Source organism: Lolium perenne, chromosome 3, assembly GCF_019359855.2.
Source record: "Lolium perenne isolate Kyuss_39 chromosome 3, Kyuss_2.0, whole genome shotgun sequence".
Taxonomy (NCBI): Eukaryota; Viridiplantae; Streptophyta; class Magnoliopsida; order Poales; family Poaceae; genus Lolium; species Lolium perenne.
The window spans coordinates 317865609-317937697 of NC_067246.2; the positions used below are offsets into that span (position 1 = coordinate 317865609).

The following is a 72089-nucleotide window of genomic DNA, read 5'->3' on the forward strand; positions in this document are numbered from 1 at the left end:
CTGTCCAAGGGTGGCGCAAAAGGTGGCTCTACATACACGAAGAAAGTGCCAATTCTGTGGAACACAACATAGTCCCTTTCGACGGAAGTGCCAAAATTCTGCGCCACCGCTCCTGGGATGCTGAAGCTTCCGAAGAAGAGAAAACGGCGACAGAAGCACTTATGTCTCGTATTCATCAGCTTCAAAATACTCGAGGCAAGGAGCTGTCTGGTGTTCAAATCACCGCCTACTTCCTTAGGATTAGAGTGCAGCCTCTTCAGGCTCGCAAAAATCCCCTTTGGACGTATGCTGGTGAAAATGACGCCAATAGGCTCTCCAATGATCTTTCTGTAAAGGACTTGGAGAAGCTTATTCGAAGAATTTCCTCGCTTACCAAGAAGGATCCTATTCCCTCCTCTTGCCGCGTGGAACCATACAGCTCCGCCAATCCTCTCCCTGAGGTATGTTGTCTTCTCGAATTTTTGTCTTGTTCCGAACTTTCCCTGCATCTCATTGTATTGATATCTCTCTAATTTTTCTTTGGTCGCTATTTTCCTGCAGAACCATCCTACTGTGGTTTCCCTTCCTCCTCTTCCTGAGGATGGAGAAGTCGAAGAACGAGCTATCGTCGCCGAAGACAACCAGGGTTCTTCTCTTCCTGAAAGTGAAGTCGCAGGTTCTCACAAATCTGCGGCTTCCCATGAAAAAGAAGTTGAATCTGACGCCAGCGAGTCGACGCAATCCCTTCCTCCTGCTGTTTCCCCAAGGAACAAAAGAAAAAGAAATGACGCCGAGGATTCTGGCACCTCCAAAGCCGAAGAAGCCGATCCTTCACGCCAAAAAGCGGCTTATGATCCATATCTTGAATCCCTCGTCAGCTCGTAAGTTGTCTTTTACTTCTTCTTATCATTGTACTCGAAGTTCTTTTGTCTATCTTGTTTTTTATGCTGTCGTCTTTTGTTCGCAGTGATGATGAGGAAGAACCACCAACCCTTGACGTGGCTGCTCGAACGAGCTCGTCACGTACTCTAGTTGTTTCAGAGACACCAGCTGAAGGAAAAAAATCCTCGCCTCCTCAACGAAACGTCGTCACCACAACTCCGCCAGCAAGCCCCCTTGCTCCTTCACCAAAAAGGACAAGGATTGAAACGATTGTTGAGCCTGCCCCTCAATTGAGCGGCTCTTCTACTTTGCTCTTGGATGATGTAAGTTTGTCGATATCTATATTTCCTCTATTTTGCTTTTTCACGCCTTCACTCTTTTTTCATGCCGATGTTTCTCTTGCTTTGTTCTTCTTTGACTGCCCATGATCAAAGATCTTATCCGCATCGGATCCCAATTCATTGGGTACCGTGAGTATGCCAGCAGAACTGAAGGTAACAGCTTTTATACTTGCCGTTCTTTCTGACTTTTTGCTCCTGTTGTTTGTCGCGATTTTTTATCTTTCTTCTTTTTTTTTATCTCGACAGAGAAACTTGCAGAGGCCAACAAACGTGCCGACGCACTTGCTCAAAAACTGGAGCAAAGTGAGGCGGCTCGCAAGAAAGCCGAACTTGTTGCTAGCGAAGCCAAAGCCGAGGCTGATGAAGCCAAAGCAAAAGCAGCTAGTGTCGAGGAACTGCAGAAAAGACTTGAGGATGCTGAATCTGCTTTAAACGAGCATAAAGCTGCACAAGCTGCTCGTGAACAGGGGATCCTCAAGCGCCTGAAATCACAAAGTCGACGCACTCACAGTAATACTATTGATCCCTTCTATTTTTATGAGAACCGCTGTTTCTTGTTTTTGACCAACGTTTTGTTTCCTGTGGCAGACCAAACAAACCAAGAGTTTGATCTGGAGAATCCTGTCAATGACCCTCTCCTTGACGCACTTTCTTATCTGGAGCTTCATGGGTCCGAAATTCGTGAAGGCGTGGCAAATGCTAGTGCAGGATTGTCGACGCTGTTCCCCTACTTCTTCCCGAAGAAAGAGGAGCCCCCGACTTTCCTTGCCCTTGCCAAGAGCTTCAATTCATCGAGAGGACCTTGGGTGAAGATGCGTCGAGGAAAATATGAAGATTGCTTTGCCGAAAGCACCGTTGTTCCCGTTGCCGATGCCAACATGTAGACTGCTGATTGGATGAAAGTTGGCGACACCGATCAGATAGAGCAATCAAGATGGAGGTCGCTGATTAAGGTAGCCAAGCCCAACACGAAGAAAATCTTGGCCTATCTCGGGATCAAACCAGCTTCAACTCCTAGCTCATCAAGGCCGGAGGTCTAGTTGCATGCCTCTTTGTTTTTCTTTCTCTGTTTCTTTTGCTCTTGTCGCCAAAGTAGTTATTTGGCGACACGTACTTCATTAGCTCCACTGTAAGGCCTTTGTAATTATTCCGAAAGATTAATGAAAACTTTATCTTTGCTTGTTGATTGATGTTGTCTTGTTTTATTAAATTTCAGTTGGTATTTGATAACTATACTCCATCTTCCGCTCCTTCCAATGTTTCGCCTTCTTCTTCTCGCTCAAGGAGAACTCTTGCTGATGCTACACCTGTCGAAGATTCCTTGCCGCGAGAATTGGATGAACTTCGGCAGCAATCTTCGGTATGCAAAGAAGCAAACACTTGTGATGATGGAAAAGTCTCGTAAGTCATCGAAGCCGAAAAATTGCACTTGACAAGCTCGCGAGGCCGTGGCTGCTAAGGAAATTGCTGCTTCCGAGGCTGAAAAGGCGACTACTCGAGAAAATTTCATGCTCGAGTTAATGAATGAAGCTTGATGCGGATATGTCGGGTATGCTTGTTTCATCCTCCGATATCTTCCGTCTTCATGCTGCGTCTCTTAAAGTTTTCTGCTCTGTTGTTTTAATAGGTTCCTTTACTGATGTTGTTGCCGAAGAAGAGAGGGTAAATACTAGGACGAACCTCCTTGTTAACCTTTCCCTTGACCATGGTTCTCTGTTTTGGGCTACCCCAGAGAGGACCCGCCAGATTGTCAGATTTCAGGATCGCACCTCTCAAACTCGCGACTTCCTTGAATTCTGTACCAGGACCCTGTCTATGGTTTATAACTCCATGTTTCCTCGGAACGTTCAACCACAAACTCTTCCCGAGTTAATGGGGAAATTTAAGGATGCCCACAAGATCCATGATTTTGTCAGAGCTCAACTGGTAGCTGGCGCCAGATTTGCCCTTATCATGCTTCAGATCTGCCACTCAAAGCTTGACCTGACTCAGGTTGTTGCGAAAGTTCATGAGAAGGTAAGGCGCCAAAGAGTTGGTGTCGACCGAATTAACATGAAGGTTTCGCCTATAGCCGAAGAAATGATTGAAGACCTTCTTCGGATGGATGCCGACTTTTTTGCAGATGGTCATTATGCTGATTTTCTTGGCGCTGCTCCTGAAGAAAACAGGATTACCCTTGATGACATATTGAATCATGACTAATTATTTTCCTTTGGTAGATAACTCTTCTTTGTAACCCATGATTGTGATTATATTGTGAAGCAATCATCATATTTCTATATTTATCTAGCCCCCGAGTGTTTCGGTGGCTATTTACTGTATTTGTGTATTGCGAGGTTTTGAACCAAGGCATTTATTCAATATGTAGTTTTGGCGAATATCAGCCCCCGAGCTTCTTTGTTGAGTACTATTTTGTATTTTTATTGACTCACGAGGTATTTTAATACCAAGACAAGGCTTTTCTTTTTTCGAGGAACTATATTGAAATTCGTCGGGTCGGAGACTTTGAGCATGTCGATAAAGAAAAGTTATATTGACACTATCTTTATTATATTGCAGCACCGCGAGCCCGCCTCATTAAAAACCTTTCCCGGCCCCACTCGGTGCCCCGAAAAAGGAAAAGAGTGCGTCTGAAAACTCGCGGGCGTTTCAGTACATTGAAGTTTTACAAGGACTATATTTCAACTCTAGGCATAGAATCGCCTGAGTTGCGCCACGTTCCAGGGGTTTTGCTCCTCCACCTGTCTTCTTGTCCTTTATCTGTATGCTCCTCCTCCGATTACTTAGTGACAATGTAGGGGCCTAGCCATGGTGACTCGAGTTTTTCATGACTTTTTTGCGTGAGCCGAAGAACTAGGTCTCCCACCTGAAAGGATCTTGGCCGCAAGCGTCGACTGTGGTAATTTTTCAAGTCCTGTTGGTATTTGGTTACCCGAGACAGTACTTCGTCTCTAGCTTCGTCAAGTGCATCGACGTCATCTTCTAGCGCTTTTCTCGACACCTCGTCATCATATTCCACGACTCGTGGAGAGTTATGCTCTATCTCGATTGGTAGTACTGCTTCTGCTCCATGAACCAAGAAGAACGGAGTTTCTTGTGTTGCTGTGTTTGGTGTTGTTCGTATGCTCCATAATACACTGGGCAGCTCCTCTGGCCAGGTGTGTCGAGCTTTCTCCAGTGGTGCTAATAAGCGTTTCTTAATGCCGTTGCAGATGATTCCATTAGCTTTCTCGACTTGGCCGTTGGTCTGAGGGTGCGCAACTGACGCAAAGTGTAACTTGATACCCACTTCTTCGCAATAATCTTTGAACTCGTGGGATGTAAAGTTACTGCCATTGTCTGTGACGATCTTTGTGGGGCACTCCAAATCTGAAGACGAGGCCTTTTATGAATTTTCTTGCGGAGGCTCCGTCTGGTGAATTTATCGGCTTCGCTTCTATCCACTTTGTAAATTTGTCAACAGCTACTAGCATGTACTCCTTTCCTCCTGGCCAGGATTTGTGTAACTTGCCCACCATATCAAGTCCCCATTGGGCAAAGGGCCATGACAATGGTATTGGTGTTAGTTCTGCTGCTGGAGAGTGAGGTTTTGCGGCAAACCTTTGACACGCGTCGCAAGTTCTTACTATTTCCTTGGCGTCCTCTATTGCTGTCAACCAGTAGAATCCTGCCCGAAAAACCTTGGCTGCAATAGCTCGACTACTTGCGTGGTGGCCACATATTCCTTCGTGTACATCCTTCAGAATTATTCTTCCTTCTTCGGGTGTGACACACCTTTGCAGGACGCCTGAAATACTTCGCTTGTACAATTCTCCTTTGATCACCGTGAAAGCTTTGGAGCGTCGAATTACTCGCCTTGCCTCAACTGGATCATCGGGTATTTCTTTCCTGAGGATATATGATATGTACGTCTGCATCCATGGTGTCTGTATCACCATGACCAGGTCCTGATCTTCTTCTTCTTCCTCTTGCTCTTCCTTGGTAGCCCCCGAGGGTTTCTTCTCCTTCTTTTTTGATTTTGTCGATTTTGTAGATCTCTCTGTTATCTCTTCCCAAAATACACAGCGGAGCGCAAGGCATTGCGACCCGATGTTTGCGAGAACGTCGGCTTCGTCGTTGCTCAATCTGCTAATATGATTTACTTCGCATCCATCAAACAACTTTTCGAGCTCGTTGTACACCTCCTTGTATGCCATCATGCTATCATTAACTGCGTCACATTGGTTCATAACTTGCTGAGCCACCAATTGTGAGTCGCCAAAGATTTTTAGTCGAGTTGCACCGCAAGCTTTCGCCATCTTCATCCCGTGTATGAGAGCTTCATATTCTGCTTCGTTATTGGATGCGTTAGGGAACGTCATCCGAAGGACATATTTCAAATTGTCGCCTTAATTGATATGAGTACTACTCTGCGCCAGCTCCTTCTAGTCTTTTGGACCCATCAAAGTTCATGGTCCAGGTTCTCGACAAATGCAGGGGTCTGTGTTTTGCAGCTCCATCCACTCTGCGATGAAGTCCGGCAGAACTTGCGACTTGATTGCTTTTCTTTTTTCATACGTGATGTCCCGAGGAAAGTTCTATTCCCCAAAGGGAGACACGACCCGTAGCTTTCTGGATTGTTTAGTATATTTGACAAGGGAGCTTCATTGACCACTATGATCGGGTGTGCCGAAAAATAGTGGCGCAATTTTCGTGCTGTTGTGAACACTCCATATGCTAGCTTTTGGTACTGAGGGTACCTTTGTTTTGAGGGCGATAAAACTTCGCTGACGAAGTATACTGGCCTCTGCACTCCGTGGAGTTTTCCTTCTTCCTCCCTTTCAACGACAAGGACTGTGCTTACTACCTGGGGTGTGGCCGCAATATATAGTAACAAAGGCTCCTTCTCTTTTGGCGCCACCAAGATGGGGGGTGTCGAGATTTTGCGTTTGAGGTCCTCAAAAGCTCTGTCCGCTTCTTCGTTCCACTGGAATTTATCTCCTTGCTTTATGAGGGCGTAAAATGGTAGCGCTTTTTCCCCTAGTCTGGCGACGAATCTGCTCAAGGCTGCGACTCGCCCTTGATTAAGCTGCTGTATTTCTTTCAACTTTGTTGGCTTCCTCATTATTACGATAGCTTGTATTTTATCGGGATTTGCTTCAATCCCTCTTGCTGAAACTAGAAACCCCGAAGTTCTCCTATTTGGGGACGCCGAAAGAACACTTCGTCGGGTTCAGTTTGAGGCAGAACTTGTCAAGGTTGTCGAAGGTTTCCTTGAGATCCTCGATCAGCGTTGCCCCCTTTTTTGATGTTATGACGACATCATCGATGTATACTTGCACATTTTTCCCAATCTGTGTCGCCAAACATTTCTGCATCATCCTCTGATATGTTGCTCCCGCATTTTTTAGACCGAAGGGCATTGTTCTGTAGCAAAACACGCCGTATGGTGTAATAAACGCGGTCTTTACTTCATCTTCTTCTTTCAATCTGATCTGGTTATAACCAGAATATGCGTCCAGGAAGGAAAGACGTTCGCATCCCGCCGTGGAGTCGATAATTTGATCGATCCTCGGGAGGGGAAAGTGATCCTTTGGACAATGTTTATTGAGACACGTAAAGTCGACGCACATGCGAAGGACTGTCGTGTGTTTCTTCGGCACCATCACTGGGTTAGCTACCCATGTGGCTTCTGTAGATATCTCTTTGATAAAACCAGCATCCTTAAGTCGATTTATTTCTGATAACATAGCTTTGCGGTTTGGTTCCGAAAAACGCCGCAAGGGTTGTTTGATTGGTCTCGCAAGAGGATCTAAGTTGAGGTGGTGCTCGGCAAGTTCCCTGGGTACTCCTGGCATGTCAGCTGGACACCATGCGAAGATTTTCCAGTGCTCACGGAGGAACTTGACGAGCGCGCTTTCCTATGCGATATCCATATTTGTTGCAATGGACGTCGTCTTTTTCGGGTCTGTCGGGTGAATCTGCACCTCCTTAGAATTTTTCTCGGTATTGAAAGTTGATTCTTTATTTGGCCTTCCAACGTCTGGCAGCACGTCGTAATCAGTCATGCTTTTTGACGCCAAATACTCAGCTTGCATCCCGAAAGTTTCTGATAGCCGATGAAAATCCTTGTCGCACTTATCGGCTAAGGCGAAGCTTCCTTTGACTGTGATTGGTCCCTTTGGTCCAGGCAATCTCCACAACAGGTATGTATAGTGTGGCACATATAAATCTAGCATATGCTGGTCGTCCCAACAAAGCGTGGTATTGCGACGGAAAATCCACGACTTCAAATTCCAGCCTCTCGATTCTATAATTTTCTCGGGTTCCAAACTGAACGTCGAGATTGATTTTCCCCAATGGATAACTTGGTTTCTCTGGTGTGATGCCGTGGAACCTTGTGTGCACGTTGGCTTCAAGTTTGCTAAGGATATGTTCATCTTCCTCAATGTATCTGCATACATAAGGTTTAGGCTGCTGCCGCCGTCTATGAACACTCGAGAGACATCAAATCCCGCGATAACTGCTGGCAGAATAAGTGCTGACTGCCCTGGTCGAGGAACTTGCTGCGGATGATCTGCTATGGTGAAGCCAATATCTTGTCCTGACCAATTAAGATACTCAACTGTTGGTGGAGGCATTTTTTCTGCCATAAACACCTGTCGTGAGATTACTTTCTGAGCTCTATTGGACGGCCTTCCCTTCTGAATCATCGACACCGCTCCGGTGGAGTTAGGATCAACATAAGGTGGTGGTGGAGGTGCTGCCGCTATTACGAGCTGATGCCGATTGTCGTCTGTGTCGCGGGAGGAGGCGGCAAGTGAATCTCGCTCCTGGGTTCTCGAGGATTTCTCTCGTGTTGCCCGCGCATTAGCGTGCTACGCATACCTTAGCATTGCCTGAAAATTTCGACAGTCTTCTGCGGGTGCCCTATTTGTCTTTTACCGTTGCTTGTCGAGGAAAAAGTGCATTTGACACGGCCCATTCATCATCTCTTCGGGGGGACACGAAAGGCCTTGGGAACCTAGGCCCGCTATTTTACTTTGTTGTTGCGAGAATCATCCCTTTTATCACCTCGCTGTTCACTGCTTCTACGATAATCATCTCTGTTGTTTCCTCCTGTGTTTGCCCGAAAACCTGCCGAAATTTGCCCTGGAGCGTCATAGTTCGGATGCTGCCGAGAAATCGTCGCCTCGGTTGGTAGTTTCGACCACGGTCCTCCTCTGGCGACCTGTGCCGTTTGTTGTGGACAGCGTCTTCTCCATCTGCCCATCTGTTTGCTATCTCCATTAATGCGGATACTGTCTTTGGATTGGTCCTTCCCAAATCCTCGACAAAATCTCCACGCCTGATTCCTGCGACAAACGCATCTATTGCTCTCTCGTCAGATATGTTTTCTGCCGAGTTTTTGATGATATTCCACCTTTGGATGTACTTTCTCATTGGCTCATCTGGCTTTTGTCGACATGCTCTCAACTCCTCTAACGACGCAGGTTTTTTGCACGTGGATCTGAAGTTCTTGACGAACATGTCCTCGAAACTTTCCCAGCTGTCGATAGATCCTGGAGTGAGTTTCTTTATCCAAGATCGTGCGGCTCCACTCAAATGCACCTGGATGCTTTGCATAGCTGTTGCCCTGGTTCCTCCTGTGAGCTTCACTGTCTCGAGATAATCAACTAGCCAATCCTCTGGATCTTGAAGGCCGTCGAACTTCTTGAAGTTGTCGGGTAACTTGAATCTGAGGGGACTCGAGTTTTCGGACTCTCCTCGTGAAGCATGGCAAGCCGCACATATCTTCGTCGTTAAGCTCCGGAGATTGCCGATGATCCCTTACGCTTTGCCGCGCTACGTCGACCCTTGCTTGTGCTTTGCTTGTGTCTCTTGCTCCACTTGGTCCTTCAGGTGCTGCCGCTGTTGCTGCTGCAGGTCGTGGACTATTTTGCCTTGCCGCTCCTTCGGGAGGCGTTGATACAAACGCTGTCCCCATAGCTCCAACTCCTGCTACCGCCATATTGTATAGTGTTTCCCTTGGATCACCTGGAGGTGGTTTAGATGCAAGGATAAAAGCATGTGTCACCATATACCCAGCCTCTGGTGTCTTAGGGATGATATTTCCTCTTGTATCTATCGACATAAAGGACATGTCGAGGTTTTGGACCAAGTGCTCTCTTTACGCGGGTATATGTTGCAACCTTGATCTTGCTCTGTTCCGCGCCTCCCTGTGGCTATCACCCGAAGTTCTAGATTGTCGGCTTAGATCTGCCCTTCTCCTGCTAGATGCAGAAGCTGCCTCCTTTCTTCTGTTTAACTCAGCTGTCTGTTTTTCCAATTCTCTTGCAGCTCGTGCGAGCCTATATTGATATGCTTGCAATTCCTCTGGTGTGGCTGTGGTGGCCATTGGTTCTGAACCGTTCATAGCTCTCGCGGCTCTATCCCACGCTGCTTGGGAAAGTTGAACTCTGTCTCGCGGCTGTGGCCCAACGTATTTGTTGCCCAGGCCTTGTCGCAGATTGGAGGGATGAACGTATGGATTTCCCAGATCGTCGAAAGCCTCAGATGTTTCCTCTTGATCCTCAATGGCATAAATCTGATGATATTTTGTATTCAGATCTATGTTGGGTTTGGTGACATCATCGTTGAGATTGATGAAGACCTTGCCCACTGTGATAGATTTGTCGATGAAGTCGTAACTGTCGACATCGCTTGAGCCATCGCTTATATATGAGTCCGCAGATGACTCAAACGACATGTCGTTGAAGATCTTGGCGAGTTTCTCTCTTGCTCTGGTGCTGACGTAGCGTGTCGATGAAGTTTCTTCTTCTCCTGACTCGGTTGACGATGTATAGCTTGAAAAATCGGAATCGACCACCGACGATCCCGACGAAATCAGAATTTCGACACGATACGATCCTTCCTTCTCGACGCGAAAGTGAAACCTTCCGAACGTCATCTCCATGGGCTCCGCCAGATACGCATATGCATCCAAACGGGAGGGTGGGTGAGGAACAAAATCGATAGGACCAGCAGCGATCTGTTTACCTCGATCCATTGCGTTGCTTGCGGTTGACGATGTCGAAGATCTTGAACGTGCCATCGAGATCAGATCCTTACGCCTCTAGTCCCCACAGACGGCGCCAATTGACAAGGTATCAACTTGTCAATGCCTATGGATTGTAGGCTAGGGTTTAGTTGGAAGTAGAGGGCAAGTAGATCTCGAAGATTTCAGCCGAAAAGTACTCGACGATTATGAGAACTAGGGTTTGTAACAATGATTCGATGATCTTTTCGTCCCTCGACTCCCCCTTTATATAGGAGGCGGAGCCGAGGGTTTCGTTTTGTACAAGTTACAGAGTCCGGGACGGTTTCTAACTCATCCCGCCAGATTACAAATAACACTTCCTATTACAACTCTAACTTTCCTTAATATATCTTGGGCTCCCGAATCTTCTTATTCTTCGGGTAGTGGGCCTTCAGTAAACCCCGGGTACTATCTTCGGTAGGCCCATTTGGGATGCCTATGTCACCCGAGGAGATGATGAACGGGCCGTGTCAGATGCATTTTTATCTCGACAATAACGGAAAAAGACAGTCAGGACACTTGCAAAAGGATTGCCGAAATTTCCAGGCAATGTTAAGGTGGGCAGGGCATGCCAATGCCCAGGCAGCGCACACAAATCCTCAAGGACCCAGGAGTGAGATTCACTTGCCACCTCCTCCTGTAATTACGGACGAAAATCGACATCAGCTCAGAATAGCGGCAGCACCTGCACCACCGCCTTATGTTGATCCCAATTCTAACGGAGCGGTCTCGATGATTCAGAAAGGCAGGCCATCCAATAGAGCTCAGAAAGTAATCTCGCGACAGGTGTTCATGGCAGAGAAGATGCCTCCACCGACGGTCGAGTATCTTAATTGGTCAGGGCAAGATATTGGCTTCACAATAGCGGATCATCCACAACAAGTCCCTCGGCCAGGGCAATCAGCACTTATCTTACCAGTAGTAATTGCAGGATTCGAGGTATCTCGAGTGTTCATAGATGGCAGCAGCAGTTTAAACCTTATGTATGCAGATACACTAAGGAAGATGAACATATCCCTAGCAAACCTGAAACCAACCGACACGCGATTCCACGGTATTACACCGGAGAAGCCAAGTTATCCGCTGGGGAAGATTAATCTCGACGTTCAGTTTGGGACCCGAGAAAACTACAGAATAGAGAAGCTGGAATTTGAAGTTGTGGATTTCCCATCACAATACCACGCCTAGAGGGGGGGGTGAATAGGTGCTAACCAATTTTTAGTTCTTTTTCAATTTAGGCTTGACACAAGAGGTAAATTCTCTAGATATGCAACTAAGTGAATTTACCTATATGACAAGGCTAACAACTAAGCAAGATATAGAGATAGAATAGGATAGAGGTAACCGAGAGTGGAGCACGCGATGACACGGAGATGATTCCCGTAGTTCCCTTCCTTTGCAAGAAGGTACGTCTACGTTTGGAGGAGTGTGGTTGCTACGAAAGCCAAACCAACAGCCACGAAGGCTTCGCTCAGATCTCCGGTGAGCAACGCCACGAAGGCCTAGCCCACATCCACTAAGGGATTTCCTCGAGGCGGAAACCGGGCCTTTACAAGGTTCTTGGGGCACACATCCACAACCTAATTGGAGGCTCCCAAATCTGTTACAACACAACAATCAACAACAATACATCAACACAAATCAACTAGGGAACCAAATAGGAACACTAGCATGAGATCCCTCAAACAAGAGAGGGGGAAATGAAGAACGCTTCGGTGAGGATGTAGATCGGTGTCTTCTCCTTCGAATCTCCAAAGATCAAGAGCTTTGGTTGGGGGAGGAAGGAGATCTTGCAAATCTTGTGTTCTTGAGGTGGCTCTAATGGTGATGAAGCTTGGCAGATTTTTCTTGCAATGATTGAGCAACCTGTCCCTTTGGAGGAGAAAGCTATTTATATGGGTGGAGCTTTCATATCTGACCGTTGGGGACGAATTCCACTAACACCGGAAGTTCCGGCCAGGATGGCCGGAAGTTCCGACTTCCACCGGAAGTATCGACCACTCGGGCCGGAACTTCCGCCCTTGATGAAAATCCTGCAAAGCAAAAGAAAGGGCGGAACTTGGGCGGAACTTCCGGTGGCCGGAAGTTCCGGCCAAGTTCCGGCCAAGTTCCGGAAACTTGCGAAAACCTTACTGGACATTACAGAGCCGCAAACTCGGAATTCCGGAACTTGCCCGGAAGTTGGGCGGAAGTTCCGCTGGCCGGAACTTCCGGCCAACTCCACCGGAACTTCCGGTCCTGAAGAGAAAACTGAGCACAGACTGCGCTGAGAAGCTTCTGCTGAAAATGACAGGCCGGAACTTCCGCCAGATTAGGCCGGAACTTCCGCCAGATACAGAAAACCTGCAGAACTTCAGAACAGCTAAACCAATACACCGATCCAACATATTTTTTGATGGCTTGTACCTGTCTACATCAACACACATAAAAATATACATAGTGTTGACGTCAAACACACAAAACCCAAAAGGGCGGGAAATGTTCTTTCAATCTCCCCCTTTTTGGTGTTTGATGACAACACAAGTATTTGCAAGGAATAGACAATGTAAACAACAATGTGAGAGATATAGAGGAGCTCCCCCTAGATATGAGCAATGGTACATAAGAAGCTCCCCCTATATCTTGCATCCGTCTTCCAAGGGTTAGCAATACAACATAGTGATAAGCATATGAATAATAAGATCATGCACACATAGATAACCAAGGAAGACTCACATGCGGAGTTTACCATACACAAATAAGGTTCCAAGCACATAGATAGAGTTTACAAACCAAATAGCTAAGACATAGTTCGACACCATAAAGATAACTAGAATCACAAGCAATAAAAACCAAAGCCAACACGAGCTTGTGACTCCCCCATGCAAATACCCACCGAAGAGCAACCTAACAAGGTCTCATTCTCCCCCTTTGGCACCAAAGCACCAAAAAGGAAAAAAAAGAATCTACGCGTCCCAAGGGTCGGCGTTAGCCCAGCCGGGAGGGAGGTTCGATGTAGCGCCGGGGTAGGGAGGAGTGTGCGGAGGAGACTCGATCTCAAGACCATCTGGAGGGAGAGGCATGCCATGCTGAGAGACCCACTCTGCCTCCGGAGTGATGCTCTCCTCGGATCCGGGAGGAGACACGTCCACCGCAAGTGCCTTCATGATGCTCTTCTGACGAACCCGAGACTTCTTGGCTTCTGCATGCTGCTGATACTGACGGTGGTTGACTGCAGAGGTGAGGCAAAAGATCTGTCTCATGCGGCGTGCTAGCTTGGAAGCCCAACTCGGTGGCTTCTCATCCATGGGGTTAACATCTTCAAGAGGAGAGTTGTGGCGCTTGGTCCTCAATGACTTCACTTCATGGGATGTGAGAGTGAGTGGAATGGATTGAACGAGTCTAGCCTTGCAAGTATCCATCCAAGTGTCCTCAATGAGCTTCATAATGTACGGAGCAAAGGCGGGAAGCTTCTTCTCATACACACATGACCACATCTCATGGTAGATGTAGTCCATCACATCAAGCTTCTCACCGGTGCCCTTCTTAGCAAAAGAGTTTGCCATTAGATCCACTTCATAAAGATGTATCTCATCAAGGTTGCCACCCTTTGGTCCAATGGTTTCCCGGTAGACTCTAAGCATAATATCCCAAGTAGGGAGAAGATCCGCACTCTTGCCCGCTATACCCCAACCGGGGATGTAGAGGTTCTCCAAGACTTCCCTTGTTTGAGCCCATGAGCTATCATGGCACCTCCAACCATTTGCATTCACACCCGGGTAGCGAGGATACCCAAGGGCGGCTCCAAACTTTGCCAAGTTAGACTCAAGGAGCTTCTCATGAGTCATCCACCGAAATGTTCTTGCTTCATCTTGCTCAAAGTGGACGGTGGCATAGAATTGTTGAATCAACCCAACATCATAGTCCTTGTTGAGCTCCATAATGGGATAGAGCCCAAACTCTCCGCACATGGCATAGGCTTCGTCAAAGTACTTATTAGCGGCCATCTTCCCGGTGTCAATAGCATGTTGAGGAGCGACCCCCTTCTTGAATGGTATGTAGATCTCATAGAATATCTCCTCTTGGGTCTTGTTGTGGAACCGCTTATCCCCAACCCTATTGCTCTGAGGGGTGAGGTAAGGGTTCATGTCACGGAGCTCCTTGTACTCATTGTATTGCATGCCCTTCACGGATATGTGTACGTTCCTCCCACGAACAGCCGGTGACTTGTGCCTCTGAGCAGCTTGCTGGCGAGCGGTGAGCTTGGATGGTCGGGTTTGCTCAAGCTCTTCCTCAATCTCATCCACATGATCCTTGCCTCTCTTCTTGGAATCACCTGATAACGGAATCAACATGATAGGAATGATGAAAGAGAACACATAAGCAAGGAGGCCAAACACCAGAGCATGCACAGGATATCGGGTAACAGCAGAAAAAATCGCCAGGCCAGAAGTTCCGGTGAGAACCGGCGGAAGTTCCGCCCCGGGCGGACTTCCGGCTGTTCGAAAACAGCGGTAGTTTCTCACCAGATCTGAGGCAATGGCTAAGAGACCCGCATTACCACGACATCCTAAGCACGATCTAGTAGAGGAAAGGCATCAAGAGGATTTCAACCATAGCTTTGCCTAGAGTATGCCCTATATTTCATCTAGTGAGGTCTACCCACACATAGAGAGGGAGAGGGCACAAACCGGGGGGAGCCATGGAGGAGAAGAGGAAGGGGATGCCGATCCACGGAGACGATCCGGCGGGGAGCGCCGGAGGAGGGAGATCCGGCCGGAGGAGCAGCAGCCGTCACAGGGGAGGAGCACCACCAAACAGATCTTGGAAAGGGGAAAAATGGGGAAGATGGAACTGCTCACCCGTTCGGCCCTGTTATATAGTGGCCACTTAAGGCCGGAAGTTCCGCTCGTTGGAGCCGGAACTTCCGGTCTCTCAGAAACCACCCAGGCAGGACACGAATGGCTGAACTGGCGAAAAGGATGCCGGCCGGAAGTACCGGTCGAAACGACCGGAACTTCCGGTGGAACAGGAAATTGTGCCCACAAACAGGATTTTGACACGAACGAGATGCACTAGGAGAAGGTGAAGGATATGTCTTAGATGAGATAGGCTTAGGACAGATACGCCAAACTGTGAGATGGTACATGATCACTCATTTTTGCAAATAAATCAAATGAAGGCCAAAAATGAGCGATTTCCCATAAACAAGGAGATGTCAATAAAATCCAATGAAAATCCAAACAACTCCAACTCTTCACGAAGAAGAGTGTGGTGGCCTAGGCCACCATATATGAGTGTTATGGTATGGCACCGCGAAGATATATCTAGGGTCCAAACCAATACTCATCATTTAAGCTCACATATCAACATATGATATACCGAGAATGAAATCTTTAATGTTGGCATTATGGGGGGAGGGATAGCTCAATAATTTAAACCGCACTCCCCCTATTTCCATGCCCACATCTAAACCAAATAAAGTTTTGAGATGAAGGTGTGTTTGCAAGATGGTCAAGCTATACTCCTTGAATCGATGATATTTAGCTCATTCCTCAAATAAGTGAACCTTGCTTCATCAAGAGGCTTCGTGAATATATCGGCAAGTTGATCTTTGGTAGGAACATAGATGAGCTCAATATCACCACGGGCAACATGATCCCTAATGAAGTGATTCCGGATCTCAATATGCTTCGTTCTTGAATGTTGCACCGGATTATAGGCAATCTTGATAGCACTTTCATTGTCACATAAAAGAGGCACTTTGTCACAAATGACACCGTATTCCTTTAAAGTTTGCCTCATCCATAACAATTGAGTGCATCCACTTGCGGCGGCAACATATTCGGCTTCGGCGGTGGAGAGAGATATACAATTTTTCTTCTTAGATGACCAACACACCAAGGACCTACCAAGAAATTGGCAAGCCCCGGAGGTTGATTTCCTATCATCCTTGTCTCCCGCCCAATCCGCATCGGTGTACCCATTGAGAATAAAACTTGAGCCTTTGGGGTACCAAATACCATATCTTCGGGTATCAACCAAATATCGAAAGATTCTCTTGAGAGCTATCATGTGGCTCTCCCTAGGAGAAGCTTGATACCTTGCACACACACCAACACTGAACACTATGTCCGGTCTAGATGCACAAAGGTAAAGCAAGGATCCAATCATGGAGCGATATACCTTTTGATCCACCTCTTTACCATTGGGATCAAGTGCAAGATGACATTTGGTAACCATAGGAGTGGCGACACCTTTCATCTCGGTCATCTTGAACCTCTTGAGCATGTCTTGGAGATATTTTGCTTGGTTGATGAAGGTTCCTCCTCTCAATTGCTTGATCTCAAAACCAAGGAAGAACTTCATCTCTCCCATCATAGACATCTCAAACCTATCGGTCATAAGCTTTGAGAATTCATCATTGAAAGCTTTGTTAGTAGAGCCAAAGATAATATCATCAACATATAATTGGCAAACGAAAAGCTCCCCATTGACCCTCTTAGTAAAAAGAGTGGGATCGATTAGCCCAACATCAAACCCACGGTCTACCAATAATTCCTTAAGGTGCTCATACCAAGCTCTAGGAGCTTGTTTGAGGCCATAAAGAGCTTTATCGAGCTTGTAGACATGGTTAGGGAAGTTGAGATCCTCGAACCCCGGGGGTTGCTTAACATAAACCTCTTCATGAATAGGACCATTAAGAAATGCACTTTTCACATCCATTTGTTGTAACTTAAAGTTATGATGCGATGCATAAGCAAGAAGGATACGGATGGACTCAAGACGAGCCATGGGAGCATAGGTTTCTCCAAAGTCAATTCCCTCAACTTGAGAGAACCCTTGAGCCACCAATCTTGCCTTGTTCCTCACAACATTCCCAAACTCATCTTGCTTGTTCTTGAATATCCATTTAGTGCCAATAACATTGCGGCACCCCTTTGGCTTCTCTACTAAAGTCCACACTTTGTTGCGCTTGAAGTTGTTGAGTTCTTCGTGCATAGCTTCCAACCAATCCGAATCTTCAAGGGCTTCAAAAACTTTCTTGGGTTCCACTAAGGAGATATAAGCATGGTGGTTGCTAAAATTAGCCAATTGCCTTCTTGTGGAAACCTTTGCCCTTATATCACCAAGAACCTTATCATGAGTGTGATCACGAAGCTCAAGGTTCCTTTCTCTTCTTGCTAGACGACGGGCCTCGATCTCCTCCTTGGTTCTTCTTGGCCTTGGAGGTTTCACTTGATCAACTTGATCTTTTGGGTCCCTGTCTTGACCTTCAACTTGAGCAACTACAATCTCTTGTGGGTGCTCAACATCATATGCTTGATCTTGGACATCATTTGGTGCGGAGCAAATATCAAATGGATACTCGTCGGAACCATCATGAATTCTTGGTTGATCATGACCTTGATCTTGTCCTTGATCTTGTCCTTGATCTTGTCCTTGATCTTGCACACTAGAGGAAGGGTTTTGTTCTTGTTCTTGGGTTGGTGCATCATTTGCTTCACTTGATGGGGTTTGTTGATGTTGAGAAGATGAGGGCTCCACCGTGGTAGAGCATAGTCCTTCCCGAGACGCCACACCGTGTCCCTCAATGGGGCGGAAAAATCCCACACCCATTCTTACTATGGCATCTTGAGGTATTTCATCACCTGCACAAACATCAACTTGCCCCACTTGGGAGCCATCATTTTCTTCGAACTTCACACTACAAGATTCAATGATAATCCCGGAGGATACATCAAAGATTCTATAAGTGTGAGATTCGGCACCGTAACCAACAAATATACCCTCCAAAGCTTTAGGAGCAAATTTAGACAAACGAACCCCTTTGATTTTGTAGAAACACTTACACCCGAACACCTTGAAGTATGAGATATTAGGCTTGTTCCCGGTGAGTATTTCATATGGAGTCTTGTTCAAGCCCTTGCGGAGATAGAGCCGGTTGGAGGAGTGACAAGCGGTGGAGATGGCTTCGGCTCAAAAGTTATAGCGGGATTTATACTCCGCCATCATAGACCTTGCCATATCCATAAGAGTCCGGTTCTTCCTCTCCACAACACCATTTTGTTGAGGGGTGTAAGCAGCGGAATATTGATGACGAATCCCCTCATCACTAAGAAAATCATTGAGTGTGTAGTTCTTGAACTCGGAGCCGTTGTCACTTCTTATTGCCATAATGAGGAGGTTGTGTTGGCGTTGCACCTTGGTAGCAAAGTCAATGAATATTTGTTGAGTCTCATCTTTCGTCTTGAGAAAGTAGACCCAAGTGTATCTTGAGTAGTCATCGACAATCACCAAGCAATGTTTCTTCGCACCAAGACTTGCATGAGTAACGGGACCAAAGAGATCCACATGAAGGAGCTCCAAGATCCTCTTGGAAGAGATGATGGTCTTGCTTGGGTGCGGAGAGTCATGCATTTTGCCTTCAACACAAGCCCTACAAACACGATCTTTGGCAAAAGACACATTTTCCATTAGTCCCACAATATGGTTCCCCTTGTGAAGACTTTGCAAAGTTCTCATGTTGACATGGGCTAGGCGGCGATGCCATAACCAACCCACGTCCGCCTTTCCGAATAGGCACATCGCACTTGACGTGGTGGTCCCCGAAAAGTCCACCACATACAAGTTGTGTTCGCGATACCCAACGAATGCGACTTTTAGAGTCTTGCTCCACAAGAGGACCACAATATCATTATCAATAAAGACGGCGAAACCCATCTTGCCAAGGGCGGAAACGGAAAGCAAATTGTAACCAAGGGTTTTGACAAGCATGACATCCACAAGAGTAATGTTGTGTGCAACCACAACCTTGCCAAAACCCAATACCTCGGATGTAGAATTATCGCCAAAGGAGACGGTGATATCATTTATGTTAGGCCTCAACTCCTTGACGAGGTTCTTGCCGCCGGTCATATGACTTGTACATCCACTATCAAGTACCCATTTTGAACCTCTGGCGGCATAGTCCTACATGAGATCAATTCTTGGATTTAGGTACCCATTTTTCAATGGGTCCTCTTTTGTTAGCAACAAGGGTCTTTGGGACCCAAATAGACCAAGCAACATAACCATCATAAGGACCAACATACTTAGCATAAACATCACCATAATAATCTTTAAAGAGAACATAGTGAGGATTATCTATTCCCGCACCATCATCATTAATGGTGTTGCCCTTTCGGGGTTCACCATTAGCTTTCTCATGTGCGGGCTTGGTCTTTTTCTTGTTTGCCTTTTTAGCCTTGGAATTAAAACCAAGTCCCTCCTTCCCATTGTTTGACCTTTGCTTACTCAAAAGATCATCCAAGGAAAGTTTACTTTGGGGAGAGGAGGTCCTAGCAAGTTCATCTTTCAACCTAGCATTTTCCTCAATAACATTTGCATGATCACATGAAGGAGTAGAGGAGCTAGGCACATCATATGAGGCAAGCCTAATTTGAAGTTGCTCATAAGACTTGGATAAGAGAGTGTATTCACTCTTTAAAGCTTTGTGAGCTTTGTCTAGTTCATCTAGATCTTTCACAAGTTTCTCATGATCAACCTCAAATTGGGCCTTTTCCTTTTTAAGCACTTTAGACTTAGCCCTAGCAAGATCTCTAGCTTTTGTGAGCTTGTTAATTTTATCTTGAGGCTCTTCAAGAGTTTCTAGCCTCTCCTCAAGAGAAGCTATAGTTTCTTGACTTTCCTCAAGAGCATTTTTAAGAGCATGGATTTCAAGAGAGTCTTCTCTCTCTATTTGACCCTTTTTCTCAAGCATATCACTTTGTTGAGCTATACGAACCATGAGGCTAGAAACATGCTTCTTAGTGTTACCTTGAAGGTTAAGAATGAAATCATCAAACTCTAGCATTTCTTGTTTCACTTTTAGACTAGCATCATCAACCCCTAGATCACTAGATAAGTTAGGCATAGTGGGGTTAGGGGATGATACCTCAGAGGATTTAGCCATAAGGCAACTTTCTTCCTCCACATGAATGACCTCATTGGGGGATTCACTTGGTGATGAAGAGTTAGTGGAGAGGGAGGCAAGAGCGACCAATCCATTAGAGGTTGCATCTTCTTCATCATCAACATCATCATCTCCGGAGGTATACTCTTCTTGAGTTGATAGCACAATAGGTGTGTCCAAGGAGGACCTTGCCATGAAGCAATGTGCATTCTTGATATGAGGGTTCTCATTGGGAGATTCAAAGAGAGATGACGAGGGTGAGTTGGTGGTGACGATGGCGGCCAATTCCTTTGAGCTTTCTTCATCTTCATCACCACTAGAACTTTCAACTTCATCGGAAGAATATTCTTCCCTTGTTACTAGCACAACTCTTGAGGGCCTCTTGCCCTTCTTGGTCTTGTTGTTGTAGAACTTCTTGTTGAGGGGCTTTGAATATTTGCCCTTTGAGTCTTTGCTCTTGTCCTTGGGAATGAGCCTTCCATTATGAAGCTCTCTATTTTCATAGGGGCATTCGGCAATGAAGTGGCGCTTGTCATCACAATTGTAGCATGATCTTGTCTTTGGACCAAAGCTAGTGAACCCACTTTTGTTGTTCCTCTTGATGTTATCTTCCTTGGCCTTGGAGGGATCAATCCAAAACGACTTTGCATGGAAGGCCATGTGGTCATGGTAGTGGCATTGCAAATCTTCCGGATAGGTCATGCTCCAAGATGCCCTATAAGATTCTTGAGGAATCACTTCATCGACGGAGTTGACCACCAAGGCAAGGTTGGAACCTTTTGCCATCCCAAGAGCACGATTGCGAGAATCATGAGAGGCTTCCTCAAGCACCTTGAGAGCTTGCATCTCGTGCACGACTTGTTGAGAGGTGAGAGAGGAATAGCATTCCCTCCCCACAAGAGTCTTGACATCAATGGGTACAAATGGCATCATGCATTCGATGTACTTCTCCTTGATCCAAGAGTCATTTATGTGGGTGGCACCAATAAGCCGGAAGGCATCGGCAACGGTGAGAAGTCTTCCATACATGTCTTCATGATCTTCATCCGGTAGCCTCAAGAACCCTTCGGCTTTATTCTTGAGAGCATTATACTTGTTCCTCCTTGTGCTCTCACTTCCAATGCAACTAGCGGTAAAACCATCCCAAGCTTCCTTGGCGGTGGTGTAGTTCCGGACACGATGCAATTCCTTTGTCCCCACACTAGATTGAATCATGTGCAAGGCGGTGTTGTTGAGTTGACTATCAACCGCTTCTCTTCTAGTCAAATTGTCGGGGTTGTATGGCTTGAAGCCCACCAAGATGATTCTCCATAATTCATTGGAGGCACTACAAACATGAGAGCGGAACTCAAATTGCCAAGTATCGAAATTTTCAATAGAAAACTTAGGCGGGTCGCCCCGAATGTTCAAATGGGGATGGGGAACCGGTATATCGGGTGATTGGAAAGGTGGAGGTACTCGATTGTAGCTCTCACTCCCATCGGTTCCCCTAGGAGATGCAATGGGAGATTTGATAGTGTTTAAGTTATCACCTTCCACGGGTTTGGTAGATGAGGGTAGGTCCGAAGCCTCTCCCTTATCTAACGCACCCGTGTCTTTTACCTCTACACTAGGAGCCTTGGGAAGGGCCAGAGCCAAAAGCTCGGCAATCATCTTTTTCATGCTTTCCATTTGGGCTTCCATGGAGGACTTCAACGAATTGAAGTCTTCCACGGAGACCATCTTGGCGGCCCCTTCCGAGGACTCCTCGTCCGGCATACTCTTAGGCGGTTAAGCCCGAAATAAGAGCCGAGGCTCTGATACCAATTGAAAGGATCGTATGCTGCACCTAGAGGGGGGGTGAATAGGTGCTAACCAATTTTTAGTTCTTTTTCAATTTAGGCTTGACACAAGAGGTAAATTCTCTAGATATGCAACTAAGTGAATTTACCTATATGACAAGGCTAACAACTAAGCAAGATATAGAGATAGAATATGATAGAGGTAACCGAGAGTGGAGCACGCGATGACACGGAGATGATTCCCGTAGTTCCCTTCCTTTGCAAGAAGGTACGTCTACGTTTGGAGGAGTGTGGTTGCTACGAAAGCCAAACCAACAGCCACGAAGGCTTCGCTCAGATCTCCGGTGAGCAACGCCACGAAGGCCTAGCCCACATCCACTAAGGGATTTCCTCGAGGCGGAAACCGGGCCTTTACAAGGTTCTTGGGGCACACATCCACAACCTAATTGGAGGCTCCCAAATCTGTTACAACACAACAATCAACAACAATACATCAACACAAATCAACTAGGGAACCAAATAGGAACACTAGCATGAGATCCCTCAAACAAGAGAGGGGGAAATGAAGAACGCTTCGGTGAGGATGTAGATCGGTGTCTTCTCCTTCGAATCTCCAAAGATCAAGAGCTTTGGTTGGGGGAGGAAGGAGATCTTGCAAATCTTGTGTTCTTGAGGTGGCTCTAATGGTGATGAAGCTTGGCAGATTTTTCTTGCAATGATTGAGCAACCTGTCCCTTTGGAGGAGAAAGCTATTTATATGGGTGGAGCTTTCAGATCTGACCGTTGGGGACGAATTCCACTAACACCGGAAGTTCCGGCCAGGATGGCCGGAAGTTCCGACTTCCACCGGAAGTACCGGCCACTCGGGCCGGAACTTCCGCCCTTGATGAAAATCCTGCAAAGCAAAAGAAAGGGCGGAACTTGGGCGGAACTTCCGGTGGCTGGAAGTTCCGGCCAAGTTCCAGCCAAGTTCCGGAAACTTGCGAAAACCTTACTGGACATTACAGAGCCGCAAACTCGGAATTCCGGAACTTGCCCGGAAGTTGGGCGGAAGTTCCGCTGGCCGGAACTTCCGGCCAACTCCACCGGAACTTCCGGTCCTGAAGAGAAAACTGAGCACAGACTGCGCTGAGAAGCTTCTGCTGAAAATGACAGGCCGGAACTTCCGCCAGATTAGGCCGGAACTTCCGCGGAATACGTAAAACCCGCAGAACTTCAATGGCCTAAACCAATACACCGATCCAACATAATTTTTGATGGCTTGTACCTGTCTACCTCAACACACATAAAAATATACATAGTGTTGACATCAAACACATAAAACCCAAAAGGGCGGGAAATGTTCTTTCAGAGGGTCACCTAGCGGTGCATCAAGCACATATTGCAGATTTCCGCCAGAGAGGAAAATCCTCACATGACGGAACCAGTCGGTGAAGTTGCTACCGTTGCTCTTAAGTTTCTCTTTCTCTAGGAACTGGTTAAAATTGATTGGGGACGCCATCTCTACAACATATATTTGCAATAGTTTAGACTAAGTTTATGACAAATTGAGTTCAGATTTTAATTCAACATAATTAAAAATCTAGGTGAACTCCCACTCAAAACAATATCCCTCGCATTGTCTTAGTGATCACACGAACCAAATCCACCGCACCTAAGCCCGATCATCACGAGACAAGGTGTGATTTCAATGGCGAACACTCAAAGTGTTCATCATATCAACCATATGATTCATGCTCTACCTTTCGGTATCACGTGTTCCGAGACCATGTCTGTACATGCTAGGCTCGTCAAGGCCACCTTAGTATCCGCATGTGCAAAACTTTCTTGCACCCGTTGTATGTACTTGTTGATTCTATCACACCCGATCATCACGAGATGCTTCGAACCGACAAGACTTGGTAACGGTGCTACTAAGGATGAACACTTTATTATCTTGAGATTTTAGTGAGGGATCATCTTATAATGCTACCGTCGCGATCTAAGCAAAATAAGATGCATAAAAGGACATGCAGTTCATATGTGATATGATATGGCCCTTTTGTCTTTGCGCCTTTGATCTTCATCTCCAAAGCACGGACATGATCTCCATCATCTTCGGGCATGATCTCCATCATCGTCGGCGTAGCGTCAAGGTCAATGGCGCCGTCTTCATGATTGTCCTCCATGTAGCAACTATTACAACTACTTTGAAATACTACTCAACATGAAATTTAAAGACAACCATAAGGCTCCTGCCGGTTGCCATAATACAATAATGATCATCTCATACATATTCATCATCACATTATGGCCATATCACATCACCAAACCCTACAAAAACAAGTTAGATGTCTCTAATTTGGTTTGCATATTTTACGTGGTTTAGGGTTTTCGAGAGAGATCTAATCTACCTACGAACATGAATCACAACGTTGATACTAATGTTTTCAATAGAAGAGTAAATTGAATCTTCACTATAGTAGGAGAGACAGACACCCGCAAAGCCTCTTATGCAATACAAGTTGCATGTCGAACGAGAAACAAGTCTCATGAACGCGGTCATGTAAAGTTAGTCCGAGCCGCTTCATCCCACTATGCCACAAAGATGCAAAGTACTCAAACTAAAGATAACAAGAGCATCAACACCCACAAAACCATTGTGTTCTACTCGTGCAATCATCTATGCATAGACACGGCTCTGATACCACTGTAGGATAACGTTGCATAGAAAACAAAAAATTTCCTACCGCGAACACGCAATCCAAGCCAAGATGCAATCTAGAAGACGGTAGCAACGAGGGGTTTATCGAGTCTCACCCTTGAAGAGATTCTAAAGCCTACAAGAGGAGGCTCTTGTTGCTGCGGTAGACGTTCACTTGCCGCTTGCAAAAGCGCGTAGAAGATCTTGATCACGATCCCTCCGGCGCCACGAACGGGCAGCACCTCCGTACTCGGTCACACGTTTGGTTGTTGATGAAGACGACGTCCACCTCCCGTTCCAGCAGGCAGCGGAAGTAGTAGCTCCTCTTGAATCCGACAGCACGACGGCGTGGTGTCGGTGGTGGTGGAGAACTCCGGCGGAGCTTCGCTAAAGCACGCGGGAGTTATGGAGGAGAGGGGGGCGGCTAGGGTTTGGGAGGGGGTGGCCGGCCACTCAAGGGGGGCGGCCAGGTTGTGGTCTTGGGGTGGCCGGCCCCCTCCCCTTGGAACCTCATTATATAGGTGGAAGCCCCAAGTGTTGGACTACAAGTCTCCGAATAAGACCCGAACCCAAAACCTTCCATATGATAGGGAAACCTACCCAAGGTGGGAATCCCACTTGGGGTGGGATTCCCCCCTTCCATATGGGGGGGGGGGGGGGTGGCCGGCCCCCATAGGGGGAGTCCACTTGGGACTCCTCCCCCACTAGGGTTGGCCGGCCATGGAGGTGGAGTCCCTTCGGGACTCCACCTTCCTTGGTGGTTTCTTCCGGACTTTTCTAGAACCTTCTAGAACCTTCCATAGAGCCTTCCGCGTCATTTTAATTCACATAAAATGACATCCTATATATGAATCTTATTCTCCGGACCATTCCGGAACTCCTCGTGATGTCCGGGATCTCATCCGGGACTCCGAACAAATATTCGAACTCCATTCCATATTCAAGTTCTACCATTTCAACATCCAACTTTAAGTGTGTCACCCTACGGTTCGCGAACTATGCGGACATGGTTGAGTACTTACTCCGACCAATAACCAATAGCGGGATCTGGAGATCCATAATGGCTCCCACATATTCAACGATGACTTTAGTGATCGAATGAACCATTCACATACAATACCAATTCCCTTTGTCACGCGATATTTTACTTGTCCGAGGTTTGATCTTCGGTATCACTCTATACCTTGTTCAACCTCGTCTCCTGACAAGTACTCTTTACTCATACCGTGGTATGTGGTCTCTTATGAACTTATTCATATGCTTGCAAGACATTAGACGACATTCCACCGAGAGGGCCCAGAGTATATCTATCCGTCATCGGGATGGACAAATCCCACTGTTGATCCATATGCCTCAACTCATACTTTCCGGATACTTAATCCCACCTTTATAACCACCCATTTACGCAGTGGCGTTTGGTGTAATCAAAGTACCTTTCCGGTATAAGTGATTTACATGATCTCATGGTCATAAGGACTAGGTAACTATGTATCGAAAGCTTATAGCAAATAACTTAATGACGAGATCTTATGCTACGCTTAATTGGGTGTGTCCATTACATCATTCATACAATGATATAACCTTGTTATTAATAACATCCAATGTTCATGATTATGAAACTAATCATCCATTAATCAACAAGCTAGTTAAGAGGCATACTAGGGACTTCTTGTTTGTCTACATATCACACATGTACTAATGTTTCGGTTAATACAATTATAGCATGATATATAAACATTTATCATAAACATAAAGATATAAATAATAACCACTTTATTATTGCCTCTAGGGCATATCTCCTTTAGGTACCACATTATACGTACCTGTTGTGGAGGATGCCTGGACCTAAGGGACCAATCACAGTCAAAGGAAGCTTTGCGCTAGCCGATAAGTGTGATAAGGATTTTCATCGACTGTCAGAAACCTTCGGGATGCAAGCAGAGTACATGGCGTCAAGGCTCACGACTGACTATGATGTGTTACCAGATGTAGGAAGGCCTAACAAAGAATCAGCTTTTAACACCGAGAAAAATTCTAAGGAGGTGCAAATTCACCCGACAGACCCGAAAAAGACGACGTCCATTGCGACAAACATGGACCTCGCATAGGAAAGCGCGCTCGTCGAGTTCCTCCGTGAGCACTGGAAATCTTCGCATGGTGTCCAGCGGACATGCCAGGAGTACCCAGGGAACTTGCCGAGCACCACCTAAACTTGGATCCATCAGCGAGACCAATAAAACAACCTTTGCGGCGTTTTTCGGAGCCAAACCGCAAAGCTATGCTGTCAGAAATCGATCGACTGAGAGAAGCTGGTTTTATCAAGGAGCTGCATACAGAAGCCACATGGGTAGCGAACCCAGTGTTGGTGCCGAAGAAAAACACTAAAGTCCTTCGCATGTGTGTCGACTTTACGTGTCTCAATAAATATTGTCCAAAGGATCACTTTCCCCTCCCAAGGATCGATCAAATTATCGACTCCACGGCAGGATGTGAACGTCTTTCCTTCCTGGATGCATATTCTGGTTACAACCAGATCAGATTGAAAGAAGAAGATGAGGTCAAAACAGCGTTCATCACACCTTATGGCGTGTTTTGCTACCGAACAATGCCTTTTGGTCTGAAAAACGCGGGAGCAACATACCAGAGGATGATGCAGAAGTGCTTAGCAACACAGATTGGAAAAAACGTACAAGTATACATCGACGATGTCGTCATAACATCAAAAAAGGGGACGACGCTAATCGAGGATCTGAAGGAAACCTTTGATAACCTCGACAAGTTTTGCCTCAAGTTAAACCCAACGAAGTGTTCCTTTGGTGTCCCTGCAGGAGAACTTCTTGGTTTTCTAGTTTCAGCAAGAGGGATTGAAGCAAATCCCGAAAAAATCCAAGCTATCGTAACAATGAGGAAGCCAACAAAGTTGAAAGAAATACAGCAGCTAACTGACACGCGTACAGCACGCGACCGTTGGGAACCCCAAGTGGAAGGTGTGATGCGTACAGCAGTAAGTTTCCCTCAGTTAGAAACCAAGGTTTATCGAACCAGTAGGAGTCAAGCAGCACGTTGAAGGTTGATGGCGGCGAGATGTAGTGCGGCGCAACACCAGGGATTCCCGTGCCAACGTGGAACCTCCACAACACAACCAAAGTACTTTGCCCCAACGAAACAACGAGGTTGTCAATCTCACCGGCTTGCTGTAACAAAGGATTAGATGTATAGTGTGGATGATGATTGTTTGCAGAAAACAGTAGAACGAGTATTGCAGTAGATTGTATTCGATGTAAAAGAATGGACCGGGGTCCACAGTTCACTAGAGGTGTCTCTCCCATAAGATAAATAGCATGTTGGGTGAATAAATTACTGTTGGGCAATTGACAAATAGAGAGGGCATGACCATGCACATACATGATATGATGAGTATAGTGAGATTTAATTGGGCATTACGACAAAGTACATAGACCGCTATCCAGCATGCATCTATGCCTAAAAAGTCCACCTTCAGGTTATCATCCGAACCCCCTCCAGTATTAAGTTGCAAACAACAGACAATTGCATTAAGTATGGTGCGTAATGTAATCAATAACTACATCCTTGGACATAGCATCAATGTTTTATCCCTAGTGGCAACAGCACATCCACAACCTTAGAACTTTGCATCACCGTCCCTGCATTTAATGGAGGCATGAACCCACTATCGAGCATAAATACTCCCTCTTGGAGTTACTAGCAAAAACTTGGCCAGAGCCTCTACTAACAACGGAGAGCATGCAAGATCATAAACAACACATAGATATAAATTGATAATCAACATAACATAGTATTCTCTATCCATCGGATCCCAACAAACACAACATATAGCGTTACAGATAGATGATCTTGATCATGTTAGGCAGCTCACAAGACCCGACAATGAAGCACAATGAGGAGAAGACAACCATCTAGCTACTGCTATGGACCCATAGTCCAGGGGTGAACTACTCACTCATCACTCCGGAGGCGACCATGGCGGTGAAGAGTCCTCCGGGAGATGATTCCCCTCTCCGGCAGGGTGCCGGAGGCGATCTCCTGAATCCCCCGAGATGGGATTGGCGGCGGCGGCGTCTCTGGAAGGTTTTCCGTATCGTGGCTCTCGGTACTGGGGGTTTCGCGACGAAGACTATTTGTAGGCGGAAGGGCATGTCAGGGGGGCGCACGAGGGCCCCACACAACAGGCCGGCGCGGCCAAGGCCCAGGCCGCGCCGCCCTGGTGTCTGGCCACCTCGTGGCCCCACTTCGTCTCCTCTTCGGTCTTCTGGAAGCTTCGTGTGAAAATAGGCCCCTGGGCGTTGATTTCGTCCAATTCCGAGAATATTTCCTTACTAGGATTTACGAAACCAAAAACAGCAGAAAAACAGACAGCGGCTCTTCGGCATCTCGTTAATAGGTTAGTGCCGGAAAATGCATAAATATGACATAAAGTATGCATAAAACATGTAGGTATCATCAATAATGTGGCATGGAACATAAGAAATTATCGATACGTCGGAGACGTATCAGCATCCTCAAGCTCAGTTCCTGCTCGTCTAGTGTAAACGATAACAAAGATAATTTCTGGAGTGACATGCCATCATAACCTCGATCATACTATTGTAAGCATATGTAATGAATGCAGCGATCAAAACAATGGTAATGACATGAGTAAACAAATGAATCATAAAGCAAAGACTTTTCATGAATAGTACTTTCAAGACAAGCATCAATAAGTCTTGCATAAGAGTTAACTCGTAAAGCAATAAATCAAAGTAAAGGTATTGAAGCAACACAAAGGAAGATGAAGTTTCAGCGGTTGCTTTCAACTTATAACATGTATATCTCATAGATATTGTCAATGCAAAGTAATATAACAAGTGCAATATGCAAGTATGTAGGAATCAATGCACAGTTCACACAAGTGTTTGCTTCTTGAGGTGGAGAGAGATAGGTGAACTGACTCAACATAAAAGTAAAAGAAAGGCCCTTCGCAGAGGGAAGCATTGATTGCTATATTTGTGCTAGAGCTTTGGTTTTGAAAACAAGAAACAATTTTGTGAACGGTAGTAATAAAGCATATGTGTTATGTAAATTATATCTTACAAGTTGCAAGCCTCATGCATAGTATACTAATAGTGCCCGCACCTTGTCCTAATTAGCTCGGATTACCGGGATTATCATTGCAATGCACATGTTTTAACCAAGTGTCACAAAGGGGTACCTCTATGCCGCCTGTACAAAGGTCTAAGGAGAAAGCTCGCATTGGATTTCTCGTTTTTGATTATTCTCAACTTAGACATCCATACCGGGACAACATAGACAACAGATAATGGACTCCTCTTTAATGCATAAGCATTTAGCAACAATTAATTTTCTCATATGAGATTGAGGATATTTGTCCAAAACTGAAACTTCCACCATGGATCATGGCTTTAGTTAGCGGCCCAATGTTCTTCTCTAACAATATGCATGCTCTAACCATTAAATAAGTGGTAAATCTCCCTTACTTCAGACAAGACGGACATGCATAGCAACTCACATGATATTCAACAAAGAGTAGTTGATGGCGTCCCCAGGAACATGGTTATCGCTCAACAAGCAACTTAATAAGAGATAAAGTGCATAAGTACATATTCAATACCACAATAGTTTTTAGGCTATTTGTCCCATGAGCTATATATTGCAAAGGTAGAGGATAGAAATTTAAAGGTAGTACTCAAGCAATTTACTTTGGAATGGCGGAGAAATACCATGTAGTAGGTAGGTATGGTGGACACAAATGGCATAGTGGTTGGCTCAAGGATTTTGGATGCATGAGAAGTATTCCCTCTCGATACAAGGTTTAGGCTAGCAAGGTTATTTGAAACAAACACAAGGATGAACCGGCGCAGCAAAACTCACATAAAAGACATATTGTAAACATTATAAGACTCTACACCGTCTTCCTTGTTGTTCAAACTCAATACTAGAAATTATCTAGACTTTAGAGAGACCAATTATGCAAACCAAATTTTAGCAAGCTCTATGTATTTCTTCATTAATAGGTGCAAAGTATATGATGCAAGAGCTTAAACATGAGCACAAAAATTGCCAAGTATCAAATTATCCAAGACATTTTATCAATTACTACATGTAGCATTTCCCGTTTCCAACCATATAACAAATTAACGAAGAAGATTCAGCCTTCGCCATGAATACTATGAGTAAAGCCTAAGGACATATTTGTCCATATGAAACAGCGGAGTGTGTCTATCTCCCACACAAAGAATGCTAGGATCCATTTTATTCAAACAAAAACAAAAAATAAAAACAAACAGACGCTCCAAGCAAAGCACATAAGATGTGATGGAATAAAAATATAGTTTTAGGGGAGGAACCTGATAATGTTGTCGATGAAGAAGGGGATGCCTTGGGCATCCCCAAGCTTAGACGCTTGAGTCTTCTTAAAATATGCAGGGGTGAACCACCGGGGCATCCCCAAGCTTAGAGCTTTCACTCTCCTTGATCATATCGTATAATCTCCCTCTCTTGATCCTTGAAAACTTCCTCCACACCAAACTCAAAACAACTCATTAGAGGGTTAGTGCACAATCAAAATTTACATGTTCAGAGGTGACATAATCATTCTTAACACTTCTGGACATTGCACAAACCTACTGAAAGTCAATGGAATAGAAAAATCCATCAAGCATAGCAAAATAGGCAATGCGAAATAAAAGGCAGAATCTGTCAAAACAGAACAGTTCGTAAAGACGAATTTCAAAGAGGCACCAGACTTGCTCAAATGCAAATTCTCAAATTTAATGAAAGTTGCGTACATATCTGAGGATCACTCACGTAAATTGGCAAAATTTTCTGAGTTACCTACAGAGAATTAGGCCCAGATTCGTGACAGCAAAGAAATCTGTTTCTGCGCAGTAATCCAAATCTAGTATGAATCTTACTATCAACGACTTTACTTGGTACAACAATGCACAAAACTAAGATAAGGAGAGGTTTCTACAGTAGTAACAACTTCCAAGACTCAAATATAAAATAAAAGTACTATAGTAAAAATATGGGTTGTCTCCCATAAGCGCTTTCTTTATAGCCATTAAGATGGGCTCAGTAATTTCAATGATGCTCACATAAGGATGAGAGTTGAAGCAAAGAGAGCATCAAAAAGCAAGTATGAAACAAATTTAAGCCTAACCCACTTCCTATGAAAAGGAATCTTGTAAATAAACAAGTCATGTAAGCATAACGCAACAAGCATAGAAAGGCAACACAAGCGTAACTTCAAGATTCTCAACATAAAGAGGGGAAACTTAATATTATTAAGATGCATATAACCATGTTTCCCTCTCTCATAATAACTTTCAATAGCATCATGAACAAACTCAACAATATAACTATCACATAAAGCATTCTTATCATGAGTCTCATGCATAAAATAATTACTACTCCCAACATAAGCATAGTCATTTTTATTAATTGTAGTGGGAGCAAATTCAACAAAGTAGCTATCATTATTATTCTCATCACCATAATCATCAAATGTAGGAGGCATATTGTAATCACTATAAACTTTATCCTCCATAGTAGGTGGCACCAAAATACCACTATCATCATAAATGCGAGGCAAAGTATCATCAAAGTAAATTTTCTCCTCCATGCTTGGGGGACTAAAAAGATCATACTCATCAAAACCAGCTTCCCCAAGCTTAGAATTTTCCATAGCATTAGCAACAATGGTGTTCAAAGCATTCATATTAATAACATTCCCATTAGCATGCATATAAAGTTCCATGGGTTTTTTAATTTTCTCTTCAAACACCTCATGTCCAAACTCAAGATAAATACTATAAAGATCTCTAATATTTTTGTTGTTTTCCATTAAGCCTAACTAGTGAAATAAAAACATGCATGGAATTAAGTAAAGTAAAACAAGTAACTAATTTTTTTTGTGTTTTTAATATGGAGAACGCAAACAAGACAGTAAATAAAGTAAAACTAGCAACTAATTTTTTTGTATTTTGATATAATGCAGCAAACAAAGTAGTAAATAAAATAAATCAAGACAAAAACAAAGTAAAGAGATTGGATGTGGAGACTCCCCTTGCAGCGTGTCTTGATCTCCCCGGCAACGGCGCCAGAAATTTAGCTTGACACGCGTACAGCACGCGGCCGTTGGGAACCCCAAGTGGAAGGTGTGATGCGTACATCAGTAAGTTTCCCTCAGTTAGAAACCAAGGTTTATCGAACCAGTAGGAGTCAAGAAGCACGTTAAAGGTTGATGGCGGCGAGATGTAGTGCGGCGCAACACCAGGGATTCCGGCGCCAACGTGGAACCTGCACAACACAACCAAAGTACTTTGCCCCAACGAAACAGCGAGGTTGTCAATCTCACCGGCTTGCTGTAACAAAGGATTAGATGTATAGTGTGGATGATGATTGTTTGCAAAAAACAGTAGAACGAGTATTGCAGTAGATTGTATTCGATGTAAAAGAATGGACCGGGGTCCACAGTTCACTAGAGGTGTCTCTCCCATAAGATAAATAGCATGTTGGGTGAATAAATTATTGTTGGGCAATTGACAAATAGAGAGGGCATGACCATGCACATACATGATATGATGAGTATAGTGAGATTTAATTGGGCATTACGACAAAGTACATAGACCGCTATCCAGCATGCATCTATGCCTAAAAAGTCCACCTTCAGGTTATCATCCGAACCCCCTCCAGTATTAAGTTGCAAACAACAGACAATTGCATTAAGTATGGTGCGTAATGTAATCAATAACTACATCCTCGGACATAGCATCAATGTTTTATCCCTAGTGGCAACAACACATCCACAACCTTAGAACTTTCGTCACATCGTCCTGCATTTAGTGGAGGCATGAACCCACTATCGAGCATAAATACTCCCTCTTGGAGTTACTAGCAAAAACTTGGCCAGAGCCTCTACTAACAACGGAGAGCATGCAAGATCATAAACAACACATAGATATAAATTGATAATCAACATAACATAGTATTCTCTATCCATCGGATCCCAACAAACACAACATATAGCGTTACAGATAGATGATCTTGATCATGTTAGGCAGCTCACAAGACCCGACAATGAAGCACAATGAGGAGAAGACAACCATCTAGCTACTGCTATGGACCCATAGTCCAGGGGTGAACTACTCACTCATCACTCCGGAGGCGACCATGGCGGTGAAGAGTCCTCCGGGAGATGATTCCCCTCTCCGGCAGGGTGCCGGAGGCGATCTCCTGAATCCCCCGAGATGGGATTGGCGGCGGCGTCTCTGGAAGGTTTTCCGTATCGTGGCTCTCGGTACTGGGGGTTTCGCGACGAAGACTATTTGTAGGCGGAAGGGTAGGTCAGGGGGCCGCACGAGGGCCCCACACAACAGGCCGGCGCGGCCAAGGCCCAGGCCGCGCCGCCCTGGTGTCTGGCCACCTCGTGGCCCCACTTCGTCTCCTCTTCGGTCTTCTGGAAGCTTCGTGTGAAAATAGGCCCCTGGGCGTTGATTTCGTCCAATTCCGAGAATATTTCCTTACTAGGATTTCTGAAACCAAAAACAGCGAAACAAAGAATCGGCTCTTCGGCATCTCGTTAATAGGTTAGTGCAGGAAAATGCATAAATATGACATAAAGTATGCATAAAACATGTAGGTATCATCAATAATGTGGCATGGAACATAAAAAATTATCGATACGTCGGAGACGTATCACTAACCGGGCGAGTCGCAGCTTTAAGCAGATTTGTCGCCAGGTTGGAAGAAAAGGCGTTACCATTCTACGCTTTAATAAAGCAAGGAGAGAAATTCCAGTGGAACAAAGAGGCAGATTGAGCCTTCGAGGATTTAAAGCGTATAATTTCGACACCACCAATCTTGGTGGCGCCGAAAGAAAAGGAACCTCTCCTGTTATACATTGCAGCTACGCCTCAGGTGGTAAGCACGGCGCTAGTCGTCGAAAGGGAAGAAGAAGGAAAACTCCATGGAGTACAAAGGCCGGTATATTTCATCAGTTAAGTTTTATCACCTTCCAAACAACGGTACCCGCAATACCAGAAGTTGGCACATGGAGTGATCACAACAGCAAGAAAGTTGCGCCACTACTTTTCGGCACACCCGATAATAGTGGTCAATGAAGCACCTCTATCAAATATACTGAACAATCCAGAAGCTACAGGGCGAGTCTCCCTTTGGGGAATATAACTTTCCCCTCGGGACATCACGTACGAAAAAAGAAAGGCAATCAAGTCGCAAATTCTGCCAGATTTCATTGCAGTGTTGATGGAGCTGCAAAATACAGGACCCCCAGATTTGTCGAGAACTTGGACCATGAACTTCGATGGATCCAAGAGAGTAGAAGGAGCTGGTGCAGGAGTGATACTCATATCACCCGAAGGCGACAAATTGAACTATGTCCTACGGATGACGTTCCCAAACGCATCTAACAATGAAGCAGAATATGAAGCTCTTATACACGGGATGAAGATGGAGAAAGCTTGCGGTGCAACTCGACTAAAAATCTTTGGCGACTCACAATTGGTAGCTCAGCAGGTTATGAACCAATGTGATGCAGTCAATGACAGCATGGTGGCATACAAGGAAGTGTACAACAAGCTTGAGAAGCTGTTTGATGGATGCGAAGTAAATCACATCAGTAGGCTGAGCAACGATGAAGCCGATGTTCTCGCAAACATCGGGTCGCAGTGCCTTGCAATCCCGCCAGGTGTGTTTTGGGAAGAGATAGCTGAGAGATCCACAAAGCCAAAGAAGGCGCAGAAGAAGAAGAAGGAGGAGAAAACTTCGGCGCCTCTCAAAGAAGCTCCAGAGGAAGAAGAGGACCAGGAGCTGGTGATGATGGTAGAAGTCCCATGGATGCAAGCGTACATATCGTATATCCTAAGGAAAGAAATACCCGACGATCCAGTTGAAGCAAGGCGAGTTATTCGACGATCCAAAGCCTTCACAGTGGTCAAAGGGGAGTTATACAAGCGAAGTATTTCGGGCGTGCTGCAAAGGCGCGTTACACCCGAAGAAGGAAGGATAATCTTAAAGGATGTACACGAGGGAATATGTGGTCACCACACGAGCAGTCGAGCTATTGCGGCCAAGATTTTTCGGGCTGGATTTTACTGGTTGACAGCAATCGAGGATGCAAAAGAGATAGTACGACCTGCGACGCGTGCCAAAGATTCGCCGCAAAACCCCACTCTCCGGCAGTAGAGTTGATGCCAATACCGCTATCTTGGCCCTTTGCCCAATGGGGTCTCGATATGGTGGGAAAATTGCACAAGGCCTCTCCAGGAGGATACGAGTACATGTTGGTTGCTGTCGATAAATTCACCAAGTGGATAGAAGCAAAGCCGATAAATTCACCAGATGCAGCGTCAGCAATAAAATTCGTGAAGGGCATCGTCTTTCGATTTGGAGTACCTCACAGCATCGTCACAGACAATGGTAGTAACTTCACGTCCAAGGAATTCAAGGCATACTGCGCAGAAGTAGGCATCAAATTACACTTCGCGTCAGTTGGGCACCCGCAAACCAATGGTCAAGTCGAGAAAGCCAATGGTATCATCTGCAATGGTATTAAAAAGCGCCTGCTAGGACCGCTTGAAAAGGCTCGACATACCTGGCCAGAAGAATTGCCAAGTGTTCTGTGGAGTATTCGAACAACACCAAATACAGCGACACAAGAAACTCCATTCTTTTTAGTCCACGGAGCTGAGGCAGTACTACCGATTGAAATAGAGCATGACTCCCCAAGAGTCACAGAGTATGACGAAGAAACTTCAAGAAGATCCTTGGAGGACGATGTGGATGCACTCGACGAAGCTCGAGATGAAGTACTCTCACGAGTCACCAAGTACCAGCAAGACCTAAAAAACTACCACATTCGACAATTGCGGCCAAGGTCTTTCCAGGTCGGAGATTTGGTCCTACGGCTCAATCAACAAAGTACTGAAAAGCTCGAGTCGCCATGGCTGGGCCCTTACGTCGTCACAGAAGTAATCGAAGGAGGAGCGTACAGGATCAAGGACAAGAAGACAGAGGTTCCCGAGAAAAACCCCTGGAACGTGGCGCAGCTCAGGCGATTCTACGCTTAGAGTCGAAATATAGTCCTCCTTTGTAAAAATACAATGTACTGAAACGCCCGCGAGTTTTCAGACGCACTCTTTTCCTTTTCAGGGCACCGAGTGGGGCTGGAAAGGTTTTTAATGAGGCGGGCTCGCGGTGCTGCAATATAGTAAAAAATAGTGATGGTATACATCTTTTTCTTCAACAGGCTCGGGGGCTCATAACCCACGACAGCACAATACATATATGCTCGCAAAACAGCAAATTCTTCGAGACGAAAAAATAGTATAAGCTCCGGACAAATGCTCGGGGGCTTCGCTATAAGCCAACTGCTATGTCATTTATAGCTAACTTAGAGCCAACATATACAATAATGAGCTATAAAAATGTAGTACTTTATGATCCACCTTTCACTCCCATAAAGTGCTTAGGAGCACATGCTAGAGCTGGCTCTTGCATAAGAGCCAACTCTCCTTCTCTCTCCTCCTCTCTCTCCTCCAACTAAGCAATAATATACTATTTTAATCCTTATTTGATATCGTACTTGCTCTTAGCTGACCTCATGATTCGTTCTTGGATTCCTCGTCATGTGTTGCTTGTTTGATATCGACGTGGCAAAATATTATTATTTCAGGAACATTCTTGATAGATTTCACACATATTTCAATTAAATTACGGTTAATCTCTGTTTGTAATTTTGTCGTACAAGATTTCATTATGGTTTCGTTTAAATACCAACGACATGCCATATCGACATGAAACAAGTTGGATGAGAGGGCTAGCAGAAATCACAAGAAGTCGGAAAGGTAGATACCGGTAGACATCGGCGCCGTTAGAAATACAATTCAAGCGGGTCGGTGGTTTCTATGTTCGCCATGCCATCAATGTTCGCCATGCCATCAATAGAAAGATCAACAGACAGTCGGTGCAACCTAGGTAGGAGGCATTAACCTAGTAACAATATTGTTTAAGTAGATATAGATGTGCTTGGTGGAGGCACGCGTGGTGAATGTGAATGGTGATTCTAGTGAGCATAATATCATTTTTTTAGGGTAGTACGTGGTGGCAGTAGAAACTTGTGTTGTGTCGCGACGACCGGGCGAAGGTGCGATGCGACGCGAGCCGTCTCATGCAGTGGCGGAGCTTCACCAAAAATCAGGGGGGGGGGGGGCGAAAGATAAAATGTCAATGTTTGGAGGGGCGAAATGCTAATTTTTCTGCATCTAAACACTCCCTAAAAGAATTTCTTAAGCTCCGCTAGTGGTCTCATGGTATTCCACGTCATGGATAAACACATGAGAGATCTTAATATTGATGGATTTAGCATAGATGTTTCGTTATTGACGAGAACGCCGTCTCCCACTTAATCGGTGGAACACTTAGGGCTTTTTTTTTTTGGAACACTTAGGTGGGATATACCCTCCTTTTGCAAAATCTTTTGCTATGTTTGGATGCACAGAATTTAGCCGTGGAATTGAATTGGGCTGAAATTCCAAATCCAAGGTGGAAAGGAAACTACCTCCATTTCAATTCTGCTGTTTGGATGTACAAGGTATTTGTTGTGGGAATCAAAGGGTGGCACCGAATTCTAAATCGTGTTTGGATGCAGCCCCAAATTGGAATTGGAAAGGGGCAGGGAGAGGGACAGGAAGAGGACACCGCCTGGAGTTGTTCCCTACCGGACAGGGACATGCCACCGCTCGGCGCCGCGCCATTCCCCTACTGGCCAGGGAGAGGCACTGTCCGGCGCCGACGAAGATGCAGATGGGGGGCGAGGAGGGTGGGGAAGGGGAGAGAAAGGCGTGGAGGTCGGCGGCGGGAGATGCGGAGCTCGGCGGCGGCGAGGGAACGGCGGCCGGACGGGGGAACGGCGGTGGGCGGGGCCACGCTAGGGGGGAACGGCGGCGGGCGTGGGATGCGGAGCTCGGAGAACGGAGGGGGCGCGGAGGTCGGCGGCGGGAGATGCGGAGCTCGGCAGCTGCGAGGGAACGGCGGCCGGACGGGGGAACGGCGGCGGGCGGTGAGGCGACGTTGCGGGGGAACGGCAGCTGGCGGCGGGCGGGGCCACGCTAGGGAGGAATGGTTGCGGGCGGCGGAGGACCTGCCGGGAGAGACGCGAGGATGGTGACGGGCCAAGCGGTACGCTCGTTTCCGAGCGTTTCCGAGCTCGCTCGCTCGGAAAGTTTGGCCAGCTTTTTGCACAGCAGGATTCCGAGCGCGGAATTTTGTTGGGTTTCCACGCGAACATTCCAAGCGCAAACCAAACGGTGGAATTGGCCCATTTGGCCCAAATTCTAATTCCACGCTCCAATTCTGTGCATCCAAACACAGCAAGGCAAAGGAGGTGGATAATGATGTGTGGCCTTGCGGCACGTACCCGAGTATGAGGTACCTGGGGGGGTGGGAATGGTCGACCGACTAGAAATTATCTGAAGTGCTGCCGTGGGCGCAGGCTAGCGACGCATCTGCCGGGCAGATCGATGCGGCCGGTCGATGGAGGAGTGCGATCGATCGGCCGAACCAGAGGCATGCGATGAGCGTAAACCTCTCGTTCCCTTTGCACCGGCTATGGATGCATGCGTCTCGAGAGATCCGACGTGTTGCGTGCGTGTGCGGCTCAGGTGGGACGGACGGCGGGCAGGGCAAGCAACGCCTGACGCCTGACGCCACGACAAACACAAACTCTTCTTCCCCGCCCGGCCCACGTACGTCTCCATCTCCGTCGGAGCGACGGCGACTGGTATGGTGCGCCGGGCGGCACTTGGCGCGCGTGCGCGTCCGTCCCGGACCCAGTCCCCGTCGTTCAGGTCCTACTCCGTTGTTGACGTGCGGCGCTTGTTGGCTGGTTCCACCTTTCTTTCCCAGCTTCCTGGCCATTGACACAAACGAGAAATCCCAAATCACAGCATACACCAGGGAGACCGACGACGGCGACGCCTCCGTCCTTGGTTCATCGGCGCGCGTACACCAGTAGGCCCTTCGTTTCGCAGGCATGTTTGGTCTACCGCGCGTCTACGGGTGGGCATGTTTGGTCCGGATGCATGTTTCTCTCTCGACACAAACTCGATCTTGTGCCTGTCCGCACGATCGTTTTCGATCGTCACGGGACAACGCGTGTGCTAGCTAGCTCCACTAGCCAGCTGTAGTGGTTACTGACAGCATGCACGTACGTGACCGTGGCACCTTCTAGGATCTACGCGCGTGCACTGCTCCTACACTTCTCTTCTCTTCTCGCTGGCTGTGCTAATCTATCGTTCTCCTCCGTGTCTCTGGCACCACGATATATACATCCAGCGCAGCGACCGACCCACGAGGATCCAACAGCTGGTGCGTCACAGGCTCGCACATCTCCAAACTCCACGGCTGCATCAGCCATCGTATGCTCATGGCATCTCTAACGGGGTGACGCTTGCCGCACGGTCGAAAAATACGTCTACACCCTATTTCAGTGGAGCATCGCATAGTAATCGCGCCTCCATGGAGATGCAAACGTGACCCACATATGTGCGATCGCGCAGAGCGTCCGGTCGCTTCTCCCACAGGCTCGCCTGATAGCGATCCTGGCTCGAGCCGGCGCGAATTTAAGCACAACAACTGCCAGGAAGGGCAATCACCGGAGTGGCAACCACGTCGATTGGCGCGCGAACCGCCGCGGAAGAGCAACCCCAGCCCTCTTCGGTATCTGCGCTGCCATTAATTTCCGCTCAATAAGACCTCTACGTCTGCTTTAAGGATCTCCAACCGTCCTGCGCCATTCATCTCGATGACTGAGCCATGAACAACCTATTTTTGCCATCGAACACCGATAGCGAGGGAAGCCATCGGGATGGCGCCATAGGTGGGATAGAACTGCCATGCTGAGCAGCTCTAGCTCCCCGCCGACGGACGGCCAGGAGGAGGAGGGGGAGGTCGTTGCCGGCGACAACCAGGATGAGGAAGGGGACGTCGTTTCCGTCGACGGCCAGGACAAGGAGGAAAAGGAATAGGATGAAGATTCAAGGTGAAGACGTCTGGAGGCGGAGGAGGCGGGCGAGGAGCCAGCGGAGGCAAAGAAGGAGGCAAGGGCCCGGGCGAAGGCACAGGCGGAGGCACACCATGCGTGCACTGACGATGACGATGACACCAATGACTACTCGTCGGAGGGGGGCACAAACTCGTCGGACGCGTCGACCGGCACTAGCTTTTCCGAGGAGGTGACCAGCAGGAAGCGCCTCCGTGAAGAAGAAGTACCTAGTTTAAAAGTTAGTTTGAACATATTTTTTCGCAGTTTGTATGTTTAATTTATTTTAACATGTTGCACTAATTTCAAAACCTCGATTCTATCTAGAGATGTGAATATCTCAATCCGTGTCTATCATAGAGAACATACCAGCCTTGCCGAACGAAATGCCTAGGCCCACTGGGGCTGCCCCCACGCAAACGGACAATCTTTTTTTTTGAGCAACCGGCAGGAGCACTGCCTTTTCATTAAGCAAGAGGGAACAAAACGGTACAGTCTGTACAAAGAGAGGGCATTTTTAGCTTAAGGTGGTAAAATGCCCAGAACCCACCATGAAAGACGAGCTACCAAAAAGAAAAACTAATTCGTCTCGGCCGGGATGACCGGGCCGAAACCATTTATAGCCCGATCCCTTTGGAGGATATCCTCGTTAGCGATGCTTGCGACCTCAAGGTAGGTAAGACATTGTCCAGTGAAAATGCGCCGGTTTCGTTCCTTCCATGCGTTCCAGAGTACATATAAGAACCGGCCGCTGATGCGTTTCTTTTCTTTATGCGGTTTTTCCTTTATCATGTCATTCCACCAGTCAGATATGGATTGGAAGTCGAGGCGTCGGTCATCGGAGGAGTCGCCATCCCAAGATTTGATAAGGTTCCAGACGGACGCCGTGAACGGGCAGTTTCTGCAAAGGTGGTCAGCTGTCTCAGGCTCGCTGAGGCACAAGGGGCATCGAGGGTCGTGAGGCCATCCTCGGATGGCAAGCATATCGGCGGTAAGGAGCTTTCCATGAAGGGCTAGCCAACCAAATAACTTGCATTTGGGCTCCGCATGTGCCGACAAAATCTTCATGACATCGAAGCGGGCTTGGGAGCCAAGGAATTGTGCCTCATAGGCAGAGCTAGCGCTGTAGGTTGAATTGGCATTAAGCGTCCAGTCGATGTTGTCCGGCAACTCGGGGGGAAGGTTGATGGAGTGGACGGCCTCCCAGACGTCGATATATTGCGCGAGCTGTTGAGGCGAGTTAAGGGACGCGACAGAGTGGATCCAGTTGTTTTCACTTAGCTCTTTGGCGACCGTACGATTCTTCATCGAGGCAATTTTGTAGAGGTCGGGCGCCCATTGAGATAGAGGGCCCCGAGCATACAAGTTGTCATGCCAGAATTTGGTTGTCTCCCCATTTCCAATGGTAACTTTAGTGGCGGCTCTGAAAAGGGACATGTCGGTGTCGTCGCATGGAAGCTTTGAACCAGACCAAGGGTGGTCCGGATCAGTCCACTGGAGCCAAGGCCATCGTAAACGCAGGGCACGTCCAGATCTCAATGTTCGGAATGCCGAGACCCCCCAGCTTCTTTGGCCTACAGACTGTTTTCCAATTCACAAGAGCTTTCCCCTGGGCGGCATGTTCGCCCTCTTCGCCAGCCCAGACGAAAGTCCTGGCAATCTTGTTGATCCTATCACGAGCCCATTTTGGCAGAGGAATGGCAGTGGCATGGTAAATGCCTGTTGCCATGAGCACCGTCTTCGCAAGGACGACCCTTCCCGGTCTAGCAAGGTTCTTGCCGATCCAACCCGGTAGCTTTTCGGCGATCTTGTCGATTAGGGGCTGTAGGTCCACCTTCCGAAGACGGCGGAAATGCAGAGGGAGCCCCAAATATTTTCCAGGGAAGCAGGCAAGCTTCGCGGGGAAGTCATTGAGAATTTCCTGAAGGTCCACATCAGCGCAGCGCACCGGGAAAATTTCCGTCTTGGTCATGTTGGTGACAAGTCCACTGGCCTTTCCGAAGCAGTCGAGAATGGAAGAGATGGCACAAAGATCCTCCTTACTGGGGTTTACGAAGATTCCAGCATCGTCCGCGTATAAAGAGATTCGGCAGCGGTTGGTCGTAGAGCGTATGGGACTCAGAATGCCCAATTGCGTGGCCGAGGCCAGGATGCGTTGTAGGGGGTCGATGGCGAGGATGAACAACATGGGTGATAGCGGGTCTCCCTGTCTGAGACCGCGGGCGTGGCGGAAAGGGGTGCCAGGTTCACCATTTAGCAGCACTCTGGACGTGGCCGAGGAAAGGGAAAGACACACCCAGTCCCTCCAAGCTTGGCTAAACCCCAGCGCTGACATGACGTCGAGAAGGTAAGCCCATCCTACGGAATCGAAGGCCTTGGAGATATCAAGCTTGAGGAATAGGCTCGGGGTCTTGTTAGCATGAAGTTCCCGTATGAGGTTCTGAACATGTAAGAAGTTGTCGTGAATGCTTCTTTTCTTGATGATGGCGCTTTGGCACTTGGAGACGATATCCGGGAGCATTGGAGCCAGGCGATTGGCCAGAAGCTTGGAGAAAATCTTCGAAAGACTATGGATGAGGCTAATCGGCCTGTAGTCTCCCACTGAAGTGGCCTCAGCTTTCTTGGGGATCAGGATGATGTTGGCGGAGTTGACAAGGCTGGCGTAGCCCTCCCGAAGATGGGACATGTGCATGATGGTGGCGATAATGTCGTTCTTGATAATGTCCCAACAAGACTTAAAAAAAGGCGCCGATGTATCCATCCGGTCCAGGGGCCTTGATGGCGGGTAGGGAGAAGACGGCCTCTTTAATCTCATCGTTCGTAAAGGCGACGTCCAAGTCGGAGAGGTCATGTGGCACGTATCCGATGCTCTCCCAAGCGAGGCTCAGAGGCCTAGGTGCTTTGGTGCCAAGAAGATGTTTGAAGTGATGCAACAGAGCTTCTTCTTTATCTTTGGAAGTGATCGCCAATCCACTATCTGAGGCAAGGGACTGAATGTGGATCTTCCTTCTTCTCCCATTTGCACGCACATGAAATTTTTTTGTGTTCGCGTCGCCAAGCCGTATCCAAGTGAGGCGAGAGCGTTGGCGAAGTTTAATCTTTTGGATGGAGAGAAGTCCCAAGTATCATTTCGGTATTGATGGACAGATGTAAACAGACTCTTTTGGATGGAGAGAAGTCCCAAGTATCATTTCGGTATTGATGGACAGATGTAAACAGACGCAGCTGATCGATTTTAGCATCTGATTTACGTCTCCTTCGTTGGAGATACCCTCATTCTGGATCGTCGCTTAGGATGACATGCACGCATGGCTCCTCTGCAGCCGCTCTGGCGCGCTCGCCTACGTGGAGGCGGCAGGAAACAGCTGCATGCATACGTGTGTTAGTGATCAGTCCATCCATAGGTCCAGCTGCTTAACGCTAGGGAAGCGCTAGCCATCGGTCAGCAGATTTGGGTCTGAAAATCGGTTGCACTCCGGGCCATCCGATCAACATCCAACAATCATGACAAGCTGCGACGAAGTCTTGCATTTTGGTCCCTATTTTTTCATAACTCAACCCGCGGTCCTAGCTTCTTCAGTTTGTACGAAAGGGATGTATCTCTTAGGCCATATCTTTCCCGATATTTACAACAAATATGCCACGTTGTTGATTTATCCCTAGGATAGAGGGTATTACAACAAAAATAATCACCTTGTACACAAAAAATTATTCTATTACAACAAAAATGCCATGGTGCTGATTTATCCCTAGGACAGAGGCCTAATCGCTGTGGTAGCTCCTAGCTAGACCCATTTACTGTTACCTAATAACACCTTATATACTCAAGACTTTTTTCTTCAGTATATCTAACCATGCACTAGAATCACTACCAAGATATTGCCTAGACCATCCAGAAACTCAATTCGGCTCCCAGGTGCGTATGATCCCTCTACCATAAAAACATATTTTCAAGTGTTAAAAAAATTACAAAAAATTTACATGTACATCTCCATAATATATGTGTATTCGTCAAGTTCCACGAAAAAATGATATTTTTGTAGTCTAAGCGAAAAAGAGAAAATTTATCTGGTAACAAGTCTTTGTTTCGACACCAAATTTTGTCTTTTTTACACGCCACATGACATGTCGATTTTTCATGAAACAACTTTGTGAGCGCGTAGCACATGAAGATGTACGTGCAAAATTTTTGTTTCAATTTTTTTGACATTTTAAAATGTGTCTAACATGTATTTCAAAATAAAGGGAGCATACACTCCCATGTGCCAAAACATCACTCCCCTAGACCATCCCCCTTTAGAAATATCTAGCAAAACATAAAGGATATTAAATTTAAATGATCATACATAAAATTATACATATACACTATATTGTTGTAAATGTCACATTTTATCTGTAGATGTATGCAATTTTTCCAAATAAAGTATCAGCTTTAAGAGAATTTGATAGACTAGTCCACCTAATATACCCACAAAATCAAAAACAAAATTAACGCAAATTTAATTACAAAATATGATCTAAATTTCAGAACTAATGCAAATGTATTTTCATTGGTAAAATTACAACTTATATAAAAGATGACACCATTTTCAGCAACTTTTTTTTATTTTTAATCATTATAACTCAAGCAATAATTTTGAACAACAACATATCTTAAATAAGTATAAAAGTTTTGTATATAAGGCTATCTTTTGATCCAACTCATGTACGAGCATATTAATGGAATAATCTTTGCTCAAGGGTTTGTATTTGATTTGCATTGACAAAAAAACATGTCAGGAATTTGCACACATAAAAAATCAGGTCCGCATGAATTGAGAAAGGCCAAGTAGGGTATATCATATCGCACACTTTTAAAACCTTAGACAATTATAACAACCATCTGATTCCACTTTGGCTTCAAAAAAGTGCGGCCAGTGTTCGATCTGACTTTACTTTCTCTTATGTCCATGATGCACAACAATAAAAACGATGATCAAAGTAGATTCATAGTCCAATGGAGATCATGAACAGATTCTAGCGAAGCCATGATAGAATTCAGAGTTTAACTGTGATGTTAATCCTAGGTAGACGAACATAAGGGTGTAATTAATGTTGAGGTTAAATGCAAATTCTAATCTAATATACCAAAACATGTAAAAAATCACGAGCAAGAGGTAAAAACATACACAGTATACCAAAGTATAGTTAGCCAAAAAAATGAGATATTTCAACTGGACCCAATTAGTCGGTCTCATATGTCATACCGATTCATTGTGTGTACCAATTAACTCACCGAATAGTAGGCCATTATTATTTAGGTGATCATCAGATTATAGTGGCTAATTGACCAGTTAAGTGTGACGATAATCGATGATCAATATTCATGAATTTATATGGTGTAAATATGTGTTGATGCTGTTAACTCTTTTTCTGAGTTGTTTGGAGTTTTTCTTAGGGCACTTCAAACAATTTCAGGATGCTTCTGCGGCGCAACAGGAATTTTTTAATTATTGGTCTCACATGTCTATGTTAACGACGATCGTACATGCACCGGCGGGTGGGCCAGCCGCGGCTCTACGCTTTCGATCCGGCGACCGATCGCTCGCCAGCGATCGGTCGTCTCACTCGCTCCCACGCGGCCCTATATGGGCATGATTTTTTGGCCCAAAACTGGAGTGTTGTTTTTTTATAAGAAATCTATAGTGTTCCAGATTGTAACAATTAGATAAAAAATTGTTGTAAACTTACATGACATAAATTGTAAGATTTTTCTAAGTGATATGTTACGAAATGTGTGTTTCTTGATATGTTTTAAACACATGACTTTTTTGTTGGAATTATTTGTGATTTTTGGTGTAATTGTTTTAGTCATGGATACTTTTTCTCGTAGAGATGTTGTATATGTTTGTTAGTTTTGTAACAATTACGTATAAAAGTTATAGAGAAATCATATCAGAGATGTTGTAATGTTTACCTGCACGTTTGCCATAAATAATTTTGTTGTAATCGCCAATATTTTTTGGTAAAATAGTTGGTGATTTTTGTTGTAATTGGATATATATAAAATGTGTTATTTTTAACCAAATTTTCACAGCCACGAACACATATTTTTTGTTGTTGTAGCTTTTGATTTTTTATTGTATATAATTGTTGTCAATTTTTGTTGTAAACCAACTTATAGCAAAACAATTATTGTTTAACCACTTTTTATAAGACTATTTGTTTAAATTTTTTGTAATTTTTTTTGTTGTAATAGTACATATATTTATAAGCGGAGTGAGAGATTTTGTTGTAATACTATGTATGAGACTCAGATCAGTCGTCGAGTGACAGTTTTGTCGTAAATATTGAGAAAGCCAGGCCCAAAGAAACATACCCTTTCGGGTTAACTGGAGAAGTCTAGTACTGCGGGTTAATTATCCAAAAACTGGGGGGCAAAATGCAAATGTTACAATGTGGCTGATTCCAACCGTTAGATGACGATCCGACGACGCGGAAGACAACCAATTTTAGGGGTCGCCATCAGGCGACCGACGCCCAACGTTCGCCTTAACGCTAACAGTCCTCATGGATCAACAACTTTGTTGATTTTTGCGGTGTCAGGACATTTTACACTTAGGGCCTTGTAACAATATGAAACTACAAATAAGCCTTTACAATTTTCACAAAGAACCATACTTTAAAACTTTGAAATATCGATCACATCTAGCTTCTTCTCCACCATGGTAGAGCTCGACGCATCTAACCTCATTGCCGCCAGGAACAAAACAACTTGGGGGCATATAGGCATGAGCCGATCTTGCCGTAGCCAGAGGTCCTCCGAAGCGGCATGACAACATGACAACCCTAGACGCATACTACTACTATCAATAGGAGGCTGGCCCCATCCTCGTGTCCCCTCCGGTCGGCAAGGCTACCGGAGAAGAGGAGCATGAGGCGAGGTCAAAGGAGGGACCTCTCTCTACACCCCTTTCAGGGAATATAAAACCTATCGAGCACCACGCCACGACTCGCTGGTCGATGACATCGCTAGATCCGCACAATCTACTACTCCGTCCGTTCCAAATTATGTTTCGTATATAATTTTTAGCCAAAGCAAAACCTTAAATTTGACTAACTATATATCAAAAAATATCGATATACACGGTACCATATGTATATACGTACATACACTAAATCCTATGAAGGCGTACACACAAACCCTACCCCATAAGCACCTCCGAAAGATCGAGTCAAGAAACTGATTAAATAGGTCTTGAGATCGATGAAGTCAGCACCGGTGCTTCACTGACGGGATCATCGCCTCTCACTAAAAAAAATCGTCTTTTTATGAGATACTAAAGTGTCGAACCTCAGGTTTCGACTCTACTGGGTTGGGGGTGGTATTTCCCTCCTAACCATCCAGATACATGTTGATTCTTGATAATTATAATAACCTTGAGTTGGTATTATAGAAGTTGCTATTTTTTTCACTTTATACTTGATCCTAACAAAATTTTACTTCGCCGAAAATTATCTGCAACATGATTTTTTTTGAGAGCAAACATGTATTTCATTAAAAGAAAAACAAGTTACATGAGTAAACAAACATGAAAGACTACCAAACAGATCACAGAATACAATTGTCCTGAAAATTTTACAGAAAAAATTTCAAAGAACAGAAAAATACAGAACTATCTTTAGATTTTCCTGCACTCGCCGAATCCACGTGATTTTTTTTTTGCGGAAAGAGGAAGATGATATTAAAACCCCGTTCTTACAAGAAGGTCCAGATTAGAAACAAAAATTACACATGGGTCCTTCTGGATCCCGACGAGGTCAACGACGAAGACGAGTCGCCGGCGCGCCGCTGCCACCGCTCCTGTAGACGCCTGGGATAGTCGGAGCGGCCCCTCCACAGCCGGGAAGTCGACGAGCAATGGCTCCAGAGAGCCTGCACCTTGGTCCGTCGACACCGTCGCGAGGTCCACCATCATCTTCCGCACTTTTGGATAAGCTTTGTTTAGGTAGCTCTTTCTTCATAGTAGCTCCCTTGTTTCCATGGTGAAAGCGTAGCTTGAATTGAATAGTGCTGCTGCCAATTGCCCACGCGAATCACACGGATAGCATTGTCGACGCTACCGGTGCCGGTTTCTCCTACCCAGTCAATCGACAGCTCTCACCACCACGACAATAAATTACCCAAGATATACGCAGGGAGATCTGCAGCGGAAATCTATCTCGAGCCGTGAACGCTACCCCATGAACTACACACTCCACACAAATAGTAGCATCACGCCATGTGAAATCGAAAACAATTACCGCCTGCCGATGTGAACGTGTGGCGCAGAAACCTAATTAATCGCGGTCTGAAAACGGACGACGATGATGGCAGAAAATTCAAACGATGACGTGGCGGGGGCAGGCCGGCCGGCAGGCAGGAGAGGGAAGCGGATGTGCCCCAGAAGATCCCTTCTTTGGTCACTCGCCCCCAGAGACAGACAGAGCTGACTTTTGCTTCTCACTCTTCCTCTCCCAGCCTCATGTTCTTCCTCTCCTCCTTCCTGTAGCTTCCGCCCTCCCCCAATCCCCGCCCCCCAATTCGCCCCCTCCCGCCCAAAAATCCAGTCTTGCTTTGCTTTGGGGCGAGCTACCGTCCTCCACAAGCAGAGATCTTCTCCTATCGGGGAGGGATCCCCGTCCGGTGCGGCGGCCGCTCTGTCCCCCGCGTGCGTTTCTTGCTTGCTTCTTCCGGTGAGGGAGGGAGGGTGCGGAGTCAGGCACCCTGATGAGCTGCTTCTCCTGCTTCGGGCCGGGCCTTGAGGCGGGGGACGGGAAGAAGCCGGTGCCCGCCGACGCCACCAAGGACCAGCAGCGCAAGGACGGCTCCGCGACCAGGGGCGGCGGATCAGGTGCGGATCTTGGAATTTTTTTAAATCTCCAGCTTTAGCTTCTGCCCATGATAATTAGCCGCTGTTAGTTCGCCTTGTCTCTATGCGTTAGCCGAGAGCGTCTCAGAAGCTGTATTGGTCTCTGTAGTATTTACTACTTCCTGGGAATACTGGAACTAGGAGAACATGTAGCAAGCCTAGCTATGCATATGGTATGACCCTCAATAGATGCGTACGAAGCGATGGGTATGCTGTTAGCAGCCCTTAAACTCCAGACACACAATAGGAGACTAGGAGATACACGCATAATGCAGCTCTCATTTTAATCATGTATAAGGGATATTTTTTAGCCGGTGTATTTTTCCAGCTAGGCAGGCAGCTGCTCCTGTTGGCGACACACAAGAAATTGCCTGCGGTGCCTTGCTGGTCTAGCATCACAAAATGCATGATGGATTATAGTGGCCCGTTATGGATGGTGGAGTGGTAAAGATTGCTTGGGGGTTCAACAGCATAAAACGCACCATGGATTATAGATCGTAGAGAACATTGGTAGAAGATCCTTTATTTTCACGACGCTCAGTGATTGAGGGATTGTAGGAAGTAACTATCCACTGTTTACACCATCGTGACGATGCTTCTACTATTATTGCTTCATGAATCTGACTGGTGAACTTTACTCGGCCGGCTATTTTAAGCAAGTTCGGCATCACTTCCCAACCTGTCTTGCACCATCTGAATGGTTCTGAGCCTTCAAGTTTGCTTTAACTGTTCACCTAGGAGAGGAATATGATTTATTCTTTTAGGGCTAGTGGTTACAAAGTGTTGCCTAGGGGAGATGTGGCTTTTTATTAGATGAATCATTTGAAATAAGTTTTTTTCCTTTCAAGTTGAAGTCCTTCCTGAGTAGCAAATCATCCTTCATGCCGTACCACTCAACTTCATGTTTGTACTGGCAGAATGTTAGTCCTTTATGTGTAGCACAAATTTTTCTGTTTAATTCTTTAAACTGATTGTACTATAACTACTGAGTGCTAACTCCGGATCATTGTCTCCTCAGATAAACTGAGACCACAGGGTGGATTGGACTCTAAGAAGGACCATCTGACCATCCCTAGGGATGGGAACAGCCAGAACATTGCAGCTCATATTTTCACTTTCCGTGAGCTTGCTGCTGCCACTAAAAACTTCAAGCAAGATAGCCTTTTGGGTGAGGGAGGTTTCGGCCGTGTATATAAAGGTCGCCTGGATAATGGGCAGGTTAGTCTTTCCATACCTGGGCTGTGGATACATTGAGATTTTACTATATCTTCAGGCTTTGAGCGGTTTAGCTGCTGAAATATCCACTTATCAAGTAAAATGTTGGTACAGTTGCTATGTTTTCTCCTTTATGGCCATTGTGACACTAACCAATAACTCTACTTCTCAGGCTGTTGCTGTGAAGCAACTTGACCGCAATGGTCTCCAAGGAAATAGAGAATTTCTCGTTGAGGTCCTCATGCTCAGTCTCTTGCATCACACTAACCTTGTCAATCTAATTGGTTACTGTGCTGATGGTGACCAACGCCTTCTTGTCTATGAGTTCATGCCACTGGGTTCACTAGAAGATCATTTGCATGGTTTGTTTATCCTCTCTTTGCCATCTAATCTTTAAAATTACATGCGTGAGTATAGCAACTTGTACAAAGTTTTTATGTGTGAACAATACAAAGTATTTTATTACATGTTGCACTCATCATGAGTCAGTACTGTTGCACTTGCATCCTTTACTGTTTAATGGCATCTGTACTTGATGGCTAAAGTAATATCTTTTAATTTAAATAGATGTGCCACCTGAAAAGGAAGCTCTTGATTGGAACACACGGATGAAGATAGCTGCAGGTGCAGCTAAGGGCTTGGAACATCTACATGACAAGGCCAGCCCTCCTGTTATTTACCGGGATTTCAAGTCGTCAAACATTCTTCTTGGTGAAGGATTTCACCCTAAGCTGTCTGACTTCGGCCTAGCAAAGCTCGGTCCGGTTGGTGATAAGACTCATGTTTCAACGCGGGTGATGGGAACGTACGGCTACTGTGCCCCAGAATATGCAATGACTGGCCAGCTCACAGTGAAATCAGACGTCTACAGCTTTGGTGTTGTTTTCCTTGAACTGATTACAGGGCGCAAAGCAATTGACAATACCAAACCCCAGGGGGAGCAGAACCTAGTGGCATGGGTATGTTTTGGTACTACTATGCTTATCTCAGTTGACATGCTATACTTGATAATTTTGTGCTGGGGTTTGCACGCAGCTCCTTGTTTTACTGTTGTATTCTTAGTGAGATACTATCCTGCTAATTGAGCTAAGCCATTGCACTTTTGATTAAAAATGCTCTTTTCTTTCTACTTGTCCTAAAATGACTTCCAGGACCAGTTACATTTCGTTGCATTTTGACTGGGTAATTAAAATGACTTCCGGGACCAGTTACATTCCACGTTTGTTGCAGTCTTTAACTCTCACCAGAAATAGAACTTTGTTGCATTTCGACTGGGTAATTAATACAGCTTGTCCGATCTGCAGGCTCGTCCACTCTTCAAGGATCGCAGGAAATTTCCTAAAATGGCTGACCCAATGCTTCAAGGCCGGTTCCCTATGAGAGGTCTGTATCAGGCTTTAGCTGTTGCTGCCATGTGTTTGCAAGAACAAGCGACGACTCGCCCTCATATAGGAGATGTTGTGACTGCCCTCTCATATCTAGCTTCTCAGACATATGATCCAAATACCCCAAATCGAAGCAATTCATCGACCCCTAGGGCCAGAAATATGGGTGGGCGGAACGGTGATCAACGCAGCACACGCTCACCAAATCATCATTCTCCAGACTTGAGGAAGGAGGCTGCCAGGGCATCAAAGTATGGAGGGGAGGTTAGCCGGACTAGTTCTACTGGTGGTTCTGGTCGGAGATCAGGATTGGATGAGATGGACATGGCAGGATCGCCACTAGGTAGTCCAGCTCAAACAGGAAGAAAAAGAGAAAGCCGAAGGAGTGCTGACAGGCAGCGTGCTATTGCAGATGCCAAAATGTGGGGGGAGAATTCCAGAGAACGGAAGCCACCCAATGGTCATGGTAGCTTTGATAGTACAAATGAGTAAGTGGACAGCTCTGTTAAGTCGTTGCTCTGGCTGAGGGACGAGTTCTCTCATCAGCACCAAACGGGCCAGAATTAGGAACATGGTGTTTGTTCCAGCTCGGCCCCGTTGTCTGTGAATAAAGGCTTTTTTTCTTGCGCCTCTCTGGCTATCAGCATTGCCTCATGGGTTGCTTTATCTGTTTGTCGTTGCCACTGACATGCCTTCTGCTGGCTGCGTCCATTCCTTTGAGAATGTGATTGTTTCATGTACTCATGTCCTTGTAGAGCTCAGGAGCCTACAAGATGCAGCTAGAAATGCGGAAAAGGAGAAGGGGAAGGTTGAATCTCAAAGTTGTGGCCACACAATTAGGATGAATGTGTTCACCTGCACCTCTGTTATGGAACCAATTGTACAACTGTGTCAGGCAGGTTTGGCCACCCGGAGTCAGTGAAATTTCTTCTGATGAGATTTCAGGTTTGGGGATAGGATAGTGTTACCTGTATTTCGTACAGCTACTGTTTTTCTTTTGTTGTCTTGAGTTACCTGATCACTCATTTATTTGTATTAGCTTGAATGTACTTCTACCTGTATCTTAGCGTGAACATGGTTTAGCATATGGAGCAAAGTATTATTCAGAGCCTATTGTTTTCTCCCATGTGGTGTACATGTATATGTTGCTATCTTCGCCAGTTATGCACCTTGCATGTTAGCGCCAAACGTTTCTGAACTGATCACATTCATCTTGGGAACCATAAATTACAAGTATTGTGTTGGAAATTCGGTCAAAAGTGGCAGGCAAACAAAGATGAACAGAGGGAGTGCATATTTTAAACTGAAAAAAATGCTTTGTATAACAAAACAACATTTACAGCAAGCATCTTCCAGTAAACGTGTTTTGAACTGAAAAAAAATGCTTTGTATAACCAAACAACATTTACAGCAAGCATCTTCCAGTAAACGTGTCATCCCCCTTTCTGAAAGCAGAAACAACGAAACAGAGGGAGCGTGGTGCTACTCCTATGGTACATGAGATCTTTACATGGATTCACTGGGCGCTATGTAAATCTGGCTGCTTCGACAAAACGATGTTACCGTAAAGGTCCATCTTGTGCTGCAGCTCGGTGTATTCCATGACGATCCTACAGCTGCTCCATGCCTCGGCGTGCATGCTGACGCCCAGGTAGGTTATGTGGTCTAGTATGCTGTTGCCGCTCACGGACCTGAAGAAGACAGAACCAAATGTTAACCAGGAGGCATCAGGCAATGCTTAACAAGTGGTGATGAAGGTAGGGAGGGAGGGAGGGACCTGCAGCACGCCGGGTCTTCGCCGGAGTCATCGCAGATCTGCTCGACCGTGTATATCAGGCTTCCGAGCCCGACATCATGGACCCATACCTGAACAATATCACACGACAGGAACAGTGGGTCATTAGGCCATAGAAACATGTAGAGATATGATTACAGGAAACAGTTCGATTCTACATGGCTCTTAGGTTCCATTTGGGGACTAAATGCACTTTTGTTGTCGCTGCAGACTATGGAAGGCTTTGCAGAGTAGCTATGAGAGCAAGTGGGCACAGCAAGTGTGCTACAGTTGAGCATACCTCTGTGGGGAAGTGATGGTAGGTCTTCTGCGGGAAGAGCGTGAAGTACGGTGGCAGGTGAGGGACGATATCATGCGCATTAGTAACTCGGATCGCATGAGGCAGGTACACTTTGAAATAGGAAGCAAAGGCCTCATTGCCGATACGAGGTTGCCCAAATGTCATTAGTTTCACACCATCTAGCCCATAGTTCACCTGAAATAGAACATACGTTTCTGTTTAGATGGGGAATTTAAATGAGAAGGAAATAGATATGTGGCAAATAGCTGATTGCTCGGACATGTAGAAGTTTGTATAGACTAAGAGCAATACTCAGAATGTAAAATGTCCATATAACTAGTATAATGTGAAAAATTATCACGTCGATTTGTGGAACACAATTTTCAATGCAACTTAAACAAATACTCAAATTTAATAGGTTTCAGATCAACAAGGTTTATTACTCACAACAAGATCAAGTGCACAAAATGAAGCGATAGCTGCACCCATTGAGTGCCCTGTAATCATGATCGGAACATCTCCATACAGTTTCCGGGTCTTTGAAATGCCACCGACAACTCCATCACGTAATGTTGTGTTATGATAAGCAGAGTAAAATCCTCGGTGTACCTATATCCAAGGGAGCACAACTGTGAGTATCAGTTTAATACAACGAAATTCAACTATATGCCTTAGCTATGCTCACCCTTGCTTCAGGCATGCCAGGGTAATCAAGATCAAGTTGTTTCCATAGCAAGTCCTCTATCCAGTTCTGGATGCTGATAAATTGGAGGGTCAGTACAGTTAGGGGTTTGGAGAGTTCCATTGCACGAGCATTACACTATACATAGATATGCTCAAGATTTATATAAATGATAAGTACGTAAGGATGAGTGAAATCGAAATACATAAGGCCTGCCTCTAATAAGAGATAAAACATTCTGAATGAGAACTTAATTGTTTCTGTTAATGACCAATCAAACCAAGGTATATGTTAGCTACCTGTTCTCTTGAGTTCCTCTGAACACAACAACGACAGCATTAATATCACTGGCAAAACCAACATATGCCTGTTTGTTAATCAAAATATGGCCAACTTAGAAGATGCTAAACATACAGAGATAAACAGACTATGAGCACAAGTAGGAAAGGACCTCTAAGCAGTTCTCCACATCTACGATGATGTCCATCATCTCGAACCCCTGGGTCATCCAACAAGTTTCATCATCCATAACAGTCATGTATGAAGCTGGACAAACATTTTTATGTTACAGCAAACAGAAAGCACATGAGTGGTGTGAAGCGTTACCTTGATCAGGTCACCGCATCTATCACATGTCCAGGTAAACAATTGTGTCAAATCAGCAGTGTAGATCTGCAAGACATCACCGAATTCTAAATTTGCATAAACGGATAGTAGTAACTTAAGTAATACTGCACACGTGTATAAGACTTTCCAAGATACCAGAACGAATCTGACAAGCTAATTCATCTTAAGTGATGAGCAAATATTCAGAACAATTAAGATAAAGAAAAGGTGAATGAACTTACAGCAGAAGCATATTCCACCAGTATCTTGGCAAGAGTTGAGTTGTATATGGTATCGGACGACTGATGTTTAACCATAGGTGCTGAACCATACAAAAGAGCATCAATATCAAGAGCAACATGGACTTTAGACATAAAGCTCGAAAGAGCCCAGCTTTAAATTAATAAAACCTTCAACCGGCTAGGATACAAGCCTAGCTCACTTGGTTAGGGAAGTGGATGTACAACAAGTCCTCACGGACGCAGATTTGGGTTCTTATTATTTAAAAAGAAACTGCTGTAAGCTTGAACAAGTTTAAAAGAAAATGCAAAGCGCTAAGGAACTACAATGGATAGTGCAGGATAAATGGAGAAAATACAGAACCAAGAGAAGCAAAAGAATCATGTAACATTACTGTCACAGAATCAAATCTGCGTACTGCCTTTGTAATAACCTTTTTGTTTCGTGAGAGAGATTGGTAAAGATTAGAAGATTAAACTGAATCTTCTAGTCGGAACAAGCAAAGAAGTTAAAAGAAGAAGCTATTCTCAATGTGACAAAAGTATACCAACTAGACACATTGCCACTTTTGAGCCCGGCATTTCAAATCTGAATGTACCAGTGATATGTATTTTTTTTCTCTTTGCTAATATGGCAATTCTGAGATTCATACCTCTAGTTACGATTTTTTTTGCTGGAATAAACTTGTATCTGTATTTCCAGACTGAGACATGGCAAGCATTACTTTTACATATATTACAGTCAAGCACAGCAAACAGTTCTAACAAGACAACATCTTGCAGCGAAATGAAAGAGGAAGGCTGGTCATTTTCTCATTTACCAGGTCAAAAAGAAAATAAAGAGGAGGGCAAGTCATTTACCTCTCCCGGAGCAAAGCACAAGCAAGCACGCCAGAAGCACCGCCTTGAGCAGCCCACGGCGCTCCATACCCTGAAATTTGAACCCATCTCCAAAATCAGAAGAAAGAAACTCCAGAGGAGCTAATCGTACCCACGATTGGGCACAACACCGGCGGAATCGCCTTACCGGAGGCCCGAATCGGCCGAAAATCCACACCGAAACTCCCCGCCGGCCGGCGCGATCGATGAACCAGTGACCCAGTGAGCCTGGGGATTGGATTGCGCGGCGAATCCGAACTCGCGCCGAATTTTATTGCCGTAGTGATTGAAAACAAAGTAGCGATTCAAGCCGTGGAAGCTAGCTGTAGTATAGTCGAGAAAGAAAGGGGAAATAAATTAGGGATCTTTTTATAAATTAAAGTACGCGAAGCGAGATCACACACGCAGGAGGCGGCGATTAGTTAGCGTGGTGTATTTATACTTGAACTGGTGGTGGCGTGAAAAGACGGATTACCACGCAGGCTTATCGAGGATTCCGGTCAACATCGCGAGGCTCGGGTTCAGATCAGGAAGGATGAAGGCCGCTGACCGACCGGTGGGCCCGCAAATAAATTGAATTATCCGGTATTTACAATTTCGGCATTTTATCAGGAGAGTAGAATGTAGAGTCGCAAAAATTACACACAGAAACGTAGATACTGGAATTGTGGAGCTTCAAATTTGATAAAGTCAACATTTGTGCATGTTGCGCGTTTTTTTTAGAGCAACCACGAGTGTGTACCAACATCCTTGCTCTATACCATCCACCTCGTCACGGTTCACATGGCATACCCACACGTCGAGAAACAGATCCTAAACAATGAGAAAACCAATCTACTAATCTCAAGGATTGACAATAACGCATTGTCATAAACTCCGTCATCACCGTGAAGGTCGCCACCGGCGTGGGAGTAAGGTTTAGGCATATATATTCGCCAGGGCGTCAGTCCCACCACCCAAACGATACAACACACCACACTAGACAAATCCTAAACCCAACTATAGAACGCAACGAGACCCTATCCCTCTTGCCGCCGGAGCGGCAAGTAGAGGGAGAAGGGACCAATGATCTGGCTAGTGGAGATTGGAGGGTGGTGGTACTCGCCGCATGTCTCCCGAGACACTGGAATGTTGGCTCACCTGAAGTTGACCCTCTAGGTTGTACAAGCTGTAGATTCATCATTGTATTCTCGTTTCTAGGATATTTTATGGCAATTTTATTGGCTCTCTACCGCTGCCAATTTGCGATGTTTAGCATAAAATTATATATCTGCATGTTCCCAGTTCACCGAATATGCTCTTTCATTTTGTCTCCCTCTTAGGAAAATAACCTAACTATATCGAGGATGATGCCAAATTTAGCACTGCGTCATGATTGGATTTGTGCCCTTCGTTTTCAGAATTGTCAGCTTGATGGAAAATTTAGAATTTATTTTAAGAGTGAATTCTACTTTTGACCCTCTTGTTATGCATTTATGACATTAATTACCCCGGTGAGTGAAAATTCATGCAGATTACCCATTTTAAATGCTTTGGACCAACAAAGTCCTAGCTCACTTATCCACTAAGGGAATTTCTCAAGGCAGATGCCGGGACTTTACAAGGTTCTTGGGGCACACATCCACAACTGAATTGAAGGTTCCCAATAGTTGTAACAACACAACAAAAACAATATCAAATCAAGCAACAACAACTAGGGGTTCCAACAAGGAACACTAGCAAAGATGCCCTCAAGCAAATGAGGGGGAAATGTAAATCGCTTCGGTGAAGATGTAGATCAGGGTTTTCTCTTTCGATTCTCCAAAGATCAACAACTTCGAATGGTTGGAGGAGGAGATCAGGTGATTCTTGTGTTTCTTGTGACTCAACAATGGTGGATGAACTTTTAAGGAGTGAGCAGCTTGAGCTTGGGGAATAAGGGGTATTTATACCCCCACAAAATCGAGCCGTTGTAGAAATTAGGGCCGGAATTTCTGGTGTAAGCTGGGGCCGGAACCCTCCCCCCCCTCCCCCCCCCCCCCCCGGAATTTCTGACCCTCCAACATAAATTTCCGGCCAAATTTTTGGGGGGTATTTGGAAAATAAGTCCTTAGCCGAATTTTCGGGGCCGAAAATTCTGAGATGTCTTCTTCCTTTCTTCTCCCTTTTCAACAAATGATTCTTCCCTTATAATTCTTCATATTACAAAAACTATATATATCATATCCACACACTAAGCGACATTAGATTATCACACATGTTGTCATTAAACACACAAAACCATAATTGTGGAGATGTTCTTTGAGTTAGGTGATGATCACAATGATGCAAAAATATCAATACAATAGTGAGGGATGGAACATATCGATTAAAAAAGTTTGGACACAATTTCCCATGATACCCTCCGATATTTACATATTTGCCGCCCCACATCGGCGTATAATGCCTATCCTCTCTAACAATAACAAGCAAAATGCTAAATTTGGGCTAATCCGTGTTTAAAGCCTCCTAAATGTGATATATTTTGGTAGAAGTTCCACTAAATGTTGTAGTTTCCAGACGTGCTGGCACGAAGAGGCTGAAGACGAATTCCCTCCCGTGAATTCGTCCGCAAGATGCAAGGTTTCGCCGGCCTGGAAGGGGCGCGGCAGCGGCGGCGAGGCGCGTCCTCGTCTCGCGTCTGTTCTCTCTGTTGCTCGATGTCCCAAGGACCATGTTGTAATTTCCTCTTTGTATGGGGTTCGTTGTATTTCCAGCTGCTAATAGATCCAGGGTTCAATTCACACAAAAAAATATGTTGTAATATGTGTCACAAATGCACAACTATAGGGTAAAAAATGGAGAAAGTAAAAAAGGCAAACATGGCAAAGATGCCAAACCCTAGATTCATCGCCCTACTATCGTTAAAGAATCCACGATTGTTAGCAGGTACTTGACTCAGTAGCTCACAAGCACTGCCCTTTTACGATGACTATAGCAACAAATCTCTGCGTCCATCACCAAATCTACTCTCTTTTAGCCTTCCTCGCAAGGAGAAAGAAAGAGAGAGGATTCTGCCTTTTGTGGGAGGGACATGGCAGCTAGAGCGTTGTTACCGGGGTGTCAATCAGTTTGTTGAGTTGGTTATGCATGCCATTGCCGCTCGGTTGAAGCAATGTCAAGCTCAAATAAAGAAATAAGTTGATGCATGCATGTCATGGCGAAAGAGAAGAGTTGTTATGCATGAATCATCCGATGGACGTAAGTAACTTCCTCATGCGGCAACGATCCCTTTCTGAAATGGAACTGAATTTGACGCCAGAGTTAGCATTCTCGATGGACGTCCCAGCTCATTCTAACCCTAGAGGTCCTACGTCAACTTAGCGTGTGGGCTCGCGTTCAAACGTAGGGATTCCGTGTCTCTTGTTCATTCTCACGAGACTCAGCAAGCGTGACGCCGCAAGGGAAAGTGAGAAGAGAATTCAATTCAGGCGTGCTGGAGTGAGATACAGGAACGGAGTCAATTGAGTTGGATTGCGTCGCCACATGCGCGCGCGCGCGTCGGCAGTCGATGATGGAACGGGAAGGATGAGAGGTTGGCATCGTCAGGGTGAGACTGACCAGAGCACGGAACCACATATGCAACGAACGCCGTGTCACCGTCGATCCCGTACTCGGATCGCCGCCTTGACATCTCAACGGACCAGGCTCGGTTTATTTCATGGGGGTGCTCCGGTCGCATGCATAACTAGGGCCGCTTTTGAATTTCAAGAATTTTTCAAGATGGTACGTAGGAAGTTTGTCTATACCTAAGCCGTTTGATTCCTTGGATTAGTCCGGATGGATTTTTGGTCTAAGGTAGTGGCAGGGCTACTACAGGATGAGGCGGGTTTTTTTTTTTTTTTTTTTTTTTTGCACCCGGAAGCATATGCTCCTGATTTTTAAAATGACTATTAAACATAGTTAAAAAAATTAAAAATTTCTGAACAGAAAATGATTCACATGGTTTTTTTTTGGCGTGGTACCCTCCTTCAATTCGATGTCCAATCCTAACTTTGGTCCATCTTCGATTGTGGGCAGACCCTGCAAAACCAAGAAATGTCTGCACATATCTCATTTTTCAATGCCCCTACTCGCTGGGTACACTTGAAGGTAAAAAATTCTAAATGTCTGCACATATCTCATTTTTATGAAGCAATATATTGATGTGTGTTATCTTATTTCTGTTGCAACACACGATTATATAGCTAATGATCACATACAAGAAGACTGAGCAAAGTGCAATGCACATTGTTCCCTTAGATATAATTGATGAACATGTTTCTAGTACATTCTAGCTAAGGTAAGATAAAACCATGTATTTTCGTTAGACTAGCTAAGCCAGCTGCAAAAGCCACTAGTACAAACCTCATGCAAATATCTCAAACACTCTAGGGTTTTATAAAAATAATTTTAAGTTAGGTATACACTTTGGAACCTATGTCAAGATATTTGTTGTGGCATACACTTTAAAGCTCTCTAACAATGTATTTAAAGATAATACCATAAATTCACATATATGCTTTGACAATTTATCCGGTTTGGCACAACTTAATATGTGAAAGTATTAAATTTGGTATTATATGGTTCTCATATCTAAGGGGATTCGGCCACAGAGCCCGCTTGAGGGACAATGCATACAAAAATATATAAAAGGAATATCAAACGAAAAGTTGAAAATTATAAGTGCACTAATTTACCAAGATAGTGGTTGTTATTGTATAGCAAAGGCCATTTTATATTATTATCTTCCATCGCTATTATGTCGCAACTAAATATGCTACAAAAGGTATACTAAACAAGACCGTATGTTAATTGGATACGTTATAGTGAAGTAAAAAAAAAAATATCTTGAAGATGTAAACTAACTCCACTAGCTAGTCATGCATTAATGCACTAAACAACTATCAGTTGACATGATCTTCCGTTGTTGTATCCGTAGGCACCACATGGTCGACCAACATGCACCCATATAGTTACTTAGCAAGTTAACACCTACCCCTTACAAGTTAACCACCTGGTCACTCGGTTACTAGCCGATCTTACATGATTCACATTATTTATCATTTAATGCAACAACAATGCATGTAACACCTCGGCATCTCACCATGAACGTACCCAGCTAAAGTTTTACTCGGTCTACAATTTCTGAACTATAATTTTATGCACAATAAACTAATGTAGATACAAACAAAATCAATATTAAACCTAACATACAACTTTTTATATTTATATTTGAAAAGATACATAGTATTCGTTTAAAAAAATGTGCTAACTGCTCATGGCACATCCATTTAGCTAGTGATATAGGAGTACCTAGAATTACTTCAAGTTGGGTTGTGGCCTGTGGGCTAGGCCACAAAAAGCCCACCAGCCTTGGGCCCACCCGACCTGGCCATTGGTCTCAAATTCAGGCTAAAGCCCAGTCCAACCAATGGAAAAGCATGTTGGGACTCGGGCTAGGCCTACCTTAGCCCGCCCATATGTGAACCCTGAGACCAGCCTAGCCAGATCTTGACACCGTTCCTATTCACTGCTCATTGTGGCCCCGATGATTGATTGGGGCCGCCTAAAGCAAACGCCGGCTGGGCTAGGCCCATTAGCGGGGCTGGGTGGTTCCGGGTTTCGTTATTTTGAAGGTTTTTTTTTCGGTTTTCAGCAGATTTGGGTTTTCTGCAGTTCTTCGTTTTCCTCTGATTTTTTTCATCGGTTCTACTGGTTTTCCTTCTTGACAAACACTTTTTTTGAACTTTTCAAATTTTAAACATTTTTAAAATTTTGTTTTTTTAAGTTTTAAACATTTTTTGAACATTTTTTAAATCTTTTAAATCTTTTACATTTTTAACTTTTTCACGTTTGATTTTATTTTCAGATTTGAGTTTTTTGAACTTTTAGAAATTTGAACATTTTAAAATTTAAATTTTTTTAAATGTCAACATTTTGTATGTTTGAACATTTTTTATTTGAAGTATTTTTATGTTTGAACTTTTTTAGATTTAAATTTGATAATTTAAACCTTTTTAAATCTAAAAAAAGAAGAAATGAAAACTTGAGTATCTTACCTATTGCTGGGCCGAAATCTGTGGGGCCCATCACCACACCCTCCAGGTGGGGGCCCGGTAAAGACAAGGAATAGGAGCCCCCAGACCTTGAGGCTCAAATTCAGGTTTAGGCCCATCCCGGAATTTCTGGATCATCTGGGTCAGGCTGCTCATGGTCAGGTTTAGCGAATGCTGAGTTGCTGGTGTGACCAGACCAGACCACACACTCTGCTCTGTCGGTCGGCACTCTCTCCGCCATGTGCCTCCCTCCTTGCTCTTTTGCCACGTCGCAGTCGTCGCCTAGACAATGCAGGGTAGGGGCAGGAGAACATATCTAGTGCTACAATAGGCTTGTGTGCTACATGATTCCAGGACGATCTGGACCGTCGGTTCAGATTGGAGGAACATGATTTGAAAGCAGTCAAGACTTGCTCCCACCATGGAGCACATAAGCAAAAAGGACCTTGACCTTTTTCATATTGTTTGCATGCAATCCTTTTTTTTCTGATATCTCTTGTGTATAGTGCACGCTACTGCAGGTTCTTCACGTTCCGTTCTTTCACAGAAGTATAGATCGAAGATTATCCAAACCATAAACTGAGCACTGCTACGAATTTCTAGTTCAACTACATGCATTAAGGCCCTTTCAATTGACTAGGAATAGAGCCGTATAGCTCAGCATGAATAGCTTGGAAGGTGATTCGCTTCGTAAAATAATATTGAATGCAAATCAATCAAGCAAAACAATTTCAGGCGAAACCACACATTCTTGAATAGAACAAACAACGCAAAATGGAGTGGTGGCACCGGTCGAGCTCAAAGGTGGGGGATGCCGATCCAGATCGAAACTCAGCAACGGGTGATCCAGATTGAACCATAACAACGACGTACTCTGTACATGACCGGAATGTCGGGCGCAGGTGAAAGGTCGGGATAATGGCTGCCCTTGCCCCACCTCGAACTCCTAAACCTAGTTTGGAGAGTTGGAGAGAGGAATGATTTCAGCTTGTGGACTTGGTTCACGGGAAGAAGACGACTGCAGATTTTGCAAGGAGAAGTTCTTCTAGTGTTCAAAATGTAAAGATGCCAGGTGGGAGGTAGATCTATAGTTGTACTTCATCGTAGGGGTAGTACCAACTCTTGGATCGGCCGGTATCTGCCCGCCCCAAATCGAAACGGCGAAGCTAAGCAAGATGATGCCCACCACACGCGAATTTGTCCGCCCAATCTGCTGCTAACTAACTTCTGAATTGCACCGATCCTATACACTATACACGCAGATTCTGAATTGCAAGTTCATAGCGGGATTCAGAATAATTTGCACTGCACTCGATGTCTCGATCTCTAAAACACATGAACGGAACAGAATGGTTCTGAACAGAGAAGCTAGCAACCTGCCGGCAAAGCAGGGAGGTTAGCAGTCTTTTTTTTTTTTTTTTTTTGAAGCAAAATCATTATATATAAGACAAGCAAGCCGCCTCATTAAAAACCTTCCAGTCCCCTTCGGTACCCTGGTAAGGAAAAGAGTGCGTAAGAAACTTGCTGTCTGAGTCACATAATCGTTACATCATTTGCCAACACACTAAAAATGAAATCAGGGGGGTCATCGAGCCAGACAATTGACTCTGGTCCCTCTGAGGATCTAGCTAAAGCATGTGCTGCCATGTTGGCTTCTCTAGGACAATGAGAGAACACCACCTCTACAAAACTATGACAAAGCATCGAACACTCCTCGTAAATAGCTGCAGCTGGGCCAAAAGAATTCCCGCCTTGATTCATAACCTCAATCACATCCATGCAGTCGGAATTCACCTCTATCCTGTTGCATCCTATCTGGCCAGCAAGAATTAATCCATCCCGAAGCGCTCTAGCTTCGGCAGAAGATGGATCAGAGATAAACGGAATGCCGCAACAGCTCGCCGCCAGAAAGGCCCCACTATCATCACGTAGAATTGCACCAGTACTTCCAGTTCCAGCATCAGCGTTAAACCCTGCGTCCACATTAAGTTTCACAAAGTTTTCTTTTGGTTTTACCCACCCATGCCTGTCAATGCCTGTCTTCCTTTTCTTTGCTCTAGAATAGTTCAGAGCAAGTGTAGATACCGACTGTGCAGTACGAGCAGGAGATTGAACAGCCTCACCGTGCGTTGCTTTTCTCCTCTCCCACCAAATATACCAAACCGCTACTGCTATCAGGTCATTCCGATCCACCTCCGGGGTCATCGGGGCCGCAGCCAACTTATCCCGAAGCAAAGCTTCCAGAACTGCGCCGCCATTTGTTTCAACAGAAGTCACATGTGATATCAACTCACTCATACCGAGAAAGCTCCAAATTTCCAAAACCCGCGGACAGCAAAAATAAGCATGGCGAATGCTCTCACAGTCAGTTTGACAAAGTGAACATTGAGAGCTCGTGATCATGTGCCTATTAGCTAACACCCCATTACAGGGAATAGCACCCAGGAGCGATCTCCACAAGTGTATTTTCACCTTGGCTGGAACATTCAAAGCCCATAATGTTTTCCAAACAGGCAAATTCGAAGATGTACCATAACCTGATGTTCTCCTTAGTTTGGTGCCGTGTTGATGATCCCATTCTGCATGGTAACAAGAATGCACCGAGAAAATACCCGTCTTGGTAAAGTGCCAAGAAACAAAATCCTGCATAATCCCACTCGCTAGGGGAATGTTCAGAATACGCTGTACATCAATAGGCCAAAAGATCTCATTTAAGATTTCTTCATCCCACTTCTCAGTATCAGGATCAATCAAATCAGAAACTCTTGACAGAACAATATTGCCTCTTCTAGTGGTGATCATACGATTTGGACTTCCAGGAACCCACGGATCAGTCCAAATATTTATTTTTGAACCATCTCCAACACGCCACATATGTCCTCTTTTGAAAGTATTGATACTAGCCCAGATGCTTTGCCATGTATAAGAACTCCCTTTTTTCAACTGGCAATTCAGAATATCCCCGGATGGATAGTATTTTGCTCGCAGAACTGAAGCACAAAGAGAGTCTGGTACAGAGATTAATCTCCAAACCTGCTTTACCAACATAGACAGGTTAAAACAGTGAAGGTCGCGGAAACCCATACCTCCCTGTTTTTTCGGCACACACATTTTCCACCAAACAAACCAGTGCATATGTTTTTGCTGATCATCATCTCCCCACCAGAATTGGGATATTGCTGTTATTATCCCTTTAATAATCTGCTTGGGTAGTTTAAAAACAGACATCGCATATGCAGGTATGGCCTGTATGACGGCTTTAATGAGCGCCTCTTTTCCGCCAAAAGACATGTTCTTCTCCTTCCAACCACTAAGGATTTTGCAGATTCTATCAATCAAGTGCTGGAAACAATCCGACCTATCCACCCCTACCAACGGGGGAAGGCCTAAGTACTTATCAGTTATCGCTTCTGTTAAGATATTCAGAATATTGCAAACTTCGACTTTCATATCAATCTCAGTACAGGGGCTAAAGAAAATGCTTGATTTCGCCTCGCTCACCAATTGACCCGAAGCGGCACAGTAATCATTCAAAATATTACGAAGAGATGTAGCATTACCATGATCAGCCCTCATGAGGATGAGAGAATCATCTGCAAAAAGGAGATGGGACACTGCAGGTGCATTTCTACAAACCTTGACTCCAATTAAATTCCCCTCATTCTCCTCAAACTTGAGCAGGCTAGAAAGTCCTTCCGCGCAAAGAAGAAACAAATAAGGTGAAAGAGGATCCCCTTGACGGAGTCCCCTTGACGGATAAATATAATCAGACAAATCATTATTCAGACGAACTTGGTACCTTACTGATGCAACGCAAGCCATAATGAGTTCGACCCAAGTAGGGTCAAACCCCAAATGAATCAGAATTCTCCTCAGGAAAGACCACTCCACTCTATCATATGCTTTGTGCATGTCCAACTTCACAGCACGAATTCCATACTTACCCAACTTCTTATTTTTGATAGTATGGTAGCTCTCATACGCCACCAGTACATTGTCAGTAATGAGTCTGCCCGGGACAAAAGCACTCTGTGTGGTCGAGATAATCTCTGGTAGAATATATTTGAGTCTCTGAGCCAGCAGTTTTGCAATTACCTTGTATACCACATTACATAAGCTAATAGGCCGGAATTGTGTTATCAGATCCGGGTTCTCCACCTTTGGAATAAGCACAATTGTGGTATTATTCCAGCCTTCCGGAATAACTCTGGAATTCACAGCTTGAAGGACCTCGTCAGTAAGATCCTCGCCAATAATATGCCAGAAGCGTTTGTAAAAAACAGCATGAAGCCCATCTGGGCCTGGGGCTTTTAGATCGCCAATATTAAACAGAGCCTTTTTCACCTCATCTCTCGAATAAGGAGCTAGCAATTTTTCGTTCATCTCTGGAGTAACAGAGGGAAGGACTTTGTTTAAAACATTAGGATCAGGATCCTGTACCTCATGATAAACAAAGTCTGGAAGTAATTCTTAGCCATACCCATAATTTGATCATGGTCTTCAATAACGTCTCCAGCTTCATTCTTCAAGTATTTAATGAAATTCCGTTTACGGCGCCCTGATGCAAAACGGTGAAAAAACGCCGTATTTTGGTCTCCATGCTGGAGCCAGTTAACCCTGCCACGTTGAACCCAATAAAGTTCCTCTTGTTCCAACAGATTTTCCATCTTGAGCTGTATGCCAACGAGCCTCGAACCGGAGAGGTGATACCGCATGCTGCACCTGAATCCCATTTAATCGTTCAGTGTCCACAAGGATAGGGCGATGATCTGATTTTCCAAAATCCTCATTAAGAACTCCTACACTAGGGAACATATCCGCCCATCTAGAATTACAAACCGCACGGTCCAGCCTTTCCCTGATCTTCCCTCTTCTCCAAGTGAAAATATCCCCCTCAAAGCCCATATCTTCCAACTCACATTCATTAAGAACATCTCTGAATGCTTGCATACATCGGAGTGATCTGGAAGCACCTCCTTCTTTTTCATTTGAATAAAGAATTTCATTAAAATCCCTCACCATAATCCAAGGAAGATCAAACTCTGCGTGAAGAGAACGAATATAATCCCAAGACAGATGCTTCCTATCGCTGCTAGGTTCACCATAAAAGCCAGTAAAGCGCCATCCCGCCTCACCATGTTCATTAATGCGTATGTCAATAAAATTCTGCTCCACCTCCTTAGACGTTACAGTAATATCGTTATTCCAGAACAAGACTAATCCACCACTTCTGCCATCACTCTCAGCAACCAACATCTCATCAAACAGTAATCTCCGCTTCAAAGATTCCGCCTTAACTTTACACAAATGTGCCTCAGACAGAAAAAGCACATCTGGTTTTATTCGCGCCTGGAGAACCAGGAGCGCACGAACTGCCGAAGACTTACGCATTCCCCGGCAGTTCCAACATAGGAGTTTCATTGCGACCGGACAGACCCCTTGCTGGAGTCTGCCGATCCTACAGAGTTGTTTGAGTTAGTCCCATCCTTCTTTGATCTCTTCTTTCTGTCCTTGTCAATGACTGCACCCACAACCGGAGGAGGTACAGGTACAATATCCATTGTCGTTGCCTGCGGGTCACCTACCACACTGCCAACCAGAGGAAGCGTAAGATCATCTTTCTCTTGGTTGAAGTCTAGGCCCCTCTTCGCCCCCAAGAGATTATTATCACTAGCAGGCATATCAATATCTTTGTCTTTCATAGGACTTGTAGCAGTATCTTGTAAATCAGACGCACTGCCACCATCAGTATTGTTCATAGCGTTAAACCTCCAACTTATATTTGCATCACGACCATACAGGCCCCTCCCTCTACCAGATGGATCACGTCCACGGCCACTCCCAAAACCTCTACCGCTCGCCATAAACCTTCCTTTCCAAGTATCAAAATCTGCTTTGATAAAATCCCCCCACTTAAGCTTCGATTCATCATGTTCCCCCGTACCACACTCAGTATGGATGTGACCAAGGAGGCCACAGAAACCGCAAAACCTGGGTATCTTCTCATATTTCACTGCATAGAACTCCCTTTGTTTCTCCCGAGAAATAGTTACCACTCGAGCCAAAGGTAGGCGAACATCCAGGCGAACCCTAACACGGACAAAATTCCCAATCCCTTGCACATTGAATTCAACAGAGATGCACTTGCCAACCTTCTTCTCCACCAAGTTCTTAATAAGGGATTCATTCCTGTAACCTATTGGGAGTTTGTGAATTTGAATCCAAACATTGATAAAATTCAGATCGACTGATTCCGTTGGAGCCAATCCATCATACGCCTCAATCGATACAGCATTCTGTCGAAACAGCCATGGACCACCTTGCTCCACCTTTATCCAATCGCCTAGACAAGAACATTGCACGGAAAATAGCTTGTCTTCCAATGGAGTGAATATGATCTCTTGGGCAGGACTCCAAGCCACACGCATGTGCTGCTCAAAGGTCTGGGGACTAAAACTATTTGCCGTGTGAATTCTGGCTAAAGCCGTCCACTTCATACCTTGTTTCGGAACACCTTCCTCATCCTCGAACACGAGATCATCAATCTCGTCCTCTTCTATCCCGAGCCGCATCAGCATATCATCCAGATTGTTATCCATCTTCTTCGATCCCGACCCACTGGCCGAGTCCGTAGCACTTGCCTGAGGAGACGCCATGATCCTCCGCCAAGGTCCCGCCGGCCCCCAGGGGATCGCGTCAAGATTGATGGAGGGAGAAGAAAGACTTCCCGCCGGTGGAGAACCGACGAACAAGGCGGAAACCCTAGTCGCCAGGCAATCGCCTGTCTCCTAGGTCAAAAGCCCGCAACGGTATTTTTTCGCCCTCCCACAATGAGCTGAATCGCGACTTAATTTGGCCTAAGATCGTGGGAGGTTAGCAGTCTTAAATGTGTATCAAGAACCGAGCAGCTAATTAAGCTAGTCTTATGACTAAATATTGTCAACAAAAGAATGTTCTTGTGCAGCAGCTCGGCCGCTCTAAACTGATCGATCGACAACCCAGATGCATCGCAGGAGTTGCGGCACTAGAATTCGAGTTCAGGGCACGGACAAACCACAACCAGAATCACGCACAACAGATAAGGACATCTCCACCGGCGCTTCCAATACAGCTCTCAATACATGTATTAGGATTCTAGTGAGAGAAAACGTCCGCACCGGCACTCCCTAAAAAACTTCGGCATGTTTTGAAGCTCCATAAGATAAAAGCGCTGGCACCCCCGAAAGAATCCATATGTTATGGGCTTCGATTGGGAGCGCCGGCACCAAATTTCTGTTCAAAACATGATAGCTGACAGCCGTATGGGGGCGCCGGTGTGGGAACAACATCCCCAAACAGTAGATGCAGTACCGGCGCCCCCCATATGGCAGTGTGATACGTCTCTAACGTATCTATAATTTCTTATGTTCCATGCTAGTTTTATGACAATACTCACATGTTTTATACACATTTTACATCATTTATATGTATTTTCCGGCACTAACCTATTAACAAGATGCTGAAGAGCCAGTTCATGTTTTGTGCTGTTTTTGGTTTCAGAAATCCTACACAGGAAATATTCTCGGAATTGGACGAAACAAACGCCCAGGATCTTATTTTTCCACGGAGCTTCCAGAAAACCGAAGAGGATACGAAGTGGGGCCACGAGGCGCCCTAACCATAGGGCGGCGCGGCCAGCATGGGGCCCGTGCCGGCCTATGGTGTGGAGCCCCCGTGCCTCCTCCGACTCTGCCCTTCCGCCTACTTATACTCTCCGTCGCGAAAACCCTATGACCGAGAGCCACGATACGGAAAAAGTTCCAGAGACGCCGCCGCCGCCAATCCCATTTCGGGGGATTCAGGAGATCGCCTCCGGCACCCTGCCGGAGGGGGAATCATCTCCCGGAGGACTCTACATCACCATGATCGCCTCCGGACTGATGTGTGAGTAGTTCATCCTTGGACTATGGGTCCATAGCAGTAGCTAGATGGTTGTCTTCTCCTCATGTGCTATCATGTTTAGATCTTGTGAGCTGCCTATCATGATCAAGATCATCTATTTGTAATGCTACTTGTTGTGTTTGTTGGGACCCGATGAATATGGAATACTATGTCAAGTTGATTATCAATCTATCATATATGTGTTGTTTATGATCTTGCATGTTCTCGGTTGCTAGTAGAGGCTCTGGCCAAGTTGATACTTGTGACTCCAAGAGGGAGTATTTATGCTCGATAGAGGGTTCATGCCTCCATTGAATCTGGGACAGTGACATAAAGTTCTAAGGTTGTGGATGTGTTGTTGCCACTAGGGATAAAACATCAATGCTTTATCTAAAGATATTTGTGTTGATTACATTACGCACCATACTTAATGCAATTGTCTGTTATTTGCAACTTAATACTGGAAGGGGTGCGGATGCTAACCCGAAGGTGGACTTTTAAGGCATAGATGCATGTTGGATAGCGGTCTACGTACTTTGTCGTAATGCCCTAAGTAAATATCATATTAGTCATCATGATATGTATGTGCATTGTTATGCCCTCTCTATTTGTCAATTGCCCAACTGTAATTTGTTCACCCAACATGCTATTTCTTATTGGAGAGACACCAGTAGTGAACTGTGGACCCCGGTCCATTCTTTACATCTGAATACAATCTACTGCAATCATTGTTCTCTGATGTTCATTGCAAACAAACATCATTTTACACACCATACATTTAATCCTTTGTTTATAGCAAGCCGGTGAGATTGACAACCTCACTGTTAAGTTGGGGCAAAGTATTTTGATTGTGTTGTGCAGGTTCCACGTTGGCGCCGGAATCCCTGGTGTTGCGCCGCACTACACTCCTCCGCAAACAACCTTCACGTGGCCCTTGACTCCTACTGGTTCGATAAACCTTGGTTTCTTACTGAGGGAAACTTGCTGCTGTACGCATCACACCTTCCACTTGGGGTTCCCAACGGGCGTGTGCTTTACGCGTCAACAAGCTAAATTTCTGGCGCCGTTGCCGGGGAGATCAAGACACGCTGCAAGGGGAGTCTCTCACATCCAATCTCTTTACTTTGTTTTTGTCTTTCTTGACTTTACTTTATTTACTGCTTTGTTTGTTTTCTATATCAAAAATACAAAAAAAATAGTTACTTACATTACTTTATTTACTGTCTTGTTTGCGTTCTCTATATTGAAAATACAAAAAAAAATAGTTACTTGCATTTACTTTATTTATTTCGCTTTATTTACTCCTGCTAAAATGGGTACACCTGAGAACACTAAGTTGTGTGACTTCACTAGCACAAATAATAATGATTTCCTATGCACA

At 45.2% G+C, this 72089-nt stretch overlaps 3 protein-coding genes across 3 annotated transcripts; 1 reads left to right on the forward strand and 2 right to left on the reverse strand.

Moving 5' to 3' along the window:
- Window positions 1–41339: 41339 nt before the first annotated feature.
- Window positions 41340–42197, reverse strand: LOC139838256 (uncharacterized). Its single transcript, XM_071827648.1, has one exon. It carries the CDS (start codon window positions 42195–42197, stop codon window positions 41340–41342), a length of 858 nt encoding a protein of 285 aa, XP_071683749.1.
- A 7019-nt stretch (window positions 42198–49216) lies between these two features.
- LOC127345594 (receptor-like cytoplasmic kinase 185) lies at window positions 49217–53362 on the forward strand. Its single transcript, XM_051372088.2, has 5 exons — window positions 49217–49633; window positions 50670–50869; window positions 51039–51228; window positions 51434–51825; window positions 52171–53362. The coding sequence occupies exons 1-5, from the start codon at window positions 49510–49512 to the stop codon at window positions 52741–52743; spliced, it is 1479 nt and encodes a 492-aa protein (XP_051228048.1). The 5' UTR covers window positions 49217–49509; the 3' UTR covers window positions 52744–53362.
- Window positions 53363–53528: 166 nt separating this feature from the next.
- On the reverse strand, window positions 53529–57162 carry LOC127345595 (probable feruloyl esterase A). Its single transcript, XM_051372089.2, has 11 exons — window positions 56881–57162; window positions 56715–56784; window positions 55857–55936; window positions 55615–55680; window positions 55460–55507; window positions 55308–55375; window positions 55012–55084; window positions 54774–54935; window positions 54327–54521; window positions 54029–54117; window positions 53529–53942 (listed from the first exon to the last, which is right to left on the reverse strand). The coding sequence occupies exons 2-11, from the start codon at window positions 56779–56781 to the stop codon at window positions 53768–53770; spliced, it is 1023 nt and encodes a 340-aa protein (XP_051228049.1). The 5' UTR covers window positions 56782–56784; window positions 56881–57162; the 3' UTR covers window positions 53529–53767.
- Between the last annotated feature and the right edge of the window lie 14927 nt (window positions 57163–72089).

Bases quoted from the DNA above. Each gene is read 5' to 3' on its own strand.
- LOC139838256 (XM_071827648.1), bottom strand. From the start codon at position 42,197: ATGTCCCTTTTCAGAGCCGCCACTAAAGTTACCATTGGAAATGGGGAG.
- LOC127345594 (XM_051372088.2), top strand. From the start codon at position 49,510: ATGAGCTGCTTCTCCTGCTTCGGGCCGGGCCTTGAGGCGGGGGACGGG. The intron at 50,870-51,038 runs GTTAGTCTTTCC...TCTACTTCTCAG, and splicing joins GTCGCCTGGATAATGGGCAG to GCTGTTGCTGTGAAGCAACT. The intron at 51,826-52,170 runs GTATGTTTTGGT...TCCGATCTGCAG, and splicing joins AGCAGAACCTAGTGGCATGG to GCTCGTCCACTCTTCAAGGA.
- LOC127345595 (XM_051372089.2), bottom strand. From the start codon at position 56,781: ATGGAGCGCCGTGGGCTGCTCAAGGCGGTGCTTCTGGCGTGCTTGCTT. The intron at 55,508-55,614 runs GTAACGCTTCAC...TGGATGACCCAG, and splicing joins GATGCGGTGACCTGATCAAG to GGGTTCGAGATGATGGACAT. The intron at 55,376-55,459 runs GTCCTTTCCTAC...ATTAACAAACAG, and splicing joins ATGTGGAGAACTGCTTAGAG to GCATATGTTGGTTTTGCCAG.